The sequence below is a fragment of the Vombatus ursinus genome, unplaced genomic scaffold, assembly GCF_900497805.2.
Source record: "Vombatus ursinus unplaced genomic scaffold, bare-nosed wombat genome assembly UNPS02014172.1, whole genome shotgun sequence".
Classification (NCBI taxonomy): domain Eukaryota; kingdom Metazoa; phylum Chordata; class Mammalia; order Diprotodontia; family Vombatidae; genus Vombatus; species Vombatus ursinus.
The window spans coordinates 411,298-483,386 of record NW_020953950.1 but is presented as its reverse complement, the minus strand read 5'-3'; the positions used below and the strand labels follow the sequence as shown (position 1 = coordinate 483,386).

General features: G+C 42.1%; 1 protein-coding gene across 3 annotated transcripts; it reads left to right on the top strand.

The window, feature by feature from the left end:
- Positions 1–31,182: 31,182 nt before the first annotated feature.
- On the top strand, positions 31,183–68,365 carry LOC114041389 (protein DDI1 homolog 2). Of its 3 annotated transcripts, XR_003568922.1 has the most exons (11): positions 31,183–31,336; positions 37,865–37,994; positions 43,924–44,157; positions 45,430–45,556; positions 48,628–48,755; positions 50,727–50,855; positions 52,484–52,587; positions 54,084–54,273; positions 56,382–56,444; positions 56,879–58,778; positions 59,675–59,758. XR_003568922.1 is itself a non-coding variant. In XM_027859810.1 (10 exons), the coding sequence occupies exons 1-9, from the start codon at positions 31,199–31,201 to the stop codon at positions 56,396–56,398; spliced, it is 1,197 nt and encodes a 398-aa protein (XP_027715611.1). In that variant the 5' UTR covers positions 31,183–31,198; the 3' UTR covers positions 56,399–56,444; positions 59,675–59,762. The 3 variants fall into 3 exon arrangements, 2 of the variants coding, with proteins under 2 accessions (XP_027715611.1, XP_027715610.1); XM_027859810.1 differs by lacking the exon at positions 56,879–58,778 and having other exon boundaries at positions 59,675–59,762; XM_027859809.1 differs by lacking the exons at positions 56,382–56,444; positions 56,879–58,778 and having other exon boundaries at positions 59,675–68,365.
- The last annotated feature ends 3,724 nt before the right edge of the window (positions 68,366–72,089 follow it).

Sequence of the window (72,089 nt, the reverse complement as noted above, 5' to 3'; positions counted from 1 at the left end):
GTCATGGTTATCTGTAGTCATATGAAAAAATGTTCTAAATCACTAATAATTAGAGAAATGCAAATTTAAAAAACTCTGAAGTACTACCTCATACCTATCAGATTGGTTAATATGATAGAAAAGGAAAATAAGTGTTGGAGGGGATATGGGAAAATTGGGACACTAATGTACTGTTGGTGGAGCTATGAACCTATTCTGGGAACAATTCGGGATTCTTCCCAAACAACTATAAAATTGTGCATACCCTACACCCAGCAATTCCACTACTGTATCCCAAAGGGATAAAAGAAAAAGGAAAAGGACCTATAAAATACAAAAGTATTTATAGCAGCTTTTAAAAAAATTAATTTATTTTAAACTTAAATACACAATAAGAAAAGAAAAAGAAACATAAATTTAAATATTAAAACTTAAATACAAAATAAGGAAAGAAAAAAAAAACATTGCCATGTGCACAGCAGAACATGAGAGGATTCAAAATATACAGCAATAAATTTCCATTTCAAGAAAATCTATATAATAAATAATATACATTGTGTTTAGAACTGTCCATCTTTCCTTTGCTTATTTGTACGTTTTCTTTTGTTCTCTGCTGTGCTCTTATTACTTTGTTATTTTTCTTCCCCTTCCTTCCCTCCTCCCCCAAGAAGGCTACAATTAAGCACAGATATATGTGTGTATGTGTCTGTATGTATATACATACATATATATATATACATATATAGACCTATACATAAACATATACATATACACTTATATACACATACATATACTTAGATATCTATAATCATATATACATATATATGTGTACACACACACACACACACACACTCACATGTAGCAACTCTTTTTGTGGTAGCAAAGAATGGAGATTGAGGGGATATCCACCAATTAAGGAATGGCTGAACAAGTTGTGGTATATGATTATGATGGAATACTATTGTGCTTTAAGAAATGACAAGCAGGATGGTTTCCGGAAAACCTGGGAAGATTTATATGAACCGATACAAAGTGACGTGAGGAGAACCAGGAGGACAGCATACACAATAATAGCAATGTAATTACCATGGTCACTTGTAAAAGACTTAGATATGCTAATCAATATAGTTATCCAAGACAATTTCAAAGGACTTACAATGAAAAAATGCTATCAACATCCAGAGAGAGAACTGCTGAACTCTGAATGCAGATTGAAACATAATTTTTCTTTTTGTGTTTTTTTTTCAATATAGCTGATACGGAAATGTGTTTTGCATGACTTCACATGTATAAGTGATATCATATTGCTTGCTTTCTCAATGGGTAGGTGAAGGGCAGAAGAAAGTAAGATAATTTGAAAATAAAAAAAATTTTAAATGAATGTTAAAATAAAAAGTCTATATTTTTAAATGCTTTACATAACCGATATCAAATTGCTTTCTTTCTTAATGGGATGGTGGGGGAGAGAATTTGGAACTCAAAAAATTTTTAAAACAAATGTTAAAAACTGTTTTTACATGCAATTGGAGAAAAAAATAAAATATTAGATTAACAAAAATAAATGCTTGCTGAGTTGACTTGGACAAAGTTTAGTGGTAATAGTCCATAACAAGTATTCAGTATTTGAGGATGGCCCCTCCTTCCAAGACAGAAAACTGATTTGGACTATTTCCAGAACTGCAGCCAACGGACTAGGTGCCCACCAGAGATTCTAGTTTCAGTATTAGGTTTCTCATCTTCTGAAAACGCTGATGGTAGCTCTTGGATAATTAATAATTCAGCTAAAGCATATGACAGCCAGCCAAAGCGTGAATAGAGTGCACTCTGTGTTTCCTCTATTCTCATGGATTCCCTTTGGCCCTGTGAATGATGTAACAATTCCACAGAAGGTGTCATCAAATTGACTTGTTCAGTCTCCTCCAAGGTTGGGAAGTATTCTTCCAACTCTTCCTTATCACCAAGAGATTCCTTGACCTCCTGAGCCCTGGAGTGTTACATCACCTCATCCTTACAGTCCTTATCCCCTGGGAATAAAAGAAAAAACACAGATAAATTTGAATTTTGAGAGTATTTTTGCCTGAGCACATTAAGTTTCAACTCTGTGATCTCTTAAGATGTCCTCTCCATCTTTAAAAAGTAAAGGAAAAACATGTATTTTTTAAAAGATGCACATGTAGTAATGATGTAGTAATTGATGTAGTAATTTGATGTAGTAATATTTTTTGCAATATTTAAAAAGAAAAAGGAAATGGAACAGACTAATATTCTGTTTCACTGCTCTAGAATGTACCAGACCCCATTCTTCTGGTAATTTATGAAGGAACATAAACATGGATCAGGGAGTAGGGATACTTTGCTCCTGATTTCTATATGTACATTGTAGAAAGCACATTGGTATTTTCAGTTCTTTTTCACTTCATTCCCTTCATACAGAGGGATCATTATTAGCAAAAGCATCATCTCTGATTGTAAAGAACAATAAACTGTATTATGACCCTTCCTATTCGAACAATGAATTGATTCTACAGTCTCCTTACTGTCGCTGGGTGTGCTGTGAATCTGCATTTATCCTACCAGTATTTTAGTTAGACATCAAGTAATTATGTGCCTCTAGGGCCCTGCTTTCTCCATCTTCCAGCCCTAAATGCAACTCACAAGGGCTGTGCAGCATTAATTAATCACCCAGGAAGGGGGTGGTGTGCTTTGAAGGCACAAAAAATTATTTTATCCAGTGCAGTTTCAGTCTCCGGCCAGAAGAGGGCAAAGAAGACTACGTTGTACAGTCTATGGAGGCCTGGTTGCAATGAGACAAGGCAGAGAATTCTCATTCTTCTCAGATGATAATGGACAGTTGCCAAACACCTCACAAACTGTTTATGGTGTAATGTAGCCCATTAAAAAAAGCATTATTACCACTGTTATTCAATATTGTACTAGGAATGTTAGCTCTAGCAATAAGAGAAGAAAAAGTCATTGAAGGAATTAGAATAGGCAAAGAAGAAACAAAGCTATCACTCTCTGCAGATGATATGATGATATACTTAGAGAATCCTAGAGAATCAAGTAAAAAATTACTTGAAATAATAAACAAATTTAGCAAAGTTGTAGGATATAAAATAAACCCACATAAATCATTGGCATTTCTATATATTACTAACAAAGCCCAACAGCAAGAGATAGAAAGAGAAATTCCCTTTAAAATTACTGTAGACACTATAAAATATTTGAGAGTCTACCTGTCAAAACAAACTCAGGAACTATATGAACACAATTACAAAACACTTTTCGCACAAATAAAGTCAGATCTAAATAATTGGAAAAATATCAGTTGCTCATGGGTGTGTCAAGCTAATATAATAAAAAATGACAATTCTACTTAAATTAATTTACTTATTCAGTGCCATACCAATCAAACTACCAAAAAAATTATTTTGTGGAGCTAGAAAAAACAATAACAAAATTCATTTGGAAGAACAAAAGGTCCAGAATATCAAGGGAACTAATGAAAAGAAATGCAAGAGAAGGTGGCCTAAATAGTATTATAAATCTTAAATAGTATTATAAAGCAGCAATCATCAAAACTACTTGGTACTGGCTAAAAAATAGAGTGGTGGATCAATGGAATAGGTTAGGTATGCAAGACATAACAGTCAATGACTACAATAATCTACTATTTGATAAATTCAAAGACTCCAGTTTCTGGAATAAGAACTCAGTATTTAACAAAAACTGCTGGGAAAATTGGAAAATAGTATGGCACAAACTAGGCATAGATCAACATCTTATACCCTATACCAAGATAAAATCAAAATGGGTACATGATTTATATATAAAGACTGATACTATAAGCAAACTAGGAGAGCAAGGAATTGTTTATCAGATCTATGGAGAAGGCAAGAATTTATGACAAAACAAGAGATAGATAACATTATGAAATGCAAAATGGATGACTTTGACTACGTTAAATTGAAAAGTTTTTGCACAAAGCCAATGTAATCAAGATTAGAAGGGAAAAAGAAAGCTGGGAAACAATTTTTACAGCTAGGGTCTCTGATAAAGGCCTCATTTCTAAAATATACAGAGAACTGAGTCGAATTTATAAGAATACAAGTCATTCCCCAATTGATAAATGGTCAAAGGATATGAACGGGCAGTTTACAGAGGAAGAAATTAAAGCTATCAATAGTCACTTGAAAAAATGCTCTAAATCACTATTGATTAGAGAAATGCAAATCAAAACTACTCTGATGTATTACATCACACCTATCAGATTGACTAACATGACAAAACAGGAAAATGACAAACATTGGAGAAGATGTGGGAAAACTGGAACACTAATGCATTGCTGGTGGAGTTATGAACTGATCCAACCATTCTGGAGAGCAATTTGGAACTATGCCCAAAGGGCTATAAAAATGTGCATACCCTTTCACCCAGCAATACCACTTCTAGGTCTGTATCCCAAAGAGATCATAAAAACAGGAAAAGGACCTACACACACCAAAATATTTATAGGAGCTCTTTTTGTAGTGGCCAAGAATTGGAATAGAGGGGATGCCTATCAATTGGGGAATGGCTGAACAAGCTGTGATATATGAATGTAATGGAATACTATTGTGCTATAAGAAATGATGAGCAGGAAGACTTCAGAAAAACCTGGAAAGACTTATATGAACTGATGCTGAGTGAAGTAAGCAGAACATTATACACAGTAACAGTTACACTGTGCAATGACTGACTGATAGACTTAGCTCTTCCCAGCAATGCAAGGATCTAAGACAACTCTAAAAGACTCATGATGGAAGAAGTCATCCATATCCAGGGAAAGAACTATGAAGTCTGAATGCAGATGGAAGCATACTATTTGCTCTCTTTTTGTTGTTTTGTTTTGTTTCTTTTTTCTCGTGGTTCCCCCCATTGATTCTAATTCTTCTTTACATCAGGACTAATGTGAAAATATGTTTAATATGAATATATAAATAGAGCCTATATCAGATTACATGCTGTCTTGGGGAGCAGGGAGGAGAAAAAGGGGGAGAAAATTTAAAACTCAAAACCTTATGGAAGTGAATGTTGAAAACTAAAAATAAATACTTAAAAAAATTTTGTTTGCATGTTGTTCCCCCCTCCTCCATTAGACTGCGAGCTCTTTGAAGGCAGGAATTGTCCTTTTGCCTGTCTTTGTTTTCCCAGAGCCTGGCAAACAATAGGTGCTTAATAAATGCTTACTGACTGACTGAGAAAACAGATGAGAATAACACAAGATGGGTAGGCATGGATGGAAATTATCCCATTTGAATTATTGAAGGAAACTCCTTAATCTCTGAGATCACAAACCCATTAAAGACAGCCAGGCGGAGCAGCGGATAGATAGGAGGACAGAGTCAAGAAGACTTGATTTCAGATCCACCCTTAGAGATATTTACCAGCTGTGTGACTCTGTGCAAGTAACTTAAGCTCCATCTGCCTTGGTTTTCTTATGGAAAATAGGGATGATAAAAAGAGTACCTGCCTCTCAGGGTTCTTGTGAGGATAAAATGATATTTGTAAAGCACTTTGCAAACCTTAAAGTGTTATATAAATGCTGGCTATTATGATTCAGAACTACCTCAAAGGGGTATCCTGTGGAAAGCACTTTTGGAAATCGTGAATTATTACATCAGTGTGTGCTGTCTCTCCATTGAAACTGGTCATGGTCTCTCCATAACTTAGTAGATAATTTCACGGACAAAATAATCCATCACCTCATGATCAACCTTTATTCATTTTGAGGCAGGTTGGTCTTAGGATGACCAACAGTCATTCACAGGTTCACACTTGAGGCCTTTCCCGCTTGGATAAGACCAGTCAGAAATCACATTACATAGGCAGAGTCTTCCACAACCCAGAATCATCACCATGAAGAAGCATGGAGGGGGGTTTTAGTAGAAAATGCAATTCATTACAGTGTTTCCATGACTGTTTAAAAAAATAAAATTAATGTTTTCTTTTTTACATCATCATAGTTATTCCCTATATCCATTTTCTCCCCACTCCCAGAGAGCTATCCTGTATAACAAATAATATTTTTAAAGGAAAAAAATCAACACAACTGATCAATACATTGAAAAAATGTAAAACATATGCAGTGTGTATTACCTGTGGATCTTCTACCTCCACAAAGGGTAGGTTGGAGGTATCCTTTCATCTCTTCATTTGAGTCATGTTTAATCTTTATACTTTTGTTATATTCACTTTTGATTTTTTTTTGTCTGTCGTTATTCTTTCCATTTATTCTGTTGCAGTTATTGTGTATACTGTTTTCTTGGCTCTGCTCACTTCACTATGTATCCATTCATATAAATCTTTCCACACTTCTCTATATCCATCACAAACATAATTTCTTACAGCACAGTAATATTCCATTACGTTCATGTACCACAATTTGTTTGGCCTTTCTTCAATCGATAGGCATCTACTTTGTTTCCAATTCTTTGCTTTCACAAAAAGTGTTGCTATAAATATTTTTTGGTGTACATAAAGGACTTTCTTCTCTGTCAAAGACTTTCCTGGGGTACAACCTAGTAATAGAATCTCTGATTCAGAGTATGGAGATTTTCGTCTCTTTTCTTGCAAACCCATTCCCATCTAATCTTGTCTTGAAATTTTTATTTTGCTTCAGTTTTAGATGTTCTCTTCCTCTCAGTTGACAATTTCCATATGACTACAGATAAAGCAATTGGATTCTGTGGAGTCTATTCTCCTCAATTACAAAATGGTGACTATTAGAGCTGCCCCTTGCTTGATTCCCAATGATGACATATGGATGAGTCAAAGAAAGCACTTTATGCTCCTCGGTCCTTGGAGAATGACATTAGTCAAATGAAAGGAGTTATTATTAATAATGAACTATACTCAGGGTAAACAGAATGGACTTGAGTTATTAATGAGGTTGAACATTTAATAATTGATGACCAGAGGGATTTCAGTTTAAAACAAAGGCTTTATGGTGGCAAAAAGATCTTTGATGCATGTATACATACATATATGTATATAATGTGTGTATACATATGTATGCTTCATACTGTATACACACATTGCCAACTTTTATCAGTAATCTGAGAGCAGAAACCTTGCCATAATAATGTTTCCTCTTTTGGTGGTGAAGGGGAACCAAGAACATCCACAGATTGCATACACGTTATATATGTTTTTTAAACCCAGTGTTAGGCACAGGAGAAAATACAAGTGTAAAGTAAGATCTATGCCCTCACAGACCTTAGACTCTAGTAGGAGAGATAAGACGTGCACATAAATAATGATAATGCAGAATAGAACATAATGCTGACAGAAAAAGCACAAACCAATAACCATCAGAGTTCCAAGGAAGGAAAGATTATGATTTATTTGTTCTATTGCAGGCAGCTGCAGGGTGCAGCTGTTAGAGCACCCCAGGGCTCAAAGGCCGCTGGAAGAGCCTGAGTGTGTCTATCCTCTAATGCCATCAGCTCAAGCCCCCACCAGTATCAGCTACTGTCACCTTCATCCAAATGACTAGCACTAACCAGCACTTAGCACAGTGTCTGGCACAATGCAGGCACTTAGTGAAAGTTTTTTTACTGATTGACTGACTTTGATTAGCTTTTATTGGCTTGCGATAAAGATATAGCAAGGACAGAAGTAAAAATATTTCCCCCCAACAATGGGGAAGGTGAGGCACCCTCTCTCCTTTACCAACTCAGGCTCTGGAAAGAGTAGGCTCATTTTTAGCACAGTTTCTATATAACATTGGTCCCACTAAGTTCACATCTAAGTGTGTCATCAATGCAGGATAAATCTAAGCTACCACTGGGCTGGATCTCAAAGGTAATTCCTAAAGGTCTCTCCTTTCTCTTTGGGGCATCCATGTCAGGCTGGTTGCAAAACCTAGCAAAGACCTCCCTGGGGTAATCCTCTTGACCTTTAGAAACTCACAAGATCATAGTCTTCAATCCCATGACCTAAAATGAAAAAGAAAAAGCAGAGACAAAGAAATGAGGCCTATTTCATGGGGCTACATGTCAGCCTCAGTGAGGAGAAGGCCCAAGTCTCTTCCAATACAATATCTCACCTGACACAGTAAGGGAAGGAGTTAAACCAAGAGAAAGCAGTGAAAGAGAATGCCTTTTGAAGTACTCTCAGTGCCAGCTATATAACCAACCAAAAAGATTTCTCTTTAAATATATGGTTAGTAGACTAGAACCAGTTACCAAATGCCTATGCATGCTCAACTTTTTCCAAGGCACTTCTATTAAGTGACATCATAACTCTCTCAGAAGTAAACTCTGCAGCCTCTTCCAAATGGTGAGAAGCATTCAGGCTCTCTGTCTGCACATGTACCAGTCAACCTATAATCAACCAATTGATAAACATTTATTAAGCACCTACTATATGTCCAGCACTGTACTAAGTACCGGGGATAGAAAAACAGGCAAAAGACAATCACTTATTACAAAGATGCTTCCCAAGTTGCTGGATCAAAAGCATTCATTATTTGATGAGACCAGATGGACATGAGAGGAATCCAAGCAGAGTGGCCTCACAGAAGCCAAGGGAAGAGAAAGCATCTGGAAGGAATGGGTAGGTCAGCAGAGTCAAACGCTTCAGAGAAGGCAAATAAAATGGAGAATGAAAAGAGATCATTGGTAATAGCCATAAGTAAAAATAAACACAAAATAAACCAATTCTGAGGTTCCACGTCGTACCCACAGGATTGACAAAGTTGACCAGGAAAAGGAAAATGTCAAATATCAGAAGGGCTCTGGGGAAATAGGCATATTAGTATACTTCAAGAGGAGCTATTGGTACAATTCAATTCTGGAAAGCAATCTGGAGCTATGCCCCAAAGTTACCAAACTGTGTACACTCTCTGACCCAACATTACCACTATTCGACCTACACCCCTAAAGAGATTCAAGAAAGAGGAAAAGGACACATATGGACAAAAATAGCTATAGCAGACCTTTTTTTTTTTTTTTAGTGGCAAAGAACTAGAAGCCAAAGGGATGCTTATCAGTTGGGGAATGACTAAGTTATGATACATATATGTAATGAAATACTATAATACCATAAGAAATGACAAAAGAGGTGGCTTCAGAGAAAACCTGGTAAGACTTGTATGAACTGATGCAGAGAAAACAGAGCACAGAGAACCAGGAGAACAATTTCGACAATGATAACATTATAAAGACAAAAACCTTTGACATATTTAAGAAATCCCATCAATGAAATAAATATACATATATATATAAAATTCTAGAGGATTCATGATGAAGCAAGTGTGCTACCTGTCTCATTCCAGAGAGGCAACAGACTCAGGGTGCAGAATGGAATCCACTTTTTTGGACACAGCCAATATGAGAATTGGTTTTGCTTGACTAAACATGTTTATTACAAAGGTTTTTATTTTCTTTTTTTCATTGGGGGTGGAACACGGGAGGAAGATAAAATTGAATTTTGTTAGCTTAAAAAAAAAAGAAACCATTGGATTTAGCAGCTAAGAAATATCTGGTAACCTTGGAGAGCAGTGGGATGAAAGCCATATTGTAACAGGTTAGAGTGAGAGGGGAGGAAATGGGGTTTGGCTGTAAAATGGAGGAGAGATGTAGGATGATAGCTGGCGAGGATGTTGGGGTAAAATGCAAGCCCCTTGAGATAGGTTAGGCCAGAATGCATTTCTACACAATAGGGAAGGTGCCACTGGATGAGGAGAGATTATAGATGAAAAGAGGGATGGAGGAGGAAACTCCTAAAGGAAATGAGAAGAAATTTGATCAGAGGAACAAGCAGATATTTTGATTTTGGCAAGAAGGACCATCTGCTCAGAGATTGGAACAAAAGACTAAAAGAGTTGGATGATATAGAGAGGATTTTGAAGTATGAGGTAGGCAAGACAGGGTGCTCAGGATAAGTGACCTCGATTTTTCTCATTAGAAGGTAGGAGGTTACCTTGCCCGCCTCTGTAGAGGAAGGGTAAAGGTCAAGTAGTAGTCATAGGTCAGATTTGGCTCTGACACTTTCCTCCTTGGCCAGTGATGCATGTTTGTCTAAGGCACAGCAGCACTGCTTTGCTGTGGCACAATTAAAAGTCCCCAGATGGTCAGAAGACACTCTTCTTTTGCCAAAAGTCCACATCAGTATGGACTGGGTTCAACTTCCCAAGCACACTCACCTCACCACGTCTGGACTGCATGCTTGCTCAGTGGGACCCAGTTGGACAAAAAGGAGGGTCAAATGCATTCTACTCTCCTGAGTTGTATGTAATGTCATTGCTTCCAAATCCTCTGATGTCAAGTGTATCCTTCCTGTCTGAATTCTTCCCCCAAAGTCAGTCAACTAGCATTTATTAAATGTTTACAATGGGGGCAGCTAGGTGGCACAGTGGATACAGCACCGGCCCTGAAATCAGGAAGACCTGCGTTCAAATCTGGCCTCAGACCAAACACTTGACACTTACTAGCTGTGTGACCCTGGGCAAGTCACTTAACCCCAATTGCCTAAAAAAAAAAAAACAAAAAAACCCCCAAAAAACCATAGACTACTCCTAGACCCAGCTGATTCAAAGTGACAGAACTATAGACTTCCCTCTGGCCTACGGTTATATTCCCTTTGGTCTGCCTTGGTTATCCTTCCACAGTCAATCAATCAATTTCTTATTTTTCTTATCAAGTCTTAATTTCTCATTAAGCCTTAATCACTGAATGGGCGTTGTCTCAGTCAAACTAAAATCTATTAAAGACCTTAGCTTGAAAAGGCCAAGGTCTCCCCCTGCATCCTGGACCATCTCCAGTTGTCCTGATCTGGCCACTGGACCCAGATGGCTCCAGAAAAGAAAGTGAGGCTGGTGACTTTGCACAGCCCTCCCTCACTTAAATCCAATTCATTTGCATGTCATAGCATCAACTCCTGGATGTCACGGTCCTCTTTGAGAACAAAGGACAAACAGCAATCAACTAATAAACATTTAGAAAGCACCTACTATGTACCAGGCAGTGTGCTAAGTGCTGTAGATGCAAAAAGAGGGCAAAGACAGTCTCTGCCCTCAAGGAGCTTACAGGCTAATGGGGAGACAATGTGCAAATACACACACACACACAAACTCAGGATAAATAGGAAATAATTAACAGGGGAAGGCACTAGAGTTAAGATGAGTTTGGAAAGGTTTCCTGCAGAATGGGGGATTCTAGCTGGGACTTAAAGGAAGCCAGGGAGGCTGATAGTTTGGAGCAGAGGAAAGAAAGCATTTCAGGCAATGTGGGACAGCCACAGAAAATTCTTGGAGCTGAGAAACGAAGTGTTTTGTTTCTGAAACAACCAGGAGACCAGTGTCACTGGGTCAAACAGTAGGTGTCAGGGAAGTGAGAAGATTGGAAAGGTAGGAGGGAGCTAGGTTATGAAGGGCTTTGAATGCCAAACAGAGTATTTTGTATTTGTTCCTGAAGGCAACAGGGAGCCACAGGAGTTTACTGATGGGGGGGGGGAAGGGGTGTGTGATATGATCAAATCTGAACTTTAGGAAAATCACTTTAGTGGCCAAATGGAGGATGGATTGTAGTGGGGCTTCATATTGGGCTAGAAGCTAGAACTGAGACGCCTTTCTGCTCCTGGAGTCCATGCCACACTACTGCTACTTGCTTCTGAACTTCCCCCTCACTCAATACACAGGCTAGGGCACATGACTGCTCCTCACTCCCATGCATAGGTCCCTTCCTCAGTCTGCCTTGGATCTATAACCTGGAACTTGTTAGTGGGAGATAAAACTTCCAGTTGGCACCTGTTCCCGCACTCTGCACAAGGTCTGAGTGCCCTGCTAAGGGTCTGGTACCCCCTCTTTCACTGCGGTACAGTATCTCCCTGAACTGAAACATTTGGGTCCATAAAGCCGAGCTTCTGGCTGGCCCCTATTCCCAGTGTCCACAGATCTCTCCATCTCCCTATGCTGATCGGGGCTGAAAAAAAAATTACTCATTTCCCACCCTGGTTTTCCCAATCAGAGTTCTTTCTGGTGCTTTTTTTAGATCTATTTGGAAGAATCTGGGGAGTGAAGGTGCTTGCATGAGGCAGAAGAAGAGACAGGAGGCCATGAATTTACAATTAAAGAGAAATTTCACAGTTGAAGATCATGGATACAGCGTAGTTATGGGTGATGATTCGGTTGAAAATGTGACCATCCCTGTGGGTGGCAGAGGATGGGATGAAAATGTAGATCACGTGATCTGAGGAAGTTGATGAACTGGGAAGTCAGAGAAGTCAAAGATATCAACATATACCGAAGTGTTCATGAATCATACTGTCAGAGATTCGGTTTCTTCATTTGTAAAACGATAGAGTTTTAGAACAGATAGCCTCCAAGTCCCTTGAGCTCTAGATCGAGGATGAATGAATGAAAAAAATATTTATTAAGCACTTACTATGTGCCAAGCACTGTGCTAAGTGCCTGTCATACGAACAGAAAATTGAAACATTCCCTGCTCTCATGGGGCTCATATTAGCCTACTTCCTTCTTTCTTCTGAATTCCTCTGATGCATACTGTCATTTTCATCTCTGAAATAAAACTGAGGCAACTAGTCACATGCAATGCAGAAACTGAAGAAACCCAATGGTATACTTTCTTAGGGTTGAGAGCTGAGTGATCTTACTTGTCAGGAGGTAGTTGCCTGAGAGGCCTTTAGCTTAGCTATTTTATTTAATATTAATTATCTATTCATTATTATAATTAGTTATATAATAACTTCAATTATCTTGTAGATAAACGTGGAAAAGGGTTCCCATATGCTCTTTTCCTAAAAAAACCAATGACTTAGCTGTATTCTCCCTCAGATCTCTGCTTTTCTCTTTCTTTCTTATATTTAGCTTCATCCCTCTTTTCTCATGCCCCAACACTTAGTTTTGGGGGCAGGTGTCCTGTCTGCACCCAAGCAGTTCAGTGATTTGTGCGAGGTCACAGAGCATGATGGGTAGAACTGCAACTAGAACCCAGGTTTTCTGACTTTCCAACAGAATGTATTTTCCACTGCCTCAGGGACGGTCAAATTGATTTTTAAAGGGTAAATAAATCATGCATTTTTTATGGATGAGTGTAGCTGAAGACGACTCGCCACAAAAATTCCATTACATTTTTAGCTTGCTGGTAAAATGGAAAGAAACACAATAAGCCAATCAATAGATCCACTCATTCATTCAGCAAATCTTTATTATACCAGGTATATACACAACACTGTTCTAGGTGCTGAACAAGACACAAAAAAATAAGCCACAGTCTCTCTTCTCTGGGAAGTGACAATCTAGCTGGTACACACACACACACAAAAAAAAAACCGCAGTATATATTGTATACTATTTTTTCCTTTGAGTTTCTTTTTGCAGTTCTTAAAGTTACTCTCTCCAATCAGGATATATCTATATTTATAGCTATGTACACACATAAACATGTATATATGCACATATATATATATAATATTTGAATTGGTTTTTGGTGTTTTCTTTCTTTAAATATCTCAGCAACTTTAATTCCTGATTTTGAGCTTTAAACCAGGACCGATCAGAGCTTTCGGATTGTCTCCATCAGGGTTGTCTGAATTCCTTCGAGACATCCACTTCACAGGGCCTTCAAGGTTCAGAGTGCCAGATCTTCAGGTGTCTCAGGACATACTTTGGAGTCCCGGACACTCGATTTGCTCTGGTCTGAGCACTGCAGGTTGCCAATCCCCACAGTTTTCAAAGTCCTTGTGGGTTTTTGAACTTTCCTCCCCTCCCCCAGAGCCTTCTCCTTGGAGTCTTCTGTACTTCCAGCCTCTGGACACAGAGCCTCTAAGGCTACATGTCTTCAAGTCTGTCCTTGATCACGCTGGGAGTTTACCAGCTTATTCACCTGTACAAGAACCAACTGTTTCCTGTTGTCAGTGGGCTACTGGTTGATTTTTTTGTGCAGTTCTGGGGTTGGAGAAGTCATTTACTATAGTTTCTCATTGAATTTCTTGATCATTATGTGGTCTTGTGTTAATTTCAGGGTTTTGCTGGAGTAGGTAAGTAGGAACTGAGCAGTTTGTCTTTGGGCAAGAAGTCCTGGCCATGGACTTTTGAAAGGCACCAATCCTTGAAGCCCCAGACTAGAGTTACTCCTAAGGTGAACTTCATGAAGATTTCACAAAAAAGAAAAGGCCTTCTAGGACCAGGAGTTGGAAAGTATACCTTAGTCACACATGTTCTCTACACATATGCCTCACCTAACCTGTCTGCCTCAGTTTCCTCGACTGAAATGAGGGTGATAATGACACCGACCACCCAGAACTGTTCTGAGGATAAAATGAGATAATATTTGTGAACTGCTTAGCATAGTCCTTGGCACCTAGTAGGCACCCTCTTCCCTTCTCCCTACCCCCACTTTAAAAATGATTGCACTCGAAACTTCAAATCTCTGTTAAGTACAGCTCGTTTGGGGTTTGTTTCCGTTTTTGTTTTCTTAAAGCGTCCATAATCAGTCTTCCAACCATGAATGCCGTTGTGTATACAAAAGGAGACATGACTCTAAAATGATGCAGAGAATCCTGGGCTGAACAAAGATTTTGTTGTTTGTGACAATGGACCCCCAAATTTGAAATAGTTTTAGAAAGAAATTTATTAGGTCATTTGATAGAGGAGAGTGAGCTGGTAAGTAGGTGTGGCTCCCTCTCTCCCAGGTTCTGGAAGGTTTACATTACACAGGATTTTGATGAGGATACCCCTTACAGGCATCACATGTACACAGTTGAGCAATCTGGCCAAAAAGGCAACTTGTACACAAGGTCAATTGCGACAGATATCAGTAAATGGAGACATCTAATAAAATTTAATAAAATTTGGGTGGAAGTCAAAACACAAGCTTGTTTAACCCGCCCAAAACAAGTGGACCCCAAACAAGACCTGGGGGTGACAACCCAAAACATAAATATTTTGGGTGGATCCAGGACCTGACAAACCCGAAATTCCTTGTAACCATCTCTAGCATTCCTAACAAGTTATTGAGGTCAGGAGGACATTCTGGGTTCAAACAATCTCTAGTCACATAAAGTTAGATTTAAACGGTATAATAATTAATAAGTTTTCCAAACAATATAATACAGCATTTTTTACAATGTAATACAGAGTTCCTGTGCAAAGCGCCCTAGCTTCTTGAGGGACAGACAGGCACAGTTCCAGATACTCTTCGTGAGAGACACGAAGAATGACTTGGAAGCTGCAGACATATAAAGAAAACTAGCTCCTCAACATGTCCCTGATTTCCAGTTTGCCTCTCTATAGTTTCCAGGGACCATCTTTTTGGGTGAGGCTGGGGCCTTTGAACTGATTTGAGATGCGATCTCATTTTACTTTCATCTAGAGAACTCATGCATTCTCGTGTGTTTTCTGGCATATTCTAATTTTTATAATCGCTCTGATTTCTATTTGCTGTTTGCTTGGATAAATGGGTTAACTTACCATTAGATGTTTTTAATGGACCTTTTATGTAATCATCTTTTGGTGGAAAGGGGTCATATCTATAGGGCTAAGTTTGGAATTATCCTTCCCCTTAAAAGAAACTAGAGAAGTGGCTTTCCTTTTAAACTCCCCTCAAAAATCACACCCATGGACCAATGATATTTGAGTGGGGCACAAAGACATAAATCTAGCCCAATATACCTCTTGGAGGTGGGTCCAGCTCTCACCCGTCTCCTGTTCCCCTCAAGGCGGAATCACATTCCTTCTAGGAGGGAGATGGACCAAATTCCAGAGTTATCTATCATTGCCATCTGTGAGCTACATGTCTTTATATTTACACAATCCATGTTGTTTATACATTTCAACTACTCACATACACATACATATTTCATAAGAATACATGCATCTTACATGTACAATTGAGTTAGTACATTAGTTCCAAAGCTGTGTTTTCCTCTGAACTTTATTCTGTTCAGTGCACTTTAAAAAATACTTAATCAATGCTCTTAGCATTCTTTTTTTCTATCATTAGCCTTCTTCTCTCCCGTTTCCCTGTCGACCCAAAAACCTTGTCTTGTCATCAATAAGCATAGTTAATGAAATCAATCCATGTTGGCCATGTTCAAAAACATAGTAGATTAAACATTAATAGTTTTAGTTAGGATAAGGAAAGAAGACTCTCTCCTCCTGAGGGTCTTTCTGAAACACACGAGGCTACTCATGAATTATTTATGGTGAATTATGGCACCACATTTTCTATGGGTTTGACAGGCTTTAAGGTTAGGATGTCATGTTCAGGAAAGAGCTACAGTCAAGCCATAAGAGGTCCTCAGAGAATTACTTCTTTTCTTATTTCTACTTTAGTTTCCTGATAAATACTTGTCCTACCTACCTAAACTGATGGAGAGAAGGCTATTATGACAATCTGATGACATAATGCAAGATAATTTAATTACCAGTTATTAGATGAGATAATTTAAACCCACTTTGTAAGGCCTACAAAGTTGGATACTTCAAGTGCAGCATAAATGTAAGTTATTATTTATAGGGTAAAGAGCACTGGGCCTAGAGTCAGAAAACTCGGATTCAATTTCCAGTTTTGCCACTTAGTAGCACCATAGTCAAGTCACTTAAAAGTCAGCTCAAGGTTCCTTATCTGTAAAATGGAATACTAATATTGGTACTACCGACCCTCCAAGGTTGTTGTTTGTAATCCTATTAATCTTATCCCTCTATATAAATGTGAGCTGCTATTTCAATTCAACAAATTATGGTACACGAACATGCTGGAATTATCACTGTGCTCTAAGAAATGACGAATAGGATGGCTGCAGGGAATCAAGGGAAGATCTACATGATCTCATAGAGTGAGGTAGGCAGAGAAAAGAAAACAACACAGAGGATGACTACAACAATGTAATGGAAAGGACAACCTCAATCCAAGTGATTGTTGCAAAATTACAAAGAACAAGCCCCAAAGAAAAGAGAAGCCAGTCCTACGCCACTCCTTTGCAGAGGTGGGGAGGGACATGGGTGTGGCATAGGGCGTTTATTTCACTCTTTTAATTCATTGATTTTGCCAATTTTTCTTATTTCTTTTCCTTTAAAAAATATTATGTTATATGGGATGGCTCTGTAGGAAGAATGAGGGGAAAGGATACAACTAGGTGGCCCAGTGGATAGAGTGAAGGTCCTGGAGTCAGGAAGACCTTCATTCAAATCTGTCCTCAGACACTTACTAGTTGTGTAACCCTTACTAGCAAGTTACTTCACCCTGTTTGCCTCAGTTTCCTCATCTGTAAAATGAGCCAGAGAAGGAAATGGCAAACCACTCCGGTATCTTTGCCATGAAAACCCCAAACGGGGTCACGAAGAGTCAGACAAAATTGAAAAAAACGACTGTCATAGGCCATGTCAGCCCCAGGTGAGGCCTGAGGCCTCACTCCTTTCAGGGCTTTATAATATGTTCCTCTCAATCTAATACTAGACATGCAGGAAAGACAGGAAACAAAAGACTTGCATCATGTGTTAGGGCTTTCTGAATGCCCTGGCTGGTGTCAGTTACAGAATGTTTGGCCATGCACCAAACTGAGGGGCAAGGAGGGTCCTTCTGATACAGTTTGGGGTTGCTGGGAACCCCAAAATGTTAGGATATAGAGTGGCATCTGCCTGAAAAGAACTTATACACTCAAATAGTTGTCCAGTCAAAGTGGCAAGGTTTATTTTAACACCAATAGTGTGGGCAAGGTTCTGAGGGAATCTGCAACTTAACTGGGGTGAGACTGATACTTACATACAAACAAGGACAGTGAAAGGATTTGGATGGGATTAAGGAGTGGTAAGTAGTCTGGGGTGGGCCAGGTGCAACAGTGAAAGGAATAAAGTAGTCTGTGGTGGGCCAAGAGGACAGTGAAAGGACTGTCAAGTAAGTTAGTTAAGTGATCTAGGTGGGCTGGGGTGGGCCAGATGCCTTGGGGCTGGGGTCCCAGTGATCTGGGCTACTGAAATACATGGGAAAATTCAGGGACTGGGTTGTTTTCAAAGACATGGTCTTTTCCTTTTAGGGGTCGAAGTCTCATCACCCCACCTCCATTCTTGTTTTCCTGCCTGTTCCCCAGAACTTCACATGCTCTTTGAGCAAGGAGTTCTGGCTGAGCAGCTGTTAATAACTATAATACACGATAACAGTTAAGTACCTTAGAAAGGTATTTAACAAAATGTTTTTCCTGATCAGAGCAAAAACAGATTTGGGAGAGAAAATGAGGAAGGCTCCATGAAGAAGCATTTGAGAGGCTCCTTGGAGGAATCCCTCAAGATCACCTGACTTATCCTGTTGTGTCCAGTAGAGAAGAATGAAATACATCCCGAGGGTTTCTATTGACATTTCTGTTTCTTTGTCCTGGAAGGTTTCTTTATCTGGGGGAGAAGTGATTTTTCCAAAATTCACAATGCTATTTTCCTCTTCTTGCTCCACAGCAGAAAATGCTAGATGAGTTACAGGTGGCTGACACTTGGAGCAGCAGGATGAGGAGATAGCCCAGAGGGGTCTGAGCTTGTCCCTATCTGGCCTCCACTTTCATAAAAGTCCTTCAAATATTTGTATTTAACATCTCCCCCTCAATCTTCTCATGTTCCTTCCACTAATCCTTGAACAGCAGTCCCCTTCATTCACTACTCTAAGGACCTTCTTATGGATATTCTTCAGCTGGTTTTGGTTCTTCCTAAGCTGTGAACAGTGTTCCAGAAGTTGTCTGATCAGGGCAGATCTGGACAGCAGGATCATGGCCTCCTCAGTCCTAGAGGACCACCTTCCCAGTCACCCAAGGGGGGAACCCCGGTGTCATCTTCAATTGTTCTTCATTCATTCGGCTGAGTCTGATTCTTCATGACCCCACAGGACACCAATACTGTTCATGGCGTTTTCTTGGCTAAGACACCGGAGTGGTTTGCTATTTCCTTCTCTAGTGGACTAAGGCAAACAGAGGTTAAGTGACTTGCCCAGGGTCACACAGCTAGTAAATATCTGAGGCCAGATTTGAACTCAGGTCTTCTTGATTCCAAGCCCCAGGGTTCTATACACTGAGCCACCCAGCTGCCTCCATCACCTTCAATTCCTCACTCTCCTTCTCTCCCCACCCCCAACCTATCAATTACAAAGTCCTATAGATTTTGCCTTCATAACATATCCAGTACATGTTTCCCTTGTCTCCTCTGCCCCTGGACTATTGCAATAGCCTGCAGGTGAATCTGCCTGCCCCAAGTTTTGCCCCGACGCAATCCATCCTCCACTCCAAGTGATCCTCCTAAAGAGTAGGTCTGGCGATGTCACACAGACCACACTACCTCTCCTCAATAAACTACAGTGACCCCCTATTACCTCTAGGAGCAAACATAAACCCTGGTTTGGTGTTCAATAACCTTCATAATTTAGCAGTCTTCTCCCACCAATACCTTAAAGATACATTGATTAGGGCACCCACCCTGGAGTCAGAAAGACCTGGGTTCAAATCCAGCCTCAGATACTTACTAGCTGTGTGACCCCGGGAGAGTAACTTAATCTCTGTCTGCCTCAGTTTCCCCAACCATAAAATAGGGATCAAAAACTTTGCGGGGGTGTTGTGAGGCTCTAATGAGAGAATATTTGTAAAGCACATGGCACCCATTAGGCGCTTAATAAGTCTTACTTCTTTATCTTCTCCTCCTCCCTTTACCTACTCTGAGATGACGGCATCCCCAACTGGGCACACAGTAGGTGCTTAATAAGTGCTAGCTGGCTGAGTGGGCATCACGGAGATGGTCTTCCCATTCCTTCATTTTAGGATTATTGGACGGCCCTCGCCCCTAATCAGAGGGCTGGCGGCGCCCGCCCCACCCCTGGGGCCGGCACCCCTCCAGTGGAGGGCCTGCAGTACGGAAGCCGGGACGGCCAGTTCCCGCGCGATCTCCAGGGATCCCGCCCCGCCCGTTTCGCCTCTCTTGCCGCACTAGGTACCTTCGGCGGAAGGAGACGCTCTACGGCGCGAGGACCTGATGAGCCACACATTTACGTGCTGGTCTCGGGAGCCTCATTTCTGGGGGAAGGATGGGCGACGCCACTCTGGAGAGCGTCTCAGAGGCCCGGGAAACTAGCGGGAGGGGGAAGGGCCGGGGGAGGAGAGGCCAGCCGCCATGGCAACCGAAACCTGGCGGAAGAGCCGATTTTGAGCGACGTAGGAGGGTCACGTGATGGCATGCCGCTGTCCAATAGATGCAGAGCTGAAGCCGCTCGTGGGGAAAGGGCGCAGGCCCAGTGAGGCGGCTCCCAGTTTAACCCTTTAAGCCTTCCGGGTGGGCGGAACGCTACGCTCACGTAGCTCTACATCTCACGTGGTCTTGTCGTAGCTCTCAGGTTGGAAAGGATCTTAGAGGTCGTCGAGTTTTACAGACTAAGAAAGTGAAACCCCAGAGGCGGGGAAATGACTTAATCCGCGCCAGACAGCTTGGAGGTGTTTGAGGCAAAATTCAAATTCAGGTCTTCTTGATTGACCCTCCAGTGCTCTCTGTCCCCAGGGACGCCCACCTGGCCTGAGTTTTTCAAGCAAAACATCTGTTGGCAAAGCAAAAAAGGAGGAATGAGAAGTGGGGTATATTCTTGACCTTTTGTTCCTCCTGATAAATTTTATTGTCGTTTTTACTAGCTGTAAAGCAGACGTTTGATAGTTTGATTGGCATAGCACCGAATAAGTAAACTAATCAGTAAACTATTTTGGGTAGGGTTGTCGTTATCATATTGCTTTGGCCTCAGTGATAATTGCCAAATCCAATGTCCTTTTCTCAGCCTTCATCCCTCTTGAATTCTCAGCAGCCTCAGAGCCTAAGATCAGATTCTTCTCCTTGATACTTTCCTGTCTCTCTCCTGGTTCTCTTTCTACCCGTGTGACCGCTCCTTGTGTCTCCTTTGCTGGATCTTTCTTTCTTCAGGTCACACTCTCTAACTGTGGGTGCCCCCCTCCTCCCAGGGTTCTCTGCATTCTGGGTCCTCTTCTCCTTTGATGGCTGTTTCATTTGGTGCTGTCGTGGATTCACTGGTCATCTCTATTCTGATGATTCTCAGATCATTTATCTCGTCCTAACCTCCTGTCTGTTGTACTTCTTGAACCATAGACATCTTAAATTCAACATGTCCAAAACTGAAATCATCTTTCTCCTCAAACCCTCCCAGTGTCAGAAGTTCCCTATTACTATTGAAAGTACCACCTTCTTCCAGTCTCCTAAGCTAGGTAACATCTCTGACTCCTCACCCTCTCAGTCCTCATAACAATCTGTTGCCAAGGCCTTAGTGGTAGCTAGGTGACAGTGGATAGAATGCTGGGCTTGGAACCAGGAAGACTTGAGTTCAAATTCTGCCTCAGATGCTTTCTAGCTCTGTGATCCTGGGCAGGTTACTTCACCTCTATTTGCTTCAGTTTCCTCAACTATAAAATGAGGATAATAATAGCACCTACCTGCTAGGGTGATTGTGAGAATCCTAAGAGATTATAATTATAAAGCAATTAGCACAGTGGCACATAGTAAGACCTATGTAAATGTTGCTGCTGCTGATGATAATGATGCTTTGACTATTGCAATAGTATCCTGGTTCTCTCAAATGTCTTCCCCGCTCTAATCCACCCTCCTCACACCAATCAAATTAAGCATCCTGAAGAGTAGATCAGACCATTCAGTAAACTCAGTTACCTCCAGGAACAATTATAAGATTATCTGTTTGGCCTTCAAAACCCTTTACAACCTGGCCTTCCAGTTTTCTCACACCTTCTTCACTCCACATATTCAGATCCAGTGACACTAGCCTCCTTGCTGTTCCTCATAGGAGATACTCATCTTCCAGCTCCAGGCATTTCCTCCAGCTCTCCCCCATGCCTGGAATTCTCTACCTCCTCATCTCCACCTCCTGGGTTCTTTGGTTTCTTTCAAGTCCCAGCTAAAATCTCACCTTCCATAAGAAGCCTTCACAATACCCATTAATGTTCCTCTCCTCTTAGATTATCTGCAATTTATCCTAACAATATCTTCTTTTCACATAATTGTTTACATGTTTTCTCCCCTATTAGAATGTGAGCTCCTTGAGATCAGGACTGTCTTTTGCATTTCTTTCTATTCACAGCACTTACCACAGTGCCTGGCACATAGTAGGTGATTCATAGATAACTGTTAACTGACTGGCTAAAATAGAAGAAAGGCTGTCTTGTGCGATGATTGCTGATGTAATACTTTAAAGCTGTCAGAGTAATTAATATGTATACATATATGTAAAATAATCTCTTTTGAGTTTCATAACCAACTGGTGAAGCAGGTTTCTCAGGTCTTATTATCCCCAGTTATGCAAGAGGATACTGGGGCCTAGAAAAGTTAAGTAACTCGCCCAGGGTCATACAGCTAAATATATCAGGAGCAGGATTTAAGCTCGGGTTTTCTGGATTCCAAGTATGCCACTCTATCCACTAAGACTTGATCTGCTTATTCCTTGGGCCAGCACTAGGAACAATGGCTGAAAGTTTTGGAGTAGCAGACACTCTGCATATAAGAAAAAACTTCTTGAATGATTAGAACTATACCAAAGTGGAAGATGCTGCCTCTGAAGGTCAGAGGCTTCCCCTCACTAGAAATTGTGGGCAAAGACTCGTTTACCACTTGTTGGGGTCTTTATCCAAGGGATTCTTGTGTGCATATCAAATGAACAAGATGGTCACTGGGGTCTCTGTGTTCAATTATGAGGATCTCCCAAGAGATTGTTACATGAAACAGAATCTTTATTAAAATCTCAGTAGCTGTTGAAATTTGCAAAATATATGACTCATTTACAAACAGCAGGTTAAGACTCCAAATGCAAGGATTGTGTAAGGTTTTGTTTTTCCCTTGTAGCAGGTTTAAGGTGTGGGTGCCTCAATTGTAGCCCCATCTCCCCTTCATGAAGCTAGTCCTGCCTTAATATCAAGGACTTGTCTCAGTTAGATCTTAAGAGTATGTACGTATGTATGTATGTATGTATGTATGTATATATATATCATTATGATAATAAAAGCTATTACTTGCTTTAAGGTTTACAAAGTGCTTTTCAAATATTATCTCACTTTATCCTCACAATAACCCTGGCAGGTAGTTGTTGTTATCATCCCCATTTAACAGGTGGGGAAACTAAGGCAGAACAAGGTGAAGTGACTTGCCCAAGGTCACATAGCTAGTGTTTTGAGACAAGATTTGTAAGTCAGATCTTTCTTACTGCAGGTCAAGCATATTGCTCAAGTACAGTGCTACCTAACTGTCTGTATACACACAACCAGCTACATATCTTTATAAAGACACATGCACACATAAATACAAGGTGTTCCAGCTGTCTTAGTTCATTCAGCTTTAAGCTATTAAAATTTAAAACTGCACTAAAATATTCACTAAGAACATACACTAGGGGGTGCCATAGTGCATAGTGCACCTGGCCTGGATTCAGACTCCTCTTTCTGAGTTCAAATCTGGCCTCAGACACTTCCTGGCTGTGTGACCCAGGGCAAATCACTTCACTTTTGTTTGCCTTAGTTTCCTCATCTGTAAAATGAGCTGGAGAAGGAAATGGCCAACTACCCCAGTATCTTTGCCAAGAAAACCCCAAATGGGGTCACGACTGAACAACAACAAAGATGTTCAGGACACCATATATGTATATGTGTGTGTGTGTGTGTACAATATACATGTACATGTGTGTATACATATATGTATATGTACACACAGAGACACAAATTCTGCTTATTAGCTCTCTTGTTTATCAAAACTTGTGCCTAGGGATATGAGATCAGTATTCCTATCTTCCTTTGGAGCCTGCCATCAGGAATGAGTGTCACTCTGGATGGACGTGTCTCGTTTCCTTCTAGGAACCAAAATCTGTGCCTGCTGCTGTCATTAATCACACCAGACAAAGATTTGATGGTTGCTTGCCTGATTTTTTTTTCTGTTTTATGGGGGGGGCAGAAACACATTCATAACAACTAATGTTAAGCAACTGAGGAACAAATCATTTTTTTAAGGAACCAGCTACCTGCGAATGAGGAAGAGAATTGGCTTCTTCCCCTCGGCATTGTTTCCTCCTAACATTAGGAGGAATGAGAAGAAATTACCCACCAGGTTAATGGACATAGGCAGGGGTTGAACCTCATCAGTTCTTGGGGGAAAGGGTCAAGCCTTTGCTTCTGGTTCCCATTGTCTACCGAAGGGTCATGGATGAAGGGGAGAGGGACACTGCTCCGCTCTGCCCAGTACACTGCCTTCTGAGGGGGAGAGAGGGGGACCAGCAAGACGGATAATCTTACTCCTCTTTTCAGCTCCTCTATTTCAAAAACAGTCCCAAAAAGCTAAGTTCAAAGATGCCACTAAACTGGGATTGAATCTGCTTATCTCATAACTCCATAGCAGCACTTGCAATCTAGGTGCTCCATTCATAGTTCAGAATCTTAGATGTAGTTGTGTTGTGATACAAAGAGCACTGGATTTAGAGTTAGAATACCTGGCTTCAGATCCCAAACCTTTCAGTAGGCCCTTAGCTCCAAGCATAGGCCTTGCACAAACTGACTCTGGACACATCACTTAACCTTGCCGAGCCTGCTTCATCCATTTGCAAAGCAGGAATAATCATCCCTTCTCTGCCGACTTCACAGAGTAGTTATGAGGCTCAAATGTAATAACTGAGGAAAAATGCTTTGTTGACTATAAAGCATATGCTTGTAAGGCAAATGCCAGCTCTTATTTAATAACTCCATCGAAGCCTAAGCATAATTAGACACTACTCTTTACTGTATTGTATTTGCTGTCCGACTCTCCCCCAAGACACTGGGGAAGTTAGAATATCAGTTGTATTGGCCTGATTCTCTAAAGATGGGAACCCCAGCCAGGGTTAGGTTTGGGAAGGTTTAACTTTTGGTTGCAGTTGCTGATTCAGAAATTTTCCATTTTCTATTTGCCTTGGAAAAAAGAAGTCTAAAGGGAGTCCTAATGTTGTCTTGATCATAAAATTTTAAAAGCACCAATTATTCCTGTTTTCTAGTGTTTTTAATACGAATAGGTGTTGTGTTTTGTCGAAAGCTTTTTCATCATCTATTGAGATAATTACATGATTTCTATTGGTTTTGTTATTGATAAGGTCAACTATGCTGATAGTTTATCTAATATTGAACCAGCTCTGCATTCCTGTATAAACCCCAACTGGTCATAGTGTATGATGTTTGTGATTGATTGCTATAATCTCCTTGCTACTATTTTATTTAAAATTTTTGCATCAATATTTATTAGGGAAATTGGTCTATAGCTTTCTTTCTCTGTTTTTAATGTCCCTGCTTTAGGTATCAAAACCATATTTATATCATAAAAGGAATTTTGGGTAGTACTCCTTTACCTATTTTTTTCCCCAAATAGTTCATGTAATGGAATTAATTGTTCTTTAAATGTTTGGTAGAATTTGCTTGTAAATCCATCTGGTCCTTTGTTTTAGTTTTGTTTGTTTTTTTTCCTTAGGGAGCTCATTTATGGCTTGTTCAATTTCTTTTTTCTAAGATCGGGTTATTTAAGTATTCCATTTCCTCTTCTGTTAATCTGGGCAATTTATATTTTTGTAAATATTCATCCATTTCATTTAGATTATCCATTTAATGGCATATAATTGGACAAAACAGTTCCTAATAATTGGTTTAATTTCATCTTAAGTAGTGGTGAATTCACCCTTTTCATTTTTGATACTGGCAATTTGTTATTTTTTTTAATCAAATTAACCAACAGTTTATTGTGTTTTTTAAAAAATAAAATCAGCTTCTAATTTTATTTATTAGTTCAATTTTTTAAACTTTTCACAGAATAATATGGTATAATTATATCTTAATTGTATGGGGTGTTCCAAAAGACTTGGTGAAGTTTCATAGCCAAAAACTGCACCAAGACTTTTGGGGCACCTTATATAAAAAGCTATCTTGTAGAAATGTTGTTCTGTACAGCTCCTGGAAGCCAGAACTAGGACCAGTTTCTATGACTAAAAACATTTTTTTTTAAATTCAAACAGTAAGCACCCAATATAAGTAAGACACCAGGACTTCGAAGCCAAATGATGGATGACTCATTTCCTGGCCCCAAGGAGTTTACATTTTGATCTGGGTGGATTAGAGGTAGATTATGAGAAGTCCATAGGCATGGGTGTCATGGGGGAAAGAGAGATCCAGATATATTCTAGGGATATTTGAAGGGAGAAAGAATTTTTTTTGGAAGGGGTGAGTAGAGGTAAGGATGGATTAGGCAAGACTTCAGCAGGAGATGGTGATTGAGCTAGGCCTTGGAGAAAGAAAGGATTCTAAAGGCTAAGGTGAGTAGGGAGTGCATTCCAGAAATAGGGACTGGCCTGTACCAATCCAGTGTCCATCTCAGAAGGAAATGAGAAAAAAACCCCTCAGCCTAGCACAGTAGTATTATCCTTCCAAAGCCTCCCACTTCCTGCTGGAATTTCAAAGTGTTTCCTGTGGCCTCCCCCTGCTGAGATGAGCTTAGCCTGCACAATTGCCTGGGTCATTTCCAATGGGCTTCACTTTACAAGAACATGCACATTTTCTGTAATACATTGTCAGTCTGCTGATACTTACCTGGTTCAGGGGAATGGAGTTGGTTGGCCACTATTCTTGTACCTCATTTTTGCTCTGAGGAAGAATTTTTCTCTGCACCAGTGGGATGGAGTGAGAAAGAAAAGAAGTAGGGACTGCTAAGTATGCTAAGGGATCTGGCAATCAGTGAATCAATCAAGTATTTATTAAGCATTTACTGTTATGCCAGGCACTGTGTTAGGTGCTGGGGAAACATGTATAATGAATGAAACAGTATCTACTCAGAAGGAACTTACATTCTAATGGAGGAGACAATACCTATACAAATATATACTGTGCAGCAAAAGTAATTAAATACAAGATAGTTTGGAAAGGAAGGCAGTGGCATTCGGGGGAATCAGGAATGGCTTCATGCAGAAGATGGTGTCTGAGCTTAATAATTAAGGAAGAGAAGGACTGTGAAGTAGAACTAAGAAGAGATGGCCCTTCAGGTATGGAAGACCGCCAGTGAAAAGGCACTGAGGATGGAAGGGAGTGTTGGGGATGAGGAACAGAAAGGCCAGTCTCATTGGGTCTTAGAGTGTGGGAGTCCCACAAGTCTGGAAAGAGGTTGAGGCCAGGTTGTGAAGTGCTTCAGGAGCTAATTAGAAGAGTTTATAGTTTATCCCCCAGCCAAAAGGAAGCCAGTGGAGTGGCTGAGTAAGGGAATCACATATCACATATGAGCTCAAGGAAAATCACTTTGGCAGCAATGTGTAGGATGGACTGAAGTGGTGAGAAACTTGAGGCAGGGAGACCAATTAGGAGGCTGTCACAATAATTTCGGGCAAGAGGCAATGAGGACCTGACCTAAGGTGGTAGCTATGTGAGTGGGAAAAAAAGGGGGTAGGTTTTGAGAGATGTTGAAATGGCAAGATTTGGCAAGTGATTGGATGTGTGGGGTGAAGAAGAGTGAGGAGTCCAGAATAATGTCAATAAACCTGAGATATTGGAAGGATGGTGATGCCTTTAAAAAAAAAAATAGAGACATTTGGAGGATGGGACAGTTTAGGGGAAGAAGATAAAGAGTTGTTTTAGACATGTTGAGTTTAATGTCTTTGGGACATCCAGTTTGAAATTTCCAATAGTGACTGGTGACCCAAAAAAGAGACTGAGACTTGATATATAGACCAGGGAATCATTTGCTTGGAGAAGATAAGAACCAAGCAGTTGATGGAGTTATTGAAGAAGAGAATAGAGGGAAAAGTGAAGCAGGTTCAGGACAGAACTTTGGGAAACATCCATGGTTAGGGGCCATGATGTGAATGAATAATGGAGACTGAGAAGGACTAGTGAGACTGGAGGCAAACCAGTGTACCACAACTACAGTACCAGCGAACTACAGAGCTGGCCCCTGTCACGCTATACCCTCTTCAGGGATTCAGGCCAAATATTTTTTGTGGGGGAGCCCTTTGACTTCCCACCCCCTTTACCATTCTCTTTTCCCTTCACTTTACCTTCTGCCCTTCTCCTTTGTTCCCCTTTACTTCACTCTCTCTTTTCTTCCTCTCTCCCTCTTCCTCCTCTTTCCCTCAACTTTCATTTTCCTTTCACTTTTACTTCCCTTCTTCCCCTTCCCTGCCTCCTCTTCCCTTCCTTCTCTTCACAGAATCACAGTATTTCATATTTGAAAAGGACTCAGAAGCCATCCAGTCCAACCCATGCCTGACCAAGCATCTTCTTTACAGCATACCTGAGAAACAGTGATCCAGACTTTGCTTGATGTTCAGTAAGGGGGGACCCACTACTCCTGAGGCAGCCTGTTCCCTTTTGAGATGGCCCTGTTATGGAAGAGTCAAAGATGACTCAGAACTTGTGAACCTGGTGCCTGGGGAGGATGCTTAGGAGAGAGGCAGGTAAAGGTTGGGTGGAGGGAGAGAACAGGTAATGAGTTCTATTTGAGAGGCCTATTGGACACCCACATGGAGATATTCACAGTTGATGATACCAGACTAGTTTAGGCAAAAGATCTGTAGATAAATACAAAATATATATAAAGTAATTTCAAGATGGAGCACAAGTCGACATGGAACCATTAAGAGCTACTCTTTGGGTCCTGCCATTCAACCAGGTCTGATTTTACCTAAGTAGACTATTGTATATATGAGTTCAAGCAGGTCCATAAAGACTGGGATTATTGACCAGTCTCCTGTTACACTATCATTGAGCTCTCACCTCTTGATGTTTACTACAAGAATGGCAAGACAGCCTTTTATCAAATCCTTTGCTAAAATCTAGACTCTGCTACAGCATTCTCTTTATCTATCAGTCTAATAACCCTGTTAAAACAGGAAATATTGGGCTGGTATAAGCTGCGCTCATAGAAACTGCTGGCTCTTTGTCATCACTGCCTTCATTTCTTGTTGGGAACTGTTCAGCGTTTAATAATTCTAGAATTTCACTGGGAATCCAAGATAATCTTATAGACCTATATAGAGCTTGCATGTCCTAGTCTTTTTTTTTTAATTACAACAACCCCTCCCCCCCTTTTTTCCAGTCTTGCCATATGCCTTCCATTCTCTACCTTATGGGGTCTGGAACTTATCAGGAGTCAGTGCCTGTGGAATGAATAAATGAATCAAGGTCAGCTACTATGTCCTGGCTTGGTACCTTGGGTACCTTCTCCTTATTAGCCATTTTTGTTTTGTAGGGTCCCCCTTATCTACTCCTTTCTTCTTTTCCCACTTCTTCTCTCCTTCCTTTCCTTTCCTCCTTTTTTTCTATTGTTTTTCTCCCTCTCCTTTTCTTCTTCCTCTCTCCCTTTTTCCTCCCCCTCCCTCTACTCTTCCTCTTCCCTTCTCTCTTTCATCCCTCTCCCTCCTCAATTAACAACGGTAACAACAATAATAGCTAACATTCATTTAGCACTTGTTATGTGCTTAGCACTGTGTTAAGCACTTACAATTATTATCTCATTTGATTTTTATAACAATCCTAGGAGGTAGGTACTATTATTGTCCCCATTTCACAGATAATGATACTGAGGCAAAGGTTAAGTGATTTGTCCAGGGTCACACAGCTAGTTAGTGTTTGGTGACATATTTAAACTCAGGTCTTTCTGATTCCAGGTTCAGTGCTCTAACCACTGAGCCCCCTGTGCTACCCAATTATTATCTCTCTGCTGATGATCCTCTGATTAATCTATCCAGCCCTAACTCTTCTGTTGATTTCCAGTCTTACATCTCTAACTACATACTGGACATCTTCACCTGGATGTTCAGTAGACATCTTAAACTTAACATGTCCAAAACAGAATTCATTCTCTTCTCCCCCAACACCATCCTCCCTGTCCCTCAGGCTCAAAACCTAGGAGTCATCCCTGATTCCTCACTCTCTCTTACCCCCTACATCAAAGCTGACAGGCCTGTCAATTTCACCTCTGCAGTATCTCTTATCTTTTTCACCTCCTCAGCATCCCTAGTCTACTTCACCTCTGCAGCAGCTCTCAAATCCCTTTCCCTCCTCTGACACTACCACCACCCTACTGTAGGCCCTCATCACCTCATGCCTGGATTATTGCCATAGCCTGATGGTGGATCAGCTCTCCTCGAGTTTCTTCCCATTCCAGGCCATCCTCCAGTCAACCACCAAAGAGATTCTCCTAAAGTGCAAGTCTGACCACGTTAACCCCTATTCAGTAAATTCCAGTGGCTCCCTATTGCCTCCAGGATCAAATACAAAATCCAATTTCCTATTCTAATCCCTTCATAACCTGCCCCCGTCCCGACCTTTCCAGTCTTCTTACCCCTCACACTCCCACCCATATTCTCTGTGATGCAGTGACAGTAAGCCTCCTTACTATTCCTACGACGTTCCATCTCCCAACTCTTGTCTCCTGGCTTCCTAGGCTTCCTTTAAGTCCAGCTAAAATCCCCCTTCTACAGGAAGCCTTTCACAGGCCCCCTTAGTCTTAGTAACTTGCCTCTGTTGATTATATCCAAATTATCCCAGTCTGCAGCTTGTTTGCACATAGTTGTTTGCATGTTGTCTCCCCATTAGACTACGAACTTCCAGCAGGGGCTGTTGGTTGGTTTGTTCTTTTTTTTAACCTTTCCCCTCCTCTTCTTCAGTCCTGTTTTTTCCCTCTTTCCTTTCTCCCCTCCTCTTTCTCTTCCCTCTTTCCCACCTCCCTCTTCCTCTCCTCCCTCCTACTCCTCTCTTTCCCCTCCTCCTCCTCTCCTAGCACTTCATTTCTCTCCCCCTCCCCCTTTCCTCTTTTCCCCTCCCTCTTCCCTCTTCATTATCCTCCCCCCTCCCTCCCCCTCTCCGGCCCCTCCTCTTCCCGCTGCTCCCGCCCGCCCAGGTGGCGCCGAGGACGGGCGGGGCGGGGCGAGCGGCCTTTACGACGCTGTCGTGGCTGCGGCGGCTTCGGCTTAGGCGGCGGCGGCGGCAGGGCGTGCGGGTGCGGGTCGGTGCGGTGTGGTGCGTTGGGGCCGGCGCTCTTGGCAGCGGCGGCAGGGGGGGTGACGAGCGGACGTGCGGCTGCGGCGCTGCTGGTGCCTGGCAGCGGTGCGGCTCGGCTCGGCTGGGCTCGGGCTGTGCGGGGCGAGGAGCCAGCGGGCTGCGTGCGTGCTGGTTGCGGGCGGGCAGCGCCCCGCGGGCCATGCTGCTCACGGTGTACTGTGTGCGGAGGGACCTCTCCGAGGTCACCTTCTCCCTCCAGGTTGACGCCGACTTCGAGCTGCACAACTTCCGCGCGCTCTGTGAGCTCGAGTCCGGCATCCCAGCGGCCGAGAGCCAGGTGAGCTCGGGGGGGGGGGGAGAGGAGGAGGGAGGGAGAGGCCCCCTCCCCGGCGTCCATAAGGTCACCACTGCCACCTTCCTACCCCACCACCCCCTTTTACAGAGGTGAAGACTGAGGCCCCCAGAAGGGCCTCCGACTCCAAATCCGTGGTTTATGCCACTCTCCCACCGCTGCCCTAGCCCTCCTCCATGTGCCCACGGCGTCCTGCTGGTTCCCCCTTCCCAAAGCATGCAGAGTTTGATCGCCATCTCACCCCATCCTTGCTTGACCCATTTGCTGGGTTCCCGCCTCCGGCTTCCTTCATTAGAAATACCCATTTGTATCAGAGTAACAGATCGCAGGCTACAAGAATCTTCTTACTTTACAGAAGAGGAAACTGAGGCTCAGAGAGGGGAAAGATAATAATTTTACTAAGGTCACTGGAATTAAGTAGCAGATAGAGGTTGGATTCAAATCCAGATCCACTGATTACTGATTCAGGGTTTTTTACCATTAAAGGATGTTGGAGCCTTTAACGTGCTTCATCAAAAAGTGAGAAAGTTCTTCTCCTAATAGATGGGCTTGGCTGATAAAGATGCAATAGTGAAAAGAGTCCACTGGATTTGAGGACAAAGGACCTAGGTTCAAAGTTCTACGGGTCATCTCAGAGTCTCAGTTTCCTCCTCTGTAAAATGAGGGGGTTGAATTAGTTAACCTTTAGCGTTTCTTCTAGCTCTAAATCTGTGATTCTAGGAGTATAGTGGATTAAGCGATCTCGGTTTCTATCCCCAGCTCAGACACTTTTCTCTTTGGTGACCATGTGACCATGGCAAGTCACTTAAATCCTCTGAGCCTCCTCTCCCGGTCCTGTACAGTGGTCAGTGCTAGGCACCCCGCTAGGCAAGGCACAAGGCAGATGATACCTGCTTTACTTATAACCCAGGATTGGTGTGAGGTAGTTTCAAAAACATAAATCTGCTTGGGGCTTGCTGTGTGTCTTGTGACCTGGGTGAAGCTGCTGCCATTACCTTTCCTGAGTATTTCTCCTTTAAAAAAAATTGTTGGAGACTTCAAATGTGTTTACCCCCCTGGCTTTGCTAGTTAGTGCTCTTGTGGGCCAGGGGTGGGAAACCTGGGGCCTCCAGGCCACATATGGTCCTCTGGGTCTTCAAGTGCTGCCTTTCGACCGAATACAAATTTTACAGAACAAATCCCCTTAATAAAAGGATTTGTTCTGTAAAATTTAGACTGTCAAAAGGCTTCACCCTAGGATCTAGAAGGCGAGGCTGCAGGTTTCCCACCCCTTGGGCAAACCATAGACTCCCTACATCACAGTTTTTTTTTCATTTGTAAAATAAGGGGCTGGATTGTAAGTGATCTCTTAGGTTCCTTTTAGCTCCAAATCCTATGATCTTAGGGAGCCAGTGGCTTCTGTTTTGGTATTCCTAGAGTTCCTCAGTTTGCTCAGATGTTGGGCTTCAGCAAAACATTTGCTTTATGCGTATTTGTTTTGTAAATCCTTCTTTATCCTTCCTCACTTACCCAAAAGAGAGGTAGCTCTTAGTAACATTTAAAATTGGTAAATTGGCTTAACACTGCGATTTCCACTAGCCCATTGAACTGTCTCACCCAACATTTAGCAGCAGTAGCTCTATAGAAGGAAACCTTGACTTGGAAATCTGTGAACTTTTAAAAGAATTTTTGATAACTATTTTAATATAATTATTTCCTTTACAATCTTCTGTATTTTATTTTACATATTTAAAAACATTCTGAGAAGGAATCCATAGGTTTCATCAGAAACAAAAAGATGCAAAAGGATGTGTATAAGTCCTGTACTTGTTTGAATATCTTAATAGATTCAAAGCAGTATTTCAGGTTAATCACAGTTGAACTTACTCATAAGTTCATTCGGGTCATTGGGTACACTTATGAAATTGTTCCTTAAATTCTTGCCCAGTGAAACCAAACTTTGTGTTCTCCTCTGGGTTATATTAAACAACTATGTCAATATTTTGTGCAGAGGGCAAGCATAAGGCCTTTCTACAGTGTAGACTTTAGCACTTTGGCATAAAGTTGTATAATGGGCAGTGTGTTTTGAAGCACACCATTTCTGGTAGATAACCAGCTTTAATTTGAGCAGCAAGAATTCCAGATAAAATGGACTATTGCTTCCCAAGAGTCTCTTTAAAATACAGGGCAGATTGCCCAAGTGAGGCTGATTTCTCCTCTTTTTTTTTGTTTGTTTTTTTGACTTGAGGTAAACTTAACCTTCATCAGAAGGTTGGCAGAAGATTTAAAATGGTTAAATGTAGGTTATTCAGTTTTGCTTGTTGGGAGAGATGAGAATGACAAATGTCTGAAACAGTTTCAGGGTTATGTTTCCCCAGATAATTGAGATGGCTGTACCTCAATGAAAGGAAGAATCTTTACTGAATGATCACGTTGGAAGAAGGTCCCAGTAGAGATAGAGTACTTTTTGTTAGAGCCGATGACTTCACAGGATTAGACAACTTCACAGTAGTGACAAGATTAATTCCAAACTCTTTCCTTATTCATCATTCCAACCTCTGCTGGTATATTGGTCCTTGGTGAACTAAGTTAGCCTGTGAAAGTGGAGTGACCCTAGGGTTGTTAGAGACTGAACCTGTGCTAACTATAAACACCTCCTGTTTTCAAGTTTGTTCTGCTGGCTGCCTTGTAACCTGATGACCCAGTATCTATTTTAAGATATTGAGTGGTCCTCTTTCATTTGCGTTGCCCATCAATCAGGAACATCCTAGACACTGAGTCATTTCCTTTCAAATCCTCATAGTAAACAACACTGTCTACTCAGGAGTGTGCCTTCATCTGTCTCCTCTTGGGTACATTCTTCTCCCTTCTTCTCCTACCTTCTATTTTCTCCGAAGTTTCCCCTCACACCTTCTTCCCTGTCTTTGAGTAGTTATTCATTTGCCTACAAAGTGCTCTAGAGTAAATATCTTTCATTTTTACTTTCTATCCAGCCTTCAGTCTCTTATTATGGATGCCTCATTCCTAGACCTTATCCTCTGTTTAAACATTTGGCATTCTGTAATTTAACTCAATTCAGATTATGGTAATTCCATGGCAGGAGAGGGCATGATACATTTAGAGGAGAAGCTATCTTGAATGTGATTAGATCTGGGAATCAAGGGGCTGAAGCTATCTTGATTAATCTAGGGTGGGCCAGGAGATCAGTCATCAGTTCTGTTTGATTCTTTGACGCTGACTTGCTTGGTTAATCCAAGCAATTTTCAGAACTTAAACTAGTTTTTATGTCCCCCATATGGTAAAACATGTTACAGTAACCTATCTCTGTAGGTAGCACAAAGCTAATTATGCTGAGTGCCAGATAATGATAATTACTGTCCATAATGCTAGACTGCAGCCTTATACACAGCAAGACCTTTAGGTTATGAAAACAGTATTTCAGACTAAGAGAAATTAGAAAAAACTACAAGTGCCTATTGAACATTGTTTTGGTGTAGTTACTCGTATTCATTTTTAAAACTTTCTATTATATGATCAAAAGGTAATTTATTTGCCCATTATTTTAGTAATTGATACAGTGTGAAAAATTACTGAAGACGTTACAGCTACATTGTGGCCCAGAGAAGCCTTGTTAGTGATAATTCAATGCTGGTATGCAGTATTAGGACTTCTCTGTTAATTTCAAAATTCCACCCAGGGATGGAAAAAAGTTGCTATCTCTTTGTATAAAGGACTGCAGAGTTTGATTAGCTGGTCTAATTTCAGATGTTAATTACAGATTAGAACTTGTTCTCTTGGGTCCCTGCCTCCTCTGGAGTGATTATTAGGCAGTTTTGCCAGTCCTAGAGATGAGCTATTTAGTTGTAGAAGTTTCCTATTATATTTTCCTACCAGTGATAACTTGAATTTTGAGCAGCTATAGAATAATGTAGAATAATATGGATCATACAGTTATCACTGAGGCACAGAGTACTAAGCCGATAGGTAGGATTGTTTCCTATGGCATCAACTTGGAACCATTGGTCTGAATATCATGAGTCAGAAAATCACAAAATGGATTTATAATTCTGACACCTTGGATACCAAAGAATTGATCTTTTGATGTTGTAAGGTACCTTCTCAAGCTTACATTTACCCCCATTCAGTTGCCTATCTTTAAGGGACAAGCTTATTTGAAAATTCAGACCTCAGACCCCACTCCCTAGCTTTCTGGGATTTTTAATTTAAGAATCCAGTAGCCAGTGTCTCTTAATGCATTTCAGGCAGCAGCCTCCTGGCATTGATCACCCTTAGTTATACATTTTAGGAAGTTTTGCAAACTTAATGTAAGCCATTTTAGAGATATCTCCTCCACTTGAGACTAAGTTTTATCTCTGTAACCACTGGAAGGAATAAGCTGGCATTTACATTGATAGGTTTGAGTGTATTCCTGTCAAGCCCACTGTTTCCTTGCCTAATTACTGATGTGATTATCAGATTGCTCTAAAAAAAAAAAAAAGTTTGCTGGCTGTATTGTAGTTTGCTTTGTGATGAGCAGAAGTGAGGAGCCTGCTGCCCTCTGTACTCTTCTACAGTGTTTCCATTTTGCAATTCGAAGGTGAGAACTTAGCAGCATGGGAGGTGAAGTGGAACCTGCATGAGTTTCTGTGCTTGTCATGTACAGCAACGATTGGAGGTGGGGGGAAATGAATTTGTTTGCATGTTAATATTTATTCGTGTCAAATTTACTGTAATATGGATTACTCTTAACAACATTTTCCCCCAGATTAGAATGGACATTTCCCCCAACCTGAACTCAGAGGACATGTGGGGGAAGGAAATTCAGAAGTGCATTTGTTAGGGAGTAAAATGGATGTCTCTATTATGAGTCAGAGGGCCAGAAGTTCTGTATAAGGTAGGAAGGCTATTGAGTATGTCTTTCTTAATTTAACAGACTGTCAAAGGAAATGGCTAGAGCTGGGTGCTTGGTTCAGGAGGGTATAGGATGTGGAACCTGTGGACTGAATCCAAACTTCACAGAACAAATCTTGGCTCTCCGGGGCCTCACTTGAGGACCTGGAGGGCCACATGTGGCCTCGAGGCCAAAGGTTCCCCACCCCTGGACTGATGGGACCCACTTCACACTTTCCTTCCTCTGACAGTAAAACAAGGATCTCCCCAACTGGATTGTTAGCCACTTGAGGTCAGGGACCTGTTTTTACATTTCTTTTGATCCCCAGTGCTTTGTGCATTGCATTGCATGCAGTTTGCTTTTGTTGTTTTGGTAATAATGGGAAAGTCCCAAACCTCTCCCCTTAGGAGAATTTCAATTATGCCAACTCTTCGGTGATTATAAAATTTGAACAAATGTCTGCTGGGAACTAAGTTGAAATCACAAATCCACATCCAGAAAGAAAAATCTAGCTCCTTGTTTTATGTGGAAAGTAATAGGAACCATTTTGTTATTCATTTGAATGTCATTCATCCAGTAAGCATACATTAAACACCAGGCACTGTGGTAAGCCCTGACTGTTTTTAAGGGGTTTTGTTTGTTTCGTTTTACATCAATTCATAGAGTCTTAGACTTGTAAGGAGTCTTCTTAGAGCTTGTTTTTGTTTTCATTTTTGTGAGTGAGGGGTTTCACTGCAGGGTTTGGAATCCCCCTTTTAGTCTGTATCTAGAGACCAGAGTCATCCTCCTTTCTGGGACACACAAGCCTTTTTTTTGATAGCTTTGCTCTCCAGTCCCATTCTGAGAGTGCCACACTGAAGGTGGAGACTCCATACATTCGGGAGGGGGTCATCGAGGTCCTTTGCAGTGAAATTACATCCTCTCACTCTGGATGGGATGAGGTAATGCTCGGCCTGGAGAAGGGAACATGACTTGAGTTCAAATTCAGCTTCTGACAGTTACAGGCTTTATGACCCTGAGCAAATCACTTAATCTGTCTGCCTCAGCTTATTATTTATTATGATCTTTAGGGGGATCACAATAATACCTCCCTCCCAGAGTTGTGAGGATAAAATGAGGTAAGATTAGTAAAGTGCTTAGCACAATGCCTGGCACATAGTAGGTGCTATATAAATGCTAGCTGATATTATTGTTGGCACATTATTTCACCTTTTATGCTCATAGATATTTGCTTCTGTATTTAAGGCTGAGGATCATTTTTAAAAATATTTGAAGCTTGTTAGCCTGTCTCTTATTGCTTCCCTTAGCTCTGATTGGTCAGTTCTGAAGGCCTTCTGGTTTATCATCTGATATGAAAGTGCTGTGGGGTGCTTAGGTGGATAGGGAGAGCGGGAAAGGGCAACAGGTTGGCAAACTTTCCCCACCAGGGAAAAAGACTGTACTGAATGATAGTCAGATGATATAATGTTGATACAGTTACCATTCCCCGAGGGAATTGCTTCCATATTGTAGCCTAAGTCAGAAACAAGCCCGACCTTGTATCCACTGTTTTAAAAATGTTATAGGGAAGTGAGAGGTTATAGTATTCTCTCTTTGGGCTACATATGTGTACCTCAGCACTAAATTAAATTCTCCTTTTGCAGATTGTTTATGCCGAGAGGCCTCTCACTGACAACCACAGGTCGCTGGCTTCCTATGGCTTGAAGGATGGGGATGTAGTAGTTTTGAGACAGAAGGAGAATGCAGAACCACGAGCACCTGTTCAATTCCCAAGTAAGTTATCTTACTTCCAGGGGGTCAGCTGGCCTCCTGAACCATCTATAAGAAAGGAGGCCTTCCTACATGACATCATTCCCAGTTCTAGCTCTTGTTTTTCCCATCTCTATGCCTGTTTGACTACCTGGGCCCTTACTCATCTCATTACCCAGCCTGATAAGAGTAATAAATAGTACTTCAAGGATATGACTGGTTTTCTTTGTGTGGGCACTCCTACAACCTGTGCAGATTTCAGCCCCTCTCCATTGTAGCAGGTGGTTTTGTGGATGACTGTGGCCATCCTTCTGAGCTTCGCCAGGCTGAGCTCATGGATAGCTGCCATACACAAAGCCTTCCCTTGCTGGCACCAGTTAGCCTTTGAGCTCTGCTGGCATATATATCAAGAACCCAGAATTTCCTCCATGACACTGTGAGGTATTACAGTATCACTTCCATGGAAGACAATGCTGATGCAATCAGAGAAATTGTCTTTAAGTACCTGTTATGTGTGAGGAGCTATGCTTAGGGTAAAAAAAAAAGAAAAAGAAAAGATAAAAGGAGGCAGTTCCTGAGCTCAAAGAACTTGCTGTCCAATGACAAATAACATCAATAAATGAGGCATTCCTTCAAAAAGCATGGTATGATCTAAAATAGTGTGTGATAAGGGCAAAGGAGATCATTGTAAAAAGCTTGGAGAAATCATTTTCATGGGGAAAGCAGGGCATTCTGGAAGAGATTGGCATCCCAATTGGCCTTGAAAGAAAAGAGAGAATTCAACTGATGGATTGGGATTGGCTTTTCTACACATGGGAGTGGTGTCAGCAAGGCCACCGAAGTAGCTGAGGACAGCACAGGAACCGGGAGGAGAGAGCAGACTAATGTGATTGGAATTTGGAAAGTGTGAGGAGGGTGAGCAGGTAGGCCTGAGTCAAATCAACTCAACAAGCACTTATGGAGCACCAGTTCTGTGTATGCCAGGCACCTCACTAACCTCTGGGGATACAAAGAAAGGAAGGGTATGGAAGACAGTCAGGGAGAAGGCACAGAAGGGATGGATGAACCAGCAAGGAGCCCACTATCAGATCTCAACAAGTCCGTGTGGTGGAGGTGGAGCGGGTAAAGTATGAGAAGACTGGAAAGATAGGAAGAGGTCAGGTTGTAGAGGACTTTTAAGTGCCAAACACCATTTTATGTTTGATTCTTTCTTTTTTTTTTAATCCATTTTTTTATTAATTTATTTTTAATTTTCAGTAATCACTTCCATAAGCTTTTGAGTTTTAAATTTTTCTTCCCTGACCTCTCTCCCCAAGACAGCACGAAATCTGATGCAGGCTCTACATGTACATTCCCGTTAAACATTTTCTCATTAGTCATGTTGTAAAGAAGAATTAGAGCCAATAGGAGGAACCATCAGAAAGAGGAAACGAAACAAAACAGAAGAGGAACAAAAGAGCAAGTAGTGTGCTTCAATCTACATTCAAACTCCATAGTTCTTTCTTTGGATGTGGATAGCATTTTCCATCATGAGACTTTTGGAGGTGTCTTAGATCCTTGCATTGCTAAGAAAAGCCAAGTCTGTCAGTGTTAGTCATCGCACAATGTGGCTGTTGCTGTGTACAATGTTCTCCTGGTCCTGCTCACTTCACTCAGCATCAGTTCATACAAGTCTTTCCAGGTTTTTCTGAAGTCTGCCTGCTCATCATTTCTTACAGCACAATAGTATTCCATTACCTTCATATACCACAACTTGTTCAGCCATTCCCCAGTTGATGAGCATCCCCTCAATTTCCAGTTCTTTGCCACCACAGACAGAGCTTCTATAAATATCTCTGTACGTGTGGGTCCTTTGTTTGATTCTTTCTAAAAGCACTTTGACATCGTCTTGTTTGATCCTCACAATGGCACTGTCCAGTCAAAAAGCCTAAGCTTGGCTTCTTGTAGAGGTGATGAGTGGATGATGTGAGGTCACCTGAATGACAGGTGGCGAAGCTGGGGCTAGAACCCCTCCTGGCTCAGCACCCTTTCCATTATTCCACTTGAAATGATCGTAAGTCAGTTTCTCATCATTTCACTCCTGCTGTGCCCATCAAGGCAGGGTCTCTCATCTGTCTCAGAAACTCTGTCCAGGCTACCTAATGGACAGTTATCATTCCCCTCTTGCACGCACCCCACCCCCAGTAACTCATGTCTGGATTCTTAAATGGGGGTGGGGGGGGAGAATGGATTTCAGGAAGCCTGTGAACTTGAATGGGGAAAAAATTAGGTCATTGTTTTCATCCATCTCTAACTGAAATTTAGCAGATTTCCTTCAGTTATTTTAGAATATGATTCTGAGGAAGGCGCCCATAGGTTTTACCAAGGCTGCCACGTGGGGTTTTCTGCCGTTGATAGCCTTCTTTAAGCTTGCTTAGCCTCTCAGTCCCCTGCCCCACCCTCCAGCTGATGATAATGACAGTAGGTGCTTGTCTGATAGCGAGAGTGAGCAACTGTCTGATTCTGGGGGGTTTGTCCTGCCCTTACCTGAGCACAGCAGGAGAACTCAGAGTTTGAGACCCCTCGTGAGGAGCGGCAGGCATGTCAAAGAAGCTGTTAGTTTGGAGAAGGCTGTGTCCATACTTGAAGCATCCAGACCTCTCAGTTTTATGAACTTATAACCCTGAGACCTGTGTTCTCTCAGGTGTTGGCTAACATTTTCTTGATAACGTTCATCCGACAGAAAGCTTCTCATGATGCCTCACAGCATAGTAACCCTTTTTTATTTTTTGCAACTTGGAAAAGAGTCATTGCTGTGGCCAGGAGGAAACACAAGCGTGCTTGAGGGAAGCAGCTGACCAAGCCTTTCTACAGTTTGATTTGATATTCTCTGGGTTCCAGGAAGCCACTAACTAACTTTGTTTGATGCTTTTGTAAGCAAATAAAAATAGAGTGCAACTTAATTTTAATTTTAATTGGTCCGTTTCTGTGGGAGCTAGTAGGTTGCTGAGGATGGTTACAGCATGTTTGCATTGTTTATAAGTGTTTTTGAACTATATGGTTTTGTGGAGGCTAACTTTTATGTCTTTAGCCAGCAATCATACAGAAACCTCTTGTGTTTCCTAAGATTGTGACTTTGTATAGGTTCCACAAACTACCAACCCAGTAAGACAAACCTGGGTTGTTTGTAGTTTTGGGTTTGTTTTTTTTCTTTTCTTTATAACTGCCCTGCTTTGAATATACTTCAAGATAGGGTGTGGCCAAAATGGAAAGAAAACTCCTGGTCCCGAGCTAGAAAGCCCACAGATGTTCCACCAGTTAGGGTAGATAGGGAAGATAGAAAACCTATCTCACAAGAGCAGGGGATCACTCCCCTCAGCCATACCCCCTCCCAGCTTTTGACTGGTAAACTCTTATTGGGCCCATGCAGAAACCCAACTGAGGGTGTGGTTACATGAGCTCACACTAGGGAGGGGAGGTTAATTCTTTCTCTGCCAGATGTGAAAGGCACATGAATGATACTGGGAGTCCTGTGTTCAAGATCATTCTTATGTAGAACAAATCACAACACCTCTGAGCTTTGATTTCCTAAGCTGCAAAATTCAACAAAGGTTTATTAAATACATGCAGCATGCAAGACACTGTCCATGCAAATTGGAAAAATAACAGTCTCTACCTGCAAAGGGCTGTGGGGAACATGTTGCATCCACAGCTGAATAGGATATAGCATAAATGTGATGGGTCAGAGGAGGGGTTGGCAAAGTGCTATGAGAAGTTTGTGGAGAGAGAAATCCAGGAAGGCTTCATGGACCAGGTGAGGGCAAGTAAGTGGACCCTGAAGGAAGAGAGGGATTTCAATAGGTACAGATGCATGAGGAGGGTTGTTTACTCCACCTGGGGAATCCCCAGAAAATAGTTAAGGAGATAGGAAAGAGAACAGTGATCTAGTTTTCCTGTAACTTGGGGAAGGTGGAAGGAGAAGCCTGGGCAGCTAGCCTGGAGCTTGCCTGTCAAGGGCTTTGGATACCAGAATTAGTCTAACCTGAACCGTGCATTGGATTGAAAGGGAGATAGAGTAGAAACAAGAAGGTGGGTCTGAGTAGTCTGAGCTGATAGAGAAGTGGAGAAGAAGGGCGAGATACTAGAGATAGGGCTCTCACAGCACGAGATCTGTGCAGGGAAAGTTGGGGAGTTGTCCCACCTAACTCTGAGATTATGCCTCAGTGACCAACAGGTAAGGGTGCCTTCAACAGAAAAGAAATTGGGAAATGGGCAAGTTTAGAGGAGAAGATGAGGACCTTAACTTTAGACGTGTTGAAGTAAGCCATCCAGGTGGTAACTCTCTGGCAGGCAGCTAGAAATAGGAGGCATATCCATTTTTAGACATGGCCAGTGTCAGAATCTGCTTTGCTTGACTACGCAGATGGTTTTTCTCTTCAGTTTGAGGGTTAGAAAGTGGAAAGTCGAGGTTGGGGAAAGGTTGCCAAAAGAAAGAATCATTGAGGCCTTTTGAAAAAAATACAAAGAAGAGAACATGTGGAAGACTAGACAAGCAGGATAGCTTTGAAAGTTACGTGCTGAATTTATTATATACCTAAAAAGAAAAGCAAAATATATATACACACTAGAGACTTGCAGTTTTGTGTGTAATCCTCTTCTGGAAATACTGGTTTTATTTGTTAAATTGAGAGTAAAAAAATAAAAATTTAAAAAAAGAGATATGGGACTGATGCTTGATAAACAGCTTTAGGAGCCATCTGCATAGAAGTGATAGATCTAGGGGGAGAGAGTGAGAGAAGGAAAAAAGTTCCTAGGATAGAAACTGGAGGGAGGGAACCATGAGAGTGTGCCGTCATGGTATCTGGAGGAAAGGGATGGGCCGTGGCTTCTGTGCCACAGAGAGGTTGAGGAGGAAGAGGACAGAAAATGGGTCGTTGGATTTGCCGGGGAAGGACTCTCCTAGTGACCTCAGAGAGAACTGTTTCAGTGAAGAATCCTGCTTCTATTCTGTGCCTCATTGGATCTTGGTGGAAATTCAGTGAGATCATAAGCTGCCTTTAGATAATTTAGCTCCTCAGACGAGACTAATGTAATTAGTCTGTAGTTTAAAAAAATATATATGGTTAAGATTGGAAAAAATGAATCTAAATTCAGCTGGACCAAACCATTCTATCTATGATCTCAGGGAAACGCCTTTGTTTTCTTTTGAACTTTTTTTTTAAACCATTGCTTTTTTTTTAACCTTTAATTTGAATAATGACAGCTCCGTTTAGAATCAGTCATGCTTGTGGGAGTTATATTAAGAGCCCTGTTACAGCTTTATTTATATTCTTTGTGTAAAGTATCTGTACCGTTTTCTTCTTCTGCCCATAAAATGAGGCTGATTGCTAGCCTCTGACCTCCCAGAGCATTGGGAGAGTCAATGAGTTGGCTTTTAGAAGGCTCAGATGAATGTGTGAGTCCAGAGTATTGTTGGAAACCTACCCAAACCAGTAACGCAGGCCAGCCCAGACTTGCAGAATTTAGCATCTAACAACCTTGTCTCTCTTTGCCAATTAGAGTATTCCAAGTGTCAGGGTTTTTTAAGGCAGAGGCAGGACCAGACCAAGGTTTTGCCTAGGGCCACGTCCTAGGTATATGAGGATCTGCAGTGTAATTGCTTCAAAAAAATTCCATGTGTCTACTGAGGCAGCAGTATGAAGAGAGGCTTCCCTCTCTTGGGTGGTTTTGAAACAATAGTTTGCATATCACAATTTACTTCTTTGTTCTCTCTCACCTTAACAATATTATTGACCTAGATCCTCTGTGCCACAGAAGTAGTTGAGAAAGGGGGGCAGACATAGTGTCGGGGGAAGGGCTCAGGATCTCCTAGGCCACCCGCCATTGCATGACCTTCCTTGGAATAAGCTATTTCTATGTTTTTCCTTTTCATGTTGTCATTTGGTATAAACTTTGAAATTATTTCTCCTGCCAGGCCTGCCCCGGATAGACTTCAGCAGCATAGCTGTGCCTGGCGCATCAGGCTCCCGACTGCACCAGCAGCCAGCCCAGCCACCCCGGGCATCCCCAGCAGACCCAGCTTCATCCCCGCAGGGCTTGGACAATCCAGCATTACTTCGAGACATGTTGCTTGCCAATCCCCATGAGCTCTCTCTGCTCAAGGAGCGAAACCCACCCCTGGCAGAAGCCCTGCTCAGTGGAGACCTTGGTAAGCCTGTGTGGCTGTCACTTTGTCAAGCTGACCTCGAGGGAAGGTGGGTTGTGTCAGGCTTTTCCATCAGGCCCGGAGTCCTGGCTGGCTGAGAATGGCTGAGTGGGGTGGAGCTTGGCTCCAGTGTCAAGGGGCACGTTGGCAGGCATGAAGCATGGAGATCTTTTCTAATTGTTCTTAGCATGTCCATAGTGGATAACCGTTTTTGATTTTCAGGCCTGTTCAGTGGGGAAGCCTTTATAGAAACTCAGCCAATAAAGCCATGGGGTGGCAATTAAAGTGGTTCTTGTGACTTTGCCTCAGGCAGCCGTGTAGAACAGTGAGTGCCCTTTCTTGGCTTAATCCCCCAAGTTTGATTCTGGGTAATAGTGGGTCTAGACACTTGGAGCTCTGTTGTTTGCAGTGCCTGAGAAATGGAACAACTGATACAATTCTTTTTCAGACATCTGCCTTTGTTCTTAAGCATTGCCATTCTAAAAGGCATCCCTTGCAAAAGAGATTATTTCATCAAACTTTATTTTCTTTATAGTTTATATTTCTTTCTAGTCTCACATTTGTGACCTTGATAAGAGCTCTCATGGTATTGAGATGTTTGTTTTGGAGGAACCTGTTTTTATTTCTCATGATTACACGACTGATTAATTGCTTGAGGTTGCACTAATGTATCATAAAGGTTGCATGGCTTAAAAAAAAAAACCAAAATGTTAGATGTCAGAGTAAGGATTCTGTAGTTAGCAACCACATACCGTTTCTGATGAGCTTTCTGCCTACTGATGCTCATTGAACATGCTTACATAAAGTATGCACTGGCTGACATAGTCATTTGCATTTAATTTCTCTGGTTTAAGGAAAAGGTTTTTTAAAGAATAGAAACTATTAGCGATTTATATTATTTACAATAGATAGGTTGGAAGACAACCACGCAGAGAACCCTGAGACAGTTATCTGGCAGATAATAGTTTCCCATTAATTTAACCTCAAACTGTTCATTTAGAGGCAGGTATGATTAAACTCTTACGAGAATAAATGATCTTGTTGAATGCTTGGCTTAAAGAAATAGTTTTTATTGAAAGTTCTGATGCTAAATGCATAATTCAAGGCAGTGACTAAATCGACATGAGCTTTCCAAATTGTTTTTAGATATGCTCTTTACATCTGTCTTGTGGGTGGGTGCCTTTTGAGAAGTTGTTAGGTACAATAACACACAGTAGAAAGGCATAAGATTCCATCCCCTTGGAGTTTGGTCGTTCACGTCTTTCATTTTTGCAGAGAAATTTACTAGGGTCCTGGTAGAGCAGCAGCAGGACCGAGCCCGGAGGGAGCAGGAGAGGATCCGTCTCTTTGCGGCTGACCCCTTTGATCTGGAAGCTCAGGCCAAGATAGAAGAAGATATAAGGTAACAAACCACCTCAGCCCAAGGAAAAGGAGGCTTTGTGCATAGCAGGATTCTCAGAGGACAAAGAGTCTTACCTGAGGGGCTCTTCAGAGTCCCAGGGCTTACAGTAGATGTATTCGCCAGGCAGGCACTTTGGTTTCCTGTCCCATTAGCCCCAGTGTCTGATGGAACATCATACAATTGTTGGTTCTTTCATGATAAACTGATGACAACAACTTGGACGATTTTCTTTCCCCGATAATTCCATAAGCGTTTCTGTGGCTAGCAGCGAGTAGTGCTAAAATGGTATTCAGATGCACCAGCGTATAGAGACAGACAGCTCTGAGAGACTCAAGAACTCTGATCGATGTGCTGATTAAAAACCCCTGAGTCCAGAGGCCCGAAGAGGAATCACGCCACCCCCCTCCTGCCAGAAAGGCGGGGGACTTAAAACCCACATTGAGACAGATGTGCTGGGCCATGATCAGTTTGGGGATTTGTTTTACTGGGCAGTGAATGCTTGTGGTTAGGGTCTTGTTTGTGCAGCGGTGGGTGCAGTGAAAGGGAAAAAGAATAAATACCTGCAAAACTTTATTTTTTGAAGAAAGATGATGTGCAAGGGAATTCCCCAAGGCGGAAGAGGAATTTCTCCAGCTGACAGGATGCTCCAGGTCAATTAAATAGGCTTGTTTGAGTCTTAATATCCTTCAGCAGGTTTCTTGACTCCTTGTGATTTTTAGTTCAGAGTTTAAGCTTATTTCTAGTAGAACAGCAACTCTGCAAAGATATTTTGGAATCCTAAATCTATTTGGCTTCCATGCTTCCTGCTCTGCCCTCAAGGGATGGTCTGTATAACAGGTTTCCTGCTCAGATTTCTCCAGGGCCACATTATATTTGGGCATTTTATAGTCAATACCAAGATTTTATTGTGACAAGCCTGTTAATTTAACCTCAATCTCGAAGAAAGAGTAGTTATGTTCTTGCGGATTCCTGTATTGTCCCCAGTGATGAAGATCAGCCTTCAGATTTGACTGTCTGCCTCTGTGGCCCAAGGCAGAGTTCCTAGTTTCTCTTGTGAGCTTTGTTCTAACAGAAGTGAAGAGCATTTTAGGTAGTAAATTGAATGCGCAACTCACATAACAAGGAACTATTTTTTAGATTTTTTTCTGTGAAAATTGAAAGTGCATATTATGTTACCATCAAGCTAGAAATAAAAGGAATGTACATATCCTTTTGGTTCCAGGCTTTGATTCTTGCCCTCATCAGCATTATCAGAGCCTAGTAAATGGCTTTTAGAAACGGTCCCTAGCAGGTTGACCAGGTGAAATAGGAAAGCAGGAGTGATCAGCTCCAATGCATGGCACCATGGAAGGCCTCAGCTACCTAGAGGTACCCTTGGAGGCCTGGCTACTGAGGGCCAGGCCTGAGATTTTTGTCAACTACAAAGCAGTGTTAACAGATCTCTTGAAATGTCACCATGATGTTGGGCTATTGGAAAAAAAGAAAAGTGAGAGGAACTGGGGATATCTGTAAGGCTCATTTTGCTTCCCAGAGGAAAATTAAGACATCTCTTCCTTTAAAAAGGAAACCTTGTATGCTTTGAATAGCTTCCTGTGTAGCATGCACAGAATCAGTGAATGACCAGTACTAGTTTACAAGGGATTGTAGCAGAGCTTCATCTTTGTTCAATTAATACAAAGTCACCATTGTACAACACACTTTGCTTTCTTTCTAAATTTCCCCCACAGATTTGGCTTTGTGAGGAGGCTGGCTTATGCTGGCACTGCACCCATCAGATTTTTGGATTGTGCCACTGGGGTGATTGCAGAGGGTTTAGGGAACTGAGGCGTCATAAGATCTTGTGGGAAACTTGAGAGATCCCACATTTGAGGTCAGGTGTCTGGACCTTCCATTCTCAGCCTGCCCAAGAAGAGGACTGTTTTATTGCAGGATGACCACTGCCCACCGAGTCACTTCAGTTCTAATATTTTCGCAAAAGACAGACACATTTTTAGCTCATCAGTTGCCTTAAAACATTTCCTTTTCTTAGTTTTGGAGGACGTGATTTGACCCAGGGTGTATCCAGAGCCATCAAGCAGTGCGCCATATTGAAATGCACTTCTGCAGTATTTCACAGCCGTTGTATCTGTGACTAGAACAGTGCTTGATTTCATTAGTCACGAATACTGGAAGCATCCAGGTCTGAAGAGTACAGAGGTGGTATTGCAGTTCCTTTCCCCCTTCAAGACTGTCTAAAGAGATGAACTCGGATGCCAACTTGGTCTATTCTGTTCTTAGTATTTGGTTGTTTTGGAGCCTCTTCTGGCTCCTGTACAACATGGACGCTAAGTACAGTGGAGAAGTAGTGGCCTGGGAAACCACAGACAAGCCAAATTCTGGTTCCCCCCAAGGGCCCTCAAAGGCGTGTGATTGTAAGCAAATCACCAAATGATCCTTCAGGGAGCAGCTAGGTGGTGCAGTAGATAGAGCACCGGCCCTGAAGTCAGGAGGACCTGAGTTCACATTCGGCCTCAGACCAAACACTTGACACTTACTAGCTGTGCAACCCTGGGTAAGTCACTTAACCCCAATTGCCTAACAAAAACAAAAACAAAAACAAAAAACAAGTGATCCTTCATCTGTCTTTCATCTGTCAGATGAAGTTCCAAAGGCTACATGACCCTTCTTTTGTTGGAGTTATGGTCTTTGGAATAGCGATGAACTTTGACCCCAGATTTTAATCCTAAATACATTTCAAGCTACTTGACTGCAAAATTCAACCTACCTCCTCCTGTTGTCTGCAGCCTCAGTTTCTACAAGAGAAATAAAACATAGCCTCTTCTTACATAAGTGTTATTTTATCCTCAGATCATGAAGAGATTTCTCTGAACAACATGCATTTCAACTCTGTTAAGCAGCCTGTCGCTGGATAAAAGTACTCCTTTCCAAAGCCATCACTCAGCTGCTCATGAGCAGCCTGCACTTGAGGCCAGGAGAAATGGGCAGATGTGTTTTTAACTGTTTTGTTTAAAACACCTAGATTTCTGTTAATAGAGATAATGCTCTTGGTACCTGATTTTGATTTGTTGTAGGCAACAGAACATTGAGGAAAACATGACAATAGCCATGGAGGAAGCTCCCGAGAGCTTTGGCCAAGTTGTGATGCTTTATATTAACTGCAAAGTGAATGGACATCCCGTGAAAGCATTTGTGGATTCAGGTGATCCTGCCTTCTCGCCCTCCTCTTTCCTGACCAGACATAGCCAATGAGAAGGTCCCAGGTGTCTTTACATCAGCAGTCAGGAAGTCTGGGGATGTGGGGCGCCTTGTCCTTTGGGCAGTGCCATTCCTAAAACCCACTCAGTGAATGAACTTTACACATGCTCAGTTTGTGCTCCAGGGGTTTGTATTGTAGAGTAGAAGGAACTCCAAAGTCAGGAGAGGCCTAGGTTGGGATCCAGGGTTGCAAGCTTTAGTGGAGCTTCTCTTTGCAATCTGATTTCTTCCCTGTAAAATGGGGGTGACTGAGCTTGTACGTTTTTCTATTACTTTAATATTTACAGAGTTTAGAGAAATGTTGGTATTGTTGCTATCATCATGGCTCAAAATTAGGAAAAGGAGAGAGTATTGTAGGCTGAGATGAGGAAGGAGATGAGCTTTGGTCTGAGCTAGAGGTGGGGGATGGGATTTAGATAAAAAGAGGAGAGGCCATTTCCTTGAAGGGTAAGGGAATGAGCAAGGGGAAATAATGGTCTGGGGCAGGCTGGCACATTTGTATATAGGAATAGTATGTGCTCAGATTGGCAAGGTAGGGCTAGAAAGAGTATGGCAGACCTTGAAAGCTAGGCTTAGGAATTTGGCCTTGATCTTAAGCCTGGGTTCACTGTGTTGTCACTGGGTAGTCTTAGAAGGTTTTTTGAAGGTGGCTTGCAGAATGGGGCATGTTGCTAACCCTGAAACAGGCAGGCTGCTGTCCTCACATCACAGTAAGACTACGTGGCCGCTACGGTAGTTCAGGTATAATGTCCTGAGGTCCTGAACTCTGTGTAGTGGAAGGGCTTGTGGGAAGGAAGGAAGGGAGAAGAGAAATGTGAAGAGAACCCCTGGGCTTTAGTGACTGACAGGGCAACTGGACAAGTGAAGGCTCTTGGAGGATGTAGGAAAGTCAGGATCTTATGGTGTGTGCATTCATGGTCAGGGCTAAGATCATGAGCTTTGCTTTAGATAAGTTGAGTTTTGAGATCACCTTGTAGCTGACAAAGTGGAAATGTCCTAGCAAAGAGTTGGAAATGTGAAGCTAGAGATTGGAAGAGAGGTTAGGAGAAGAAGCCATCAATAGGAGGTCAAAGTTGAGGTAAAGAAGGCACAATCAGCCTCTTGTCAGAGCTACATGAATCAGTGTCACATGTCCAGAAGCAGAAATTGGCCTGACTACCCTCATCATTTAATCGAAATGATCTGAATAGTTGGGGCCACAGGTGGAAACTTGAGGCTAGGGGTCGATTCTGAGCCCTCCTATCCACTTTTTTCAAGGCAAATAGGTAAACTCTGAACTCAGTCATTTGATGCAAGCAGCTCAGAATTTAGCAGTAACATCTTCAGAAACTTGGGGTCATCCTTTGAACACACATTTTATCCTCTTCACCTGTGTCTGGGGCTGCTGGGACCCTTGTGCACCATTCTATCCTGCTGTCAGTTTTGACTTTCTTGTGCTAGTTTCAGAATATCTATAAGAAACAAACAGGGCCTGTGCTGCAAGGAAATGTTTATTCATTCGACAAAATATTCATTAAGCATTTCCAATATACAAGGCACTGGAAATACAAAGCCCAAATAGCCCTTGGCCTTATGGAGCTTACATTTTATTTGGAGGAAACAGCACAGCACGTCCAGCTTGGTTGTGGGGCAAGTTTCGATCCAGAATAGCCATCTCAGTCAAAGCCTGATGTGTGGCCCGCTTAACAAGGGCAACTCTGAACTTCTAGTTCCTTCTTGTTAGTCAGGAAAGTAAACAAATCTTGCTGTGGGTGTGTTGCGGGGGGGGTGGACCTTGGTCTTGCTTTGGGCTCCATTCTAGTTAATTATGGATCCTTCTCCTTCATGCACGCCATTGACGCAAGGCGTGAATTGATGGATAGAGATTGTTAAATGGTTCTCAAACATTTGTGGTACTGATGTCTCTTCTTCGCAGGAGCCCAGATGACCATTATGAGCCAAGCTTGTGCAGAAAGGTGTAATATAATGAGACTTGTGGATCGTCGATGGGCTGGTATTGCCAAAGGTGTTGGCACACAGAAGATTATCGGCAGAGTGCATCTGGGTAAGTAAAGATGCAGAAGTTTAGTGTGAGTTTTTTCCATTATGATAGTAAGATACATTGTCTCATTCAGCTAAATAGATTGTGTCGTAATTACTCTATACTTGGGGAAGGGGTATTATTTTCATAACTTTCCTCATAGAAGAATGATTGATTTTTTTCGTTGCTGGTATTGGCATGGCAGTGTCAGTCACTGGAAGGAAAAGAACTTCACCTTCCTGGTTATGGAGATCTCTGTTGGCCTGTTGGTGAGCTTGTTAGACCTCACAATCTGTTGGCACTCTCTGGAAGGAGTATATCCCTCTTGCTGGATGTCTCCGAGCAGAGACTGAGCAAACTCCTGGTGAAAGTGTCATAGTAGGGGTTGGGCTCCAGAGACAGCCTTTGATAAGGGCCCTTCTGACCAGTGCTGAGATCCTGTGTTTCTAAATTTTTAAAACTTGAGCTGTGGGGGATATTCTTTGCTGCTTTGAAAGTCAAACACCTAAGGGCAGGAGTAGGCAGAAGCTCCAGAAATGATTAGCTGATTGTTCTCGAGGCCCAAGCTGCATGACTCCAAGCTTCTTTCCCAAGAGTAAATAAAGCTGATAGAAAGAAGCAGCTAAAAAATGATATGTTTCCCTTGGCCTTTCTTGTTCGTGAGCAAGTTGAAAAGGAATTAAATAAGCCTGATGGAAATATGTTTATAGACATGAAAGGTTTCCTTGTAGACACAAATCAGTTATTGGATCCATTCTCTCTAGAAGCCCAAGCCTTCTTAGACATCTGTATTTTCTATGTGACCAGCCTCTGCATCTAAATATTCAGAACTACTTATAAAAAATAAAAATCTTAACAATTTTCTTAAATTTAACGGATAATAACTGATACTCGAGTCAAGTATAAAATTACTGAAGGTCTTAGCCAGATGGATAAGTAAACACACCAAGTGAAAAGATTGACAGCAGATGAATTGCCTTTGGAAATATTTCTATCCCAAAGGAGGGAGGAGATTATGGGTCATGTTCCATTTTTGTATAATCCACAAATTCCAGAAAGACCCTTGTAATTTGCAGGTATTTTGCCCATTACATTTGACAGGTATAGTACTCCAAAGGCAAACCCTGGCGGCATAGCTGGTTTGCATTTGTCAGGGGATGAGTTGTTGGGAGTAAGCCAGACAAGCAGAAGAAGGGTCTGAAGAGTGAGAGATCCTTCTTCTTACTTTGGATGAAATCATCGTCTTACTGTAGAACTTTCTTAAAGCCGTAAGTGAGAAGAAAATACTTCACGTCAGAGAAATGGCTTATTTTTACAGTTTTCCCACAAATTCTGCATCTGCTCTAAATATCATCATTCTACCTCAGACTAAGCATGCCTGTCACTTGTTATACCCTGAGGAATCTCTTGAGCCGCAGCCCAGACTAATTTTTTAAACCAAGAAACACAAAACGATCGTTGATTCCAAGAGATTTATATGTACTCATTAATCATGATCATTGCCTCAAAACAATTGTCATTTGGAACCTCATTGACTTCAGAATCTGGCAACAGAAACTGCTGGGCCATATTTCTAGCAATCCCGTTTCCAAAGAATGACCTGGACCTTCATGAAACTCATAGCAGTGTCTGCTTTTCTCTTTGTGCTTCAGCTCAAGTTCAGATTGAGGGGGATTTTCTGCCATGTTCCTTTTCTATACTTGAGGAACAGCCCATGGACATGCTTCTGGGACTGGACATGCTTAAGCGACATCAGGTAACTCCTTTTGTTCTTTCTTTTGGGGTCTGGTGATATGGGGGGGGAGGCGGGGGGTCGGGGGGTGGTGGTGGTGGTGGTGTATAACAACATCTGCTGGTATACTAAGTGTCTGTTTGATTCTGTGCCCTGACTGGGTATCTGAACTGGAGAGAGCAAAAGCTGGTCTCACACTGGAAACCTCTCTCTTCTTGTTGCCTTCCTGGCCTGTCAAGATTAAGAGCATCACTGCAAAGAGAAGAGATCTGTCTTTCCGTTTGTGGGCATCTCAGCTGCCAGCTTTTTGGTGATCTGCTAGCCCTCTGAGTCTGCTGGAGAAGATGGGCTGGTTAGAGCACACTGGGATAGCCAGCAGAAATGTCATCCTTTCCCATACAAATTGTAGATTTTTACTAAAATAATTCTGGAATTTGTTGGTAGGGACCTTATGCAAGGTGGTTGTTCTATGAGTATAAGAATGCTGATCCCTAGCTTCTACTAGGTAAAAAAAGTCAGTCAACTTTTCCTTTAGATTAAGGGATTGTCTGTAGTTATGTGAAAACATTTATTGGGACATAGAATGCACTAGCACTGTAAGGGCTCATGGCTGTAAACCCAGGATGCTCTGCCTTTGCTAATGAAACCCAACAGGCATTTATTGAATACTGCCTGTGCGCATGTCAGGGTCTCTGTGTTGAGAATATTGGTCCCTCTGTCTCCTCCAGGAGCTTACAGCCTGATAACCAGCGCTCTCCGCAGGCAGTCAGTGATGGGTGTGTTTGAGGACACAGACCTACTTATGTATATGTGCTGATACCTGCACAGTCAAGGCACAGAATTTTATGCAAGTGAATAAATACCTGGGGTGGACTTGTGATTCCCCAGGTAAAGAGAACTCCCAGGGAGGGAATTCTCTACTTTAGAACAGTTCTTCATCTTCTTGTCTTGAGAGAACTTCCTGAGGTCTCTGAGAGTCTCAGTGACTTGCCCTGTGCTCAATATAGACCTACTGTGTGTTAGGGGTGGCACTTGAACTCAGGTCCCCAGGGCCAAGTGTCTTATCTGCTAGGCCATGCTGCCTCTCCTTTATCCTTTGGAATGATCAGAAACAGACCTGTGGTTTTTTGTGGCCACTTACCATCAGCTTGGATTCCAGGCATAACAGACACAGGGCAGAAAATGCTATTTTATGATTAAGCAGTAATGTTTTACCAATTATTCTTCTACCTTAAATGTGATTGCTATTAATTCATGGTACCTGAAAACTCTCCATTATTAAGCAGAATCTTTCAGGACAGAGCTCTAGCCCTTTTAGCCAGTGATTCACTTGACTTTCTTTGGCGCCTGTAAGTGTTGCTCCTGGCAAATGGTAATTTCCATTCAAGTGCATCTCTTCATTTGAAGAGCTGAGCTTTTCTGATGACATTTAATCTGTTGCATTTAATCAAAATCAGTGCCAGCCTATGCATTGCGGAGCAGAATCCTTTTCATTTGGGGTTTGATTTCATCTCTCTCAGTGTTCCATTGACCTCAAGAAAAACGTGCTAGTGATTGGCACCACAGGCACGCAAACCACCTTCCTTCCAGAGGGAGAGCTCCCCGAATGTGCGAGGTTAGCCTATGGTTCAGGGCGAGATGACATTCGGCCAGAGGAAATCGCAGACCAAGAACTAGCAGAAGCTCTTCAGAAGTCCGTCGAGGATGCAGGTATTTGAGCCGGCTGAATTTCCTCTTTGGGTGATGGATGGGTGAGCCAGGAAATGGGCCAGCCTTGGAATCTAGGCCCCTTCTGGTGCTGCTTGGCTCAGTGCATGCCTCCTAGAAGGCCTTCTCTCACAGCCCACTCCCATTTCTTAATATAGTGAAGGAAAGCAGAGCGGTTCAGTCAGACCCAGAAGAAATTTGTTGCTATAGGTGATGTCTATTGAGGAGTTCCTTCCTCATGAATCTTTTACTAGGTGTCTTATGTTTCTTGTGTTTTTCCTAAAAGAAGCCCTTGTACTTCAGAAAAAGGCCCCCTTTTATAACAGTCTTGCAAACACCTGCCTCATTTCTAATTGAGGAGATGCAAAGTGGGGTGATTACAATCATTCCTCCTCTCCTTTCTCTCCTGCCCCCTTTTTGACAGGAAGTTGGAAAAGTGAAAAGAGTAGCTCTCTCTATCTGGAAAGAAATGTCCTTTCCTTTATCCTCTGTGTTTTCTCTGAAAATGTTGCCAGAATCAAAAGGATAGATAGCAAGGGATGTCATCGAAATTGCAGGGGGGTTTTGTGCTTCTGATGAGACCACATGGTTGAACAGTGACATACAGTTCAAAGCCGCCTGATATCTTTTTCTATGTCTTATGCATTGTGACCTGGTAAGGCTAGAGACTAGTCACTTAGCCAAGATTTTTAGGGCAGAATGAAAAGTTTCAGTCTAGAGTTGTATATCACCATGGCTAATGTCCCACAGAGTGCTATATTACTTGTGTGGTTAGAGGTCATATTGACATGGCCACAGTTGATAAGGGGATATACCTGTTTCTTAAAGGAAAACTTTAATAGTGAAGTAATTCTAGATTTTTCTCCAGTTTGTTAACTGAATACAAACCAGAACTGTGACCAGGTCCATTTTGGAGTGGGGGCAGTGGAATGAGCTGTATTGGCTTTACTTCTCTCTTGCTACCTTGAACCAGAGATGCATGTACAGAGTACTTCTCTAGCATTGGTGTTTTGCAGTGAGGCAGGGCCTGCTGAGGGGCTGAAATGGAAAATTATTCAGAATAGGTACTGCAGAAGGGAAAATAACAGCTAATTTATAGCTCTCAGTCACATTATAAGAATTTTTAAGCACAAGTGAGTTTGTACAAATTCTTCCCTACCCTCCACCCCCCTCAACATTTTGAATTATGTCTTTATGAAGACATTCCTCTCATGGCCCTGGAGATTTGGCTTTGGGAACAGTAGCTGATGATGGTGGTGGGTCTTGGCCTTCCAGCCTATTACCAGTTACCCATTTCTGTTAGAAAGGTTGAAGAGAAGTTGGGCTAAGCCCCTTAATTCACCTCCTCTGAAACAAGCAAACAGAATGGTAATTTATAAAGAAGGAAAAAATAGCATTCGCTCTTTTACCTGCTGTTAGCAAAATGTGGCTGGCTTACTTCAGCCATAATGTTGGTCTCACATGGAAATGGATCCTGATCCTCTGCTTTGCCCAGTGCCTCCGTCTCTCCTTTCTTGGGTTCACTGACTTCCTGTTGCTGATGGGAAAACTGGACTCAAGAGCTCGGGTGCTAAAAGCAGAGGGGTTTTGAGGGCCAGGCTTGTGGCCTGGAAGGGAGTTTTGATCGTCTTGATCCCTGGGGCTGGGTCTGAGCGCCAATCAGAGGGCCAGATGCAGGGCAGCAAGTTAAGGTGGGGTTTGATTCAGATCAAGTTAGCTTTATTTTGTGAGAGGGATGTAAGGTGAGGAGAAAAAGAAGTGAGGCTGCACATGGTTGTTCCCTTTTACCACCCACACAGACTTGGCCCAGAGAGAGGGGTGGGTGGGTGGGTGTGGGTTGTGTGTGTGTGTGTGTGTGTGTGTGAGACAGACAGACAGACAGACACGGGGGTATCTGAAAAGCCACAATGTGATGGGAGAAACAGCTCTAACAGTGTCATGGACCGTCCAGCAGAGCTCTTGGGTGACCAGGACCCCCTACCTGCCCCGCTCTGTCCCTGCCCCTCCCTGGCTCAAATCATGGCAGGTGTGGCAACTGTAACGTAACCTTGCATGCTGTGTGGTTTGAGTTGTTAACCCACGTTTGCTTGTCTGTTTCCTAATTCAAACAGAGCGTCAGAAGCCTTGATGCATGTAATGTGTGTGTACTGCAGCTGGAATGGGCCTCAGACCAGGTATTTATAGCCGTCACTTTAAGCCTTCCATACAGTCTTCATGTGATTGGTCTGAGTAATAGCAGGGATCTTACTTGTATGTCCCTCGGTGTGATATGCAGGCTTCTTAATTCACCACATCACCTTGTTTAATCAGATTACAACTAGCCTGCACATAGCATATGTATGCTGGAATACATGTGTTGTATACATATGCACATACATATATGTAAACATATATGTATGTGTACAAGTTCATGGTTTTATCATTGTCTTCTGTGGGAACTGCCCAAGGAAATTAGCACTTGAATTAAAAATTTAACAACTAACAGTGATGAATAACACCATATTAAGCCAGCATAAAAAACATTCATAGTGATAACCTTGTCCTTTGGATTTGTTGAGCCCCTTTCCCCTGAAGAGCCAGAAGTGCTTGGTTTGATCTCTCCTCACAGAATAACTCCTTGGAAGACACCGGAGCAGGGGTTCTTTTTGCCTTGCACCCCCAGCCTCCATCTGATCACTGAGTCAGTGGTGCTGACAGCCCTGGGAGCAAGCAGCCCCCACTTCTTCCAGTGCTAACTGGGATCCCAGCCTGGCCGTGGAGGAGCCTCAGGAAACATGCTGTTCTTCCACTGGTCTGACATGGGAGCTGTTAGCAGGACCGGAAGAGAAACCATCTTTCACGTGCCTATTCAGGGTCCCACAAGGGTGTTTGCTGGCTGGTGGTACTTAGATACATGGTGCTTTTTATCCCTTGCCACTATCCCATTAAAAACAGTCATGGTTTGATTGTTGATACCCCACTCTCCTCCCTCTGCCCTTCAGGGTCCCCTAGTACGAAGCCAGGCCTCATAGAGGTGCAGGAGGTCACTCCCTCGTCTCTGTGCTGCTGGCAGCAAGGCTGAGGACCAGGATCACTGTTGGCTTCTAGCCGAGCTTTAGACCTCGAGCCAGGAAGTAGTTATTGGCCTGCACCCCTGCCCCCAGGGTACACAGTCTTAACCACATGGTCTCATTAGAGCGGTCTTGAGGCATCCAAGTCAGGCTTGTGGTACTCATAAATGCTGAACAGGACATTAAACTTCCACATCCAGGGCTTGAGACGCTTGATGAAGGCTGAGCCTCTTTTAACAGGTTGGCTGGTGTGTGAGCTCTCATGACTGGCCTTAGGACAGCATAAATAGACAACATTTAAGCTAGTGCACAGAGGCCAACTTGCAACTGAATCCCTGATAAAATGGGTGTAACTTGAGGGAAGGAAATCTAGCTGGAAAAGTGGGACCAAAGCTATTTAGAGACATAGGCTGTAGGTTGTCAGGCCAAGTTTAAGCTCACTGTGAAGACTCCCACTTGTCCATAATCAGGAAATGGAAAATCTAAGTCTGTGAATACACACACATATGTATGTATGTTTGGGGCGTTGTATCTTTTTTCCCCAACTTATTTAATAAATTGCCTGCATTTTTGTATAAATATTTTTTGGCCCAGTCCTGTGATTTCATAGTTTTTGGGAATCCCTCTCCCAATGGAAATGGGCAAACACATCTACAATGTGTAGTCTTCTGAGAGTTTCGTGGTTTGCCCAGGGGTACACAGCCGTATATGTGTCGGGTAGGTCCTCGCTCCCTGCTCTTTCTTGTGGACCTCTTCAGCTTCTTCTGTTTAAGTCTTTCTATCTAGTTGACTCCCCTATCTATAATTCCATCACTTTCTCTTAAGCCCAACTTTGCCAGTTGCCTATTGGATATTTCTAGTTGGATCTTGTAGATGTCTCAATCTGTGTAAAACTGAACTTATTTTTCCCAAAAAAACCTATTTTTCTTCTTGACTTCTGATTGCTGGGGAGGATACTACTATGCCTCTTAGGTTCCTAACTTCTGAGATGCCCTTGCAAAGTCATCTTCTCCATCCCCTTTCCACCTCACCCAGGTGCCCACTCTTTTCATGTCTGCCCCAAGACAGCCCTCTTCTGCATTTCCTCCCCTCCTCTCACACAGCTGCTCCTTAATTCGGGCCCTCACCTCCTCTGAACATGGGCTATTTTAATAGCCTACCATCCATTTTCATAGCTGCCACACTGATTTTCCTGAGGCCCGGTTCTCATCATTTCACTTCCATATTCAGTCACCCCCAGCGGCTCCTATGCTTCTCTGTTGGGCATTTTAAAGTCCATTCTAACCTTGCTTCACATTTCCTTTCCAGCTCCATTATGGATTCCAGCCCAGCTGGCCTTGCCTTTGGTCACATGGTCTGTCTGTTTCCATACCCAGAATGCATTCCTCAACCTCCTTAGAATTCCTGGCTTCCTTCAAAGCTCCTTGTGCCCGTCGGAAGTCAGCTTTTACTTATTTTGTACGTACTCAATTGTATGTGTGCCTTCTGGTAGACTCTCAGCTCCTTGAGAGCAGGGCACTTTCTCATTTGGTCTCTATACCCCCAGTGCCCAGCACGTGGAAGCCCCCTCAGCGATACTGGTCTGTTTGATTCTGGCCTCCCTGGCTGATTCTCTAACCCTCGTGGCTTGATGCCTCCCGTGTGGATTCATGCTAACTTATGAAATAATTGCTTCCTTTAAAGGAACCTTTAAAGCTGTGTTATTTTGTAGCAATAGGCTTTAGGATTTTCTCTGTCTAACTCATCTTTCTGTTTCCTCTAAAACAGACTCTTCTTTCCTGCCATGATATATGCTGGAGGGCAGGATTAATAAGATAGTTCATGATAGCTTACATTTATGTCACACTTTACAAAGCTCTTTACATAGAATATCTCATTTGATCCTAACACTCCTAGGAGGTAGATGTTGTTATTATCCCCATTTTGAGGATAGGAAAACTGAGACAGAGAGATGAAGTGGTTGGCCTAGGATCACACAGCTAGATAGATTGATAGAATTGTAATTCAGACTTCAAGTCTGACTTGATCCACTGCACCAAACATGCCCCTCTGGAGGTCCCCAGAGGAATAATAGCCTTTCTCTGCACAGTTTTCCCTCCCTTCCTACCCCAATGTGTCAAGATCTCATCTTGGCTTCTGAGCACCCAACAGCTACACAGCTGGGCAGGTGTATCACTTCAGCACAGGGCTTTAGTCGCTATTTGAACATTTGTTCATGAGAACGTACATACGTGATATTAGATTGAACTGAATGTATTTTAGGAAGCACACATTTACCCCTAATCTACACTTTGAGATTCAAATAATTCCTCTTTAATGTGTGCTAATAAGCTCCTCCCTTTCTTCCCATGTAGAGAAAAGTGATAAAGAAACTACCTCACTGGGAACATCATCATTACCACCCTGCGGTGGATCTGACAGTGCAGCCCATTCATTAAAACTCAGTTCTAAGACCAGTCACCCCGTAAGTCTTGATCGCTCCGTCTCTGCTCCTGCTTCCATCTGCTCCTATAAGCCCAGCTTACGAGAGATTGTGGATCCGAAAGCTGAATCCGAGATAATCTCAGATAAGAAAGAATGTCCTTTTCCTTTCCTGAACCTTCCTACTCAGGCCTCATCAGACAGCACCATGGAAGACCAACCTGCAGGCTGTCCGAGGTCAGCTACTGCTCTCTGGAATTCATCAAAAGAAACAATCGTGGTGGATAATCTGAAGAAATCTCCTGCTGAGGAAAGCATCTCTAGCCTCCAAGCGCATCTTGATACAGAACAAAAAGATGATTTGTCTGTCCTAACCACCCAGGTGCCCAATCCACAACTGTTTCTAGGTGAGAATGGCTCGTGTTCACCTCACCAAGAACCAAGTCAGGGAACTGGCCTCCAACAGCCCCCACAGCCAGTGAGTTTATGGCCCAAGGTTGAAGTGCAGAGTGAAGTGGATGACCCACAACTCCCCTGGAGCACTGGGCTTGGCACTGAATTGCAGCCCAGCCTTCCCACCCAGCAAAGGTCTGTTGATTTGCAAACTGAGAGTCACCAAGCTGAGCAACAGAAGCTGGGCTTTCCACATCCAGAAGACACTGCTCCATCGTCAGCATCATTTGGCAGCTCATACACTGAAACAATCATGGAAATAGATGAGGCTGAGCCGTCTGTGGTAGCTGTCCATAACTTGGCTGATGGTCACGATGCCGGTGTTGAGAATGCTGGTGTTTCTGACCTCGCTTTAGATAATCCTTGGGTGGCAGCTGAGGCATCAGAGCATAACTCCACTTCTGTAATTGTGAATGATCCAGTGTCAACTAGTGATTTGCAGCCCCCAGAAAGTAATGTTGAAATGTCAGAAACAAATAGTGAATTGCCTTATTTATTAAGGGAGAATTGCTCTTCATTAAGTCTGTCTGGTGACGAACAGGTGTCCACGGACCCTGTAGCACCTACAGAGGAATCTGGTTTATCTGTAACAGCTGCTTTGAAGGAACTTCACCAACTTTTGGTCATTAGTTGTCAAGAACCCCCAGGAAATCTTGTATCTGAAGAAGTAATCCATTACAAGGAAACAGCAGCTGTAGACCAAAGTGGCATTGGGGAGAGATCTGAGCAGCTGCCTCCAAGTCAGCACCCTGCCGAGGTCCTGGAGGAGCAGAACCCTCCAGACTCCTCCTGTCAGGTGGAATCTGCACCAGTGAAGGCTGAGAGATCAATGCAGGCATCCCCAGATGCTGGAGGGGAGAATGGGATCAGTGGAGATTTGGGTGAAAGCCTGGCCGCTGCCCCAGGGGATGTGCAGAAGTCACAGGAGTCAAGGAGAGAAAGCCGTCCTTTCACAGGGACATCTGCAGAAACGTTGGGCCAGTTAAACTCGGTAGGGGCAGAAATTTCACCCAGGCCCTTAGCGGGTGAGGGGGGTACCATCCTTCAGACTTCTCAACAGACTGAGGCCTTGCCGTCCGATTTCGCACCAGTCCTCTCTCAGGACACTCAGAACCCGTTGACAGGAATGCCCGAAATCAGGGAAAGTGTCGTCTGTCCTGAAACCACAAGACCCCTTCGCAGACTTGAGCAACTAGTCAGTCCCCCAGCATCAAACCCCTCGCTTCTGCCAAGCCACCTTTTCCCTGCTGCAGACGTGGACCGGATTCTTCGTGCAGGCTTTACTCTGCGAGAAGCTCTCGGGGCTTTGCAGCGTGGCGGTGGAAATGTAGACCTTGCTCTCCTCATTTTGCTGGCAAAGAACATCATCGTTCCTACATAGCCATGGAAAAGGTGGGCTTGACTAGTCCTCATTCCTTTGAAAAACAAATATCATTATATAGATATATATGTATCCAATGTACGTAGAAACCTGCAAGCAGAATGTTGAGCCAGATTTTTTTTTTTTTAAGATTTTTATTTTTGGCCAAAGTAATTTATGATCTCTTGTCTAATGAAGTTGTCTATCACACTTGTTTAAAATCTGGGCCTTTTTAATGTATTGGCAATGTGTGCACATGAGCTTTTTCTTCTTGTTAATGATGCATTCTAGAATAAAACAGATGGGTTTACATAAGTACCATTTTAGAAGGAAGTTGAACATTTTGAAAAGCAGAAGCTGTTAGAAGTCCTACCACCTGTCCAGCTGAAAGCAGACTGGCTTCCTCCCATGGTTGTGCTCCTTCCATATTTGCATGAAGGCAAAGTGGAGAAGGCAGTAGTGAGGCAGAATATCAAGGGACAAACTATAGGGAAAGCTGCTTTTCCCCCACAGCTGTGTGGGAAATGTTAGCCAGCACTCTTGGCGTTGTCATCCACTGACACTCTGGGGAAATGAAAGAACAATCCTAGTATAGCTGCTGCTAGAGTCACCAGCTCTGGGCACAGGGCATGAGAAAGTGGGTTCAGAACTTAATATGTGATAAGCTGCTGCACAAATTGCAAAAAATACTTGATGATGTGGAGTTTCATTTTAAAATGGAACTTGGTGCTGCCCAGGTTTAAAAAAAAAAATTAAGGGAAAAATCAAGAGCCCTAAAATTCTCTCTGCAGTGAGCATGCTGATCTGTAAACTGAGAAGTTGCAGTAGCTGAGACTCCAGAGGGGTTGGGTTTGCTAGAAGCTCGATCGATGACTGAACCCTAATCCTGAATGCCTGCAGTCTGTTTGCTCTCTGAGCTCGTGCTCTACTAGAAGTTCTTATTATGTAATTACTGTGCTCCGTGTGAACCAAGTGAGGCATGAAGCGATAACCTTGGCACTCATTTATCTTGGTCTTTAGAGGGGGTAGAGCTGACCCAAGTGATAATTCACGGCTGTGTTCTTCACTAAAGTACAAGTGTGAAGTGTCCATTTTTGACTCTTCAAGTGGCCTTGGTAAACCTGAATTTTCCATCTTTTTCCTCCAGAAGCCTCCAATTTGGTTTTGGAAACACGGAGTCAGAGCAGGGTATAGGGCACGGAGAATACCTTTCTTGTGGCCTTTGTGTTGAAGACCAGCCCCTGGGATCTCATTGTCCTGTGGGCCCCACTGTGTACTCCCTTTGGGAGCTCTCATCTTAATCCTTCTACTCCTGGCAGAGGGAATTGACTGTTGAAGATTAATGAACATGACAAATCAGGATCTTTGATTGTAATTGAAAACGGAGGCCTTGCATCCAGTTTGCAAACTCTGAAGTCGCTTGGTTTCATGTGTATATTTTTAAAGACCTGCTGCTTCCATCCAGACCCCCAGTCCATTGAGTATAGTAGGTAGAGAGTTAATTTTCTCAGGAGCATTTGTAATTTTAATTTGGGGGTCTTGAGAAACATTCTTGTTTCATTCCTACACCCTTCTCTTTTTTTTTTTTAAGAGGCTTTAGAGGGGGGTTATAAATCACACATTAAGTAGGTGGCAAAAAGAATTGCTTCAGCATGGCTAGCCAGAGGAGCATGGAACTTTCTAGTAGGGTGGTCAGGCCACCATTGAATCATTGTAGACTACTTCGGATTATAGATCCCCACACCAAAGATTTAAGATGCAATATGGAACTGTTTACAGGATTTTCATGAACCAACGTCCCTCCCACTCCCTTCTAGAGCTGTCATTGGAATTTGGTCATTTGTATTGTAATTAGTGTAAAATCAAGTAACAGTACTGTGGATCCTCTCTGCTGTGTGGTTAAGGAATAAAAATGGTGATCATGGGCTATTTTCTGAGCAGAGGCTTCTGAGAAGGGGAAAGTAATTAACAGCAACAGACCCTTTATCCAAAAGGCCTTTTGTTTGAAGATAGTTTTCTCTTTTGAGGATAGCAGAAATTAACTTTGGCACAAAACCATTCCTTGGGACACAAGGGACATTCCAAATCTTAAAAGGCACTCGAGATGATAGGAGTAGTCAGTGGCACAGATAATTTGGGGGGAGGGGACTTTCAGAAGTCTTTTGTGCCTGATTTTTAGTAAAAATTATATATGCCTGCAGATATACAGGTATTCATCTAAGAACACTGAATGGAATTCTAGCCCTGAAGGGCGTCTGCCAAAATCCTTAATTTTTGTTTTGTTTTCAACATATGATTATACCTGATCTTTTTGTGCTCTACCTTTTCCCTTTTCTACTCTTCCATTTGTGTGAACAAAAACACGTCAATGTTTTTGTCTTCAAATTGTGTGTGTTGTGTTTTAATTCAGCGGGAGCTAGAAATCTATCAGAATTGCTTAAACAGACACTTTGGGATATTTTAGCTTAGCAGTATAACCTTGCATTTTTTTTTCTTACTATGTAGCCCAGCAAAGTACAGTTAGCTCTGAAAGGGCAGTAACTACAATGATTTTCAAGCTTAACATTTGTCAGTGTGACTGTTAGGTCAGTGTTCTGATGGAAAGCAAAGCCAATGATGGCTGGCTGTTAGTGATTATGATCAACCTTTAGGGTCCAAAACTTGACTCTGAGAATTGTGGGCAGGGCTGACCTCTTAAGTCCTATTTACTTAGATGTATACTATTCTGTGATTTGAAAAGAAGCTATATCTGCCCATCTCTTCCTGTGGAGCCCCTTCTACAACTTACATTTTCTGCTACTTTCTGGCAGCCTTTGTTAGCTGGGCAGACCAATTGAAGGGGCATTCTCAGCCCATTGGCTGTTGTACCAATATGGGTCACCAGGGGTCAGTCACCCCCAGGTCTCTTAGGAGTGGGGAACCTGTGGCCTCGAGGCCACTGGTCCCCCACTTCTGCTAGACTTGGTGTTTGGGCTGTTGCTTAATAGCAGCCAATTCTTGGTTAGAAAAGGAATGGAGATAAGAGATCAATGAAAGCGTTAATTCTTTTGCCTTGTCTACAAACCTTGCTTCTTAAAGCTGTATGACTCCATCTCTGCTGAGTTCGTATAGCCTTTTATTTTTCTTAAACCTTAGCTTATATGATGTTACTTTCACAGATCTGGCTCTTTGTGGTCCAGGAGGTTTATAGGGCAGTTCGAGGAGTTTGTGTCTTTGCGTTTAAGGAGTCTAGTGACCACAGTGGAGCCTTCCTTCCCTAGCCCCCATCCTCTACTATGTGAGCCATAAAATGTTTTTAGTCCATATATACACGTATATATACTTAGACTTGCATATATGCATATACACATATATCTATTTAAAATACATGGGATTGTCTTTATGATTCCATATATATTATATATAAAGTAATATATAAATACACAGGATGAGGCAAAATTTAAATAAATGTTCCACATCCTAATACAAGAGTTGAAATGATATATGAGCAAATTATTTTAACCACAGAGATGAACTGACTACAGTCTGCTGATCAGCGATGTGCCAGCTTTCCTCACCACACACAGAGACGCAAGCCTTATGAGGGAAGGCCCACGTGTCTAGAGTAAGCAGCAGTTTATGCCAGGGGATTGGCAAACGTTCCACTTTCCATTTTGCTACTCATAAGCCACCTAGAGAGAGTATAAGCTGAAATAATTGAGCTGCTAAATGGTTTGTACACTTTTGCAAGGCTTTATCTACAGGAGTTTTCACTGTAGATGTTTACATTTCTATTAGCACTGTGTTTCTTTGTAATTGTCATAGGAGACTTGTTTTACTGTGATACTACTTGGTTGGCCTGTCCTCTACCACTGATGTTCTCCAGGAAGTCTGATTTCTCCTTCTTGAGCAAATAGGGCGAGAGCCTGAATCCCACAACGTGAGAGGGATGACAGAGCCTTTGGATGGGCTGGGTTTAGAGCAAAAGCAAATGAAAGCAGCCTTGCTACTTCTTGAAAACTAATTTTAACAGAAAGAAAAAAAAAACAATTTCCTTTTTCCCTTGAGGGGCTTAAAATACACTCTCAGCAAACATATTTACAGTGTATATTGAAATAGTGGTGGGAACTTAATGATATGATTTGTGGTCCAACTTTTGTGGATGGATCTAAATGGTCAACAGTGAAAATAGAAATGGAACTTTGACTGGTAGCTCAGTGAGTGAATGAGAGGAAGAAGGAAGTGGTTTGGGTGAAGTTTTTGTTTGCTTTTTGTGCCATGGTTCTACAAATAACCTAGGCATTTGATAGGGTATTGTGGTAGAGGAGCAAAATTGAGGGTATCCTTTTTTTTGGGGGGGGGCAAGGGAGAATCATCATTTTTGAAGTACAAACTAATACTCATTTCTTGTTAGCTAAATGGCTCCAAGTGGGGTCCCTAGCTCTTCATTGCCTTCTAGAAATTGAGTGTATGCAATCAACATGGTGAGATATAGAAGGGGCAGATGGAGAGATAGCCCCAAATTAATTCAGTCCTTGCTCTTCCCAGAGTTGGACTGAACCCTGACACCCTTGTAATAATTCTGCTACTTAGCCTCAGGAACAAAGTCTACTTTGGCTTGTGGAATATTTTTATGACTTTGAACTTGTAGAGAAGCTTGGTAGAAATTTGATGCTGTAGATGTTACTAAACTCTCAAAAACCAGACTTAAGAGAGAAACAGGTAATCCAGAAATTTCTGGACTAGTTGGCAACCATCAGTCCAGTGGACAACTAGGGCCATAATTGGTGCTCAGCTGAATACAGTTTAGAAGTTAAAATTGGCAGGTCATTCTTCAGCGTTTCGACTTCCTATTCATTAGTTCAAGCCAGCAGCTCAAAAAGGGACGTGCTTTGACAAACAATTAGCTATGTATTACTGTAATAGGCAGCTGATGAGACTCACTGAGAAGTTGGCAACACTTTGAAACCCTGGAAGCTACAATGATTTTCTGTTAAAAGAGGATGACTAAAGGATTGTTTAGCACAGGGGTTCTTACTTAGCCTGGGGTCAGTGAACTTTTTTTTTTTAATATTGTGATAGTAATTTCAGTATCATTGGTTTCCTTGGTAATCCTCTATTTTGTTTTAGACATTTAAAAACATTGTGAGAAGATCTGTAGCCTTGACCAGACTTCCAAAGTAAGGTCTGTGACGTAAGAAGGCTAAGAAGCTTGGGTTAGGTTGAAGTGGCCTCATTTTACCCATCCTAGGAATTTGGGAGGGTGCATTTAGTAAGCTTCAAGGCAAGGTCCTGTGGTGTTGAATCTGGGAATTGAAAGGGAAAATCCAATGGGTTTGCTGGAGGCTATTGTGGGGTTGATATAGCAGGGCTTTTAAAAAAAAAACCTAAAAAAATGAAGTTGACCTCAAAATACTAGAAAATGAAGCATTGAAACCTCTCTTTTTTAGGGGGGAAACCAACAGCCCTGAGATAACCCACCCTTCATCAGATTTATCATTGTAGAATTAGAATGCCATTTTTAGGAGGAACAGTATGCTGTAGTGGATAGAGGCCAGTCTTGTAGGCAGGAGACCTGGTGGGTACAAGTCACAGACTAGCTGTGTGACAAGTCACCTTAGCCTCTCAGTGCCCCAGGCAGCTCTAAGACAGGGTTACAGATAATTTGGAGATCTACAGCAATGAAATTATGGTTTGGGTTTTTCCCCCACATACCAAGGGTTTGTTACACAAATGAAATCGCAGGTCTGGCCATCCCTTTTCTTCTCGCCCCAAATAATCTCTTTAAATATACAGTTTTAAAAGCTTTGCTGCATGAGCTATGATTTTTTATCATGGGATGCAAGGAGGGGGTGTGGGGACAGTTAAGGGGAGATAGGGGTAATCAGGTTTTTTCCATGTAGAAATCTCAACCAGCGGAGAAATGACTGTTTACAAATTTTTATAATTCTCAATGACTGTCTCTAGCATAAAAAAATGTACACCTGCATTGACCTTTCCTCATTTTCAGGTTACTATTTTTCAAGGTTACTACTCGGGTTATTTGTTTTAATCTTCCATTAATTAAGGCTCCGTTCTTCAAGACCATTGGAGCCATCATCTGGCCTCTATGACCACTTCCTTTGAAATGTTATTCCCATCCTGTGTTCCCAAAGCTTTGTGTTTTCAGGTGGCTCCGGTGGGTGCAGAATAGTTCACCAGTGAACTGTGGCTGGGCTTGCCCTTCACTTCAACCTTATATGTAAACATTTGTTTGCATGTTTTTAATATTTTTCAACTCTGTGGACAGGTTGGGCTGGGAGCAGGTAATCTTGAGGAGAGACTGCCATGTTGGGCATCTCTACTCCTTCTGTCTTCCCCTTTTACACCTGCCCTTGAATTTTCCAGTTGAGCATGGTGATTGAGCAAAGGTGATTATGGACTTTTCTTTCAAATCATTGAAACAGCATCAGTGTTTTACAAGAACTGGGCTTATCTGCAATCCACCCATGCTTGCCTATAGCTCAACCTCTCATCCCATAATGCTTTGGTTTTGAGAAGTCAAAAAAACTCTCCTGGAGAAGTTACAGGAGCCAAGCTCAGGAACCCCAGAGTCGATCACTTTGTGCCGTTGACCTTCGGGGCTGGCTGACCGTGTACTTTGTAGCTGAGTTGGGTTTTGAATTTGTTTTGTCAAATACTGAAATACATGTCAGCCTGGAGTAGGGAGAACACTTGATTCTTTTTAAAAAGGAAAAAGAAAGGAAAAAAATGAGGACTTTGTTGAGGAAAATGAAATGAAGTGTAAAAAATTTGATATTTAAAGACAATAAAAACTTTTATCATGACACTATTGTTTGGTTAGTTTATTTTAAGTTGAGGTATAGTTTGCTTAACTCCTTTGTCCATTAAGTAGTAATCCAATCTCTTTGTGCATGGAGATACCATGGCATATGGCCTTGACTTCTGAGAGAGATTGTGTAGCATGGGGAAAATGTAAAAAAAAAATACATATATATATATATATATCATAAAAGGATTGCTGTTAAATGACAGTGCCTGGCACAATTAGGTGCTTAATAAATGCTTATTGGTTGATGAAAATGGTGTGTATTTTGGATAACATTCCACATGCAGTAGATGGTAGACAAGGGAAATAATGCTAGCAAGATGTGTAGCATCTCTCCATGGAATGGTTTCTGAACCTTAAACAGACTTTCCCAGAGGTTGGGCATTCCTATGAGATGGGATGGAAGCTGATAGAGAAAGGTGAAGGGACATAGGCAAGTTAGTACTCAGTTGAGTGACTTACAGCCCCAAGTCTCACCATTGGGCCAGCGATGCCCAGTCTTTGAAGTTGATTTCATATGGTTTCATAACTGATTCCTTCTTACCCTCTCTTGCAAGTACCACTTAATATTTATAGTTGTCTTTTAATAGAGTAAAAAAGCATTTTGTCCTGATATGTGATACCCTTTGATATATGATTATATGTACGTATGTGTGTATGTGTATATAAATTATATGTATATATATGTGTGTGTGTGTGTGTATATATATATATACACACACACATAAAATCCCTGATATGTGATAGAAACTCCTTGGAGTATTGGGGAAGCAAAGTTGGAAGTCACTGCCTTATACACTTAACATTTTATTCCACAAACTATCAAAACACTCCTAACCAACTGTGTACTAGTGTCATTTCTTCCCTTACTCCATTAGTGACTAAACTATCCATACCCTTTGCCCCAGAGATCCACTGCTAGGCTTATGCCCTAAGGAGGTTGAAGATGATCAAGTTCCCACGTATGACAAAATACTCAGCAGCACTTTGTGGGAGCAAGGAACTGGAAACAAAGTAGGTGCCCATGGGTTGGGTAATAGATAAGTAGTGAATGGTGCAGAACTATAACAGTATCCATACTGAAAAGCAACAAATACAGGTAACCCAGAAGGAAGCATGGATCTACTTGCATGATGTGACGGGGAAGTAAACCAAACCAGGAGAACCACATACCCAGTGACTACAGCACTGTCAGTGGAAAGAACAACCAAACCAAACAATAGCGTGTCATTATCATGACCAAATTTGGATGCTAGAAGATGCTCTTCCTTTTATTGATACTGAAGAGGTGGAGACTATGGGAGTAGAATGTTGGGTGTGCTGTCAGACAGGATTGATGTGTCAGTTTTTGCCCAACTTTTTTAATCTCAGAAGGAAAGGCTCAACATGTAGGAGAGGGAGATATTCCCAAATGAGTGGTTTAAAAGCAAGAAGAATAAAGACAATACGAAAGGGATAGAATTGGATGTTCTTTTTCCACAGTAAATCCTGTGATCTTAAAAAATCTGTTAAGACTCATTCATAGGATCACAGATTTAAGGGAGGGAGAGAACAGCTTTTGATGGCAACTAGTTCAAGTCATTTCACCCAGGAGGGAACTGAGTCCTAGAGAAGTTACCGAGAACGATTCTTCCCCATCCATAGTTGCATAGGTAAGAGATAAGAGAGCTGGGATTTAGACCCAGGTACCCTGATGTCAAATCCAGTACTCTTACGATGACACACAGTCTCCCTGGTTTAGATTGAAATCCTCTTACTCCTATGGCATTGTCTCTAGTAAACGTTTGTGAAAACTTCTATAATGGTGAGAATTTAGCATTATAAGGAAGGGGGAATTTATCTCTTTAGAAATCAGAAGAAAAGGTCTTTAGTTGAATTTGGCAGTTCTGGGTTTTGACTGAGGATGTATCACTGAGCTGAGGTGGAATTAAAAAAAAAACGACAACTGGCTAATTGCCAAGGAAAAGAAACAACAACAGGAGAGCTTCGTAAAGAGTGTGGCATTTCTAATTCTTGAAGAACCTGATTATATGAACCTGGATTCTTTTGTGTCGTAGGCCAGTGAACTGTGACCAACCGAGTAATCCCTACTCACAGCTAATGAGTGTAATAATTGGATTAGCCAATCCTCCTTTCCTAATTATGTGGAAAAGGAGGACTTAATCTTGAAAACAGATTGGAGTCAGAGAATTGAAGTTTTAGTTTCTCCGAAAAACAAAAAACAACCAGAAACGGACATTGTACCTGTAACTGGACACAGCCAATTTCAGGTTGGGGTGACTTAAATCCAGCTAGTTACAGGAGCAATCCATGTATCCCCACCATCCCCACCCCCACCCAGATAAGAGGAATTTAAGTATTGCTGTATTAAATTTGCAAACCACAGACTGACCCCAAAGGATGTTTTGGGAGTTACATGCAGAGAGATGATAATTGAACCTGTGGGAGCTGATTGCAGTCCTTAGAGGTCATCTTGTCAAGCTCTTTAATTTTAAAATCAAGGAAACTGAGCTTAGGGAAAATGATGAGGTCAAGGTCATATGGCTAATTAGTGGCTAGATTAGTCTCCATTTCATTCTCTTTCTTTTCTGGATATAAATGCCAAAGATAAAGGATATATCCCCCAAACATACTATTATTTAATAGCTTGTTATTTTAAAAAAAAGGCAGCTAGGTGGCACAGTGGATAGAGCACCAAGCACCAAGCCCTGGAGTCAGGAGGACCTGAGTTCAAATGTGGCCTCGGACACGTAACACTCATTAGCTGTGTGACTGTGGGCAAGTCACTTAACCCAAATTGACTTGCCCCACCCCCCAAAAAATAGCTAATGTCTCCATAATCTGTAAAAACATCTCAACCTTTAAAAAATAGACATTATTAGGTGCTTAGTAACCTCTCTGAAGTAGTGCCTTTTATTTGTCCCAGACAGGGATGGGATTATGTCTCCTCTGATTGCTACAGCTAACATTTCTAACACAATATTGAATAACAGTGGTGATAATGGACATCCTTGTTTCACCCCTCATCTTACTGGAAATGCTTCTAGCTTATCCCCATTGCATTTAATACTTGCTGATGGTTTTTGATAGATGCTATCTATCATTTTAAGGAAGACTCCATTTATTCCTATGCCGTTTAGTGTTTTTAATAAGAATGGGCAGATTGTGTCTCAAAGAGTTCTCCCACACATACAGTATTGTGCAATCAGGTGAATAAGCCCATGTTCAGTTCTGTTCCTAATTTAATAGACTCATTAGTCATATCCCTTTTCAATCATATTTGCAGACAGAAGAGGAGTAGCCTTGCATCTGCCCATTGTTTCTACGTCAAATGAGCAAATTCTGTACATCGCAGTTTAAATTTTACTAGAAGTCTTGAAATGTATCCCAAGTCAAGGCAGATTCCCCATTCCACCCAGATGACTGGCCAGCAGTTATGAAACTGTTTGGGGGACAATGGTCAGTTTTAGTTCTCAGCCCTAAAGTTGTTGACTATCAAATGTTCCTCCAAGGCAGCATTTTCCAAGCTTATACAGCAGCAAAATACTTTGGGTCTTGAGTTATATCAACAGAACCCATTAATTCTGGGTCACAGGCTCTAAGGAGGGTCTAGCATATCCCTGAAGCTTTTAAGGGCTTGTGAGAAGGTTAGAGCAGAACTGAGGAAACCAAATTTATTTTCTTATTGAAAATTTGCTGTCTATAAATATTTTAGAGGGGGAGAAGT

What these genes read in the sequence shown, in the direction of transcription:
- LOC114041389 (XM_027859809.1), top strand. Translation starts at nt 31,199, where the DNA reads ATGCTGCTCACGGTGTACTGTGTGCGGAGGGACCTCTCCGAGGTCACC. An exon ending in CCTGCTCAGTGGAGACCTTG is followed by an intron (nt 44,158 to 45,429) that starts GTAAGCCTGTGT and finishes TCATTTTTGCAG; the next exon opens with AGAAATTTACTAGGGTCCTG. An exon ending in GAAGTCCGTCGAGGATGCAG is followed by an intron (nt 54,274 to 59,674) that starts GTATTTGAGCCG and finishes CTTCCCATGTAG; the next exon opens with AGAAAAGTGATAAAGAAACT.